Source organism: Alexandromys fortis, unplaced genomic scaffold (genome assembly GCF_014885135.2).
Source record: "Alexandromys fortis isolate MF-2015 unplaced genomic scaffold, M_Fortis_MF-2015_v1.1 scaffold_19, whole genome shotgun sequence".
Lineage (NCBI taxonomy): Eukaryota > Metazoa > Chordata > Mammalia > Rodentia > Cricetidae > Alexandromys > Alexandromys fortis.
In genome coordinates, this window is record NW_026067890.1 from 7,046,910 (window position 1) to 7,117,859 (window position 70,950).

Here is a 70,950-nt window from a genome sequence, read left to right on the forward strand (position 1 = left end):
GAAGAGTTTCTCATTTTACCTCTAAATATTGGGATACAACTTATATATTTTAATCTTCTTATGAAGATAGCCCCTTTATAAACCTTGTTTTCTCAATTGCCAATTATTGAGAAGATTCTTTGGGGAAAGTAAGCTAGCCATGGAAAGTAGTATCCAGCTTCTTCACTTCACAGATGAGACTCTAAACATTCCTGGCCTGCCTGAGCTTCCTCTGCTATCTGCCACTTCTGCCCCTGCTGTGACTCTGGATTCTGGTCCCTGAAGCCTGGGGTTCTCTTTGATAGATGATGATGATTCTTCGTTTAATGGCAAATATATTTTCTGACTTTATATTCATCTTGAGGGGAAGTTCTATTTAGGAATAGATCAATAGAGAATCCAGGTTTCCATATTCCTTGACCAATTTAGAATGGTCAATGGTAATAATCACTCCCTCCCTCCTTCTGTCTCTCCCCAATTCCTACTGGGTATCCCTGACTAGCTTAGAACTCACTGTGTAGACCAGCCTGGCCTTGAACTCACAGAGATCTGAGTGCCTCTGTCTCCCTAGTGCTGGGATTAAAGGATACACCACCATACCCAGAAATCTTTCTCTTCTCTATAGCAATGAAAGACAAAAATACTCAATATTGATTATTAATTGACATTAATTATTCTGCAAATATTCTTCAATTTGTTTGTTTGTTTTTTGAGACAGCGTTTCTGTGTAGCCCCAGTTTTCCTGGAAATCAATCTGTAGACCAGGCTAGCCTTGAACTCAACCTTCAGAGTTCTGGGATTAAAGGCACAGGTTACCATGCCTTTGAAAGTGAGTTTCATATTTCTCTTGTTTCTCACAGTGGCCTCAAACCACCTACAGAGACAAGATGACCTTGAACTCCTCATCTTCCTGCCTCCATCTCCTAAATGCTAGGATTACAGGCATGCACCGCCACATCCAACATCTACAACTAACTTTTCCAACATAATATTTTTATTGGTTATTTGAGAATTTCACATAATACACCCTGATCACCCTCACTTGCCAGTCCTCCCAGGTCCAACCTCAACCTTGTGATTTCCCTAGAAAAGAAGAAGAAAAATATACCAAATCCAATTTGTGTTTTCTGTATATTCTTACTGGGGCATGCTTAAACTCCCAGTGGCCAGCCTCTGAAAGAAGACTGAGTCCATTCCCACCCCTGCCTGGAGCCACCAACTGCACAGAGCTACACGCCAGCATTCCTATCAAAATTGTGAAGAGTTTTCTACAAATTTTTGTTTGTTTGTTTGTTTGTTTTTCAGGTTTCTCTGTATAACTGCCTGGCTATCCTAGTACACCCTTTCTAGACCAGGCTGGCCTTGAACTCACAGAGATCTGTCTGCCTCTGCCTCCCAAGTGGTGGGATTAAAGGCATGTCCCACCACTGTCCACCAAGAGATCTCTACAATTTTTTCTCTACATATTTTAATCATGGCATTATTGCCAAAAAAACTAGTCTAACCATATTCTGTATTCTCTTTGAGGCAACACTAATTCTAATTATATTATTACTCACTGAGGAAGCTAAACTGGATGATTAGACAGGATTTTCATTTCCTATCTTGTACACTGATTGACTACTCAAGGTTTAATCTATACAGAACACTCTCCACAGTGTTTGACAAGCTACTCCTGAGTTACCAAGCTCCTCATCTAAGTCTCCTATGATCAATAAGTACTATAGCAGTCACAGTGAAAACACCCTGCACGGCCTCTGCTCCGGCTAGCTCCCATACAAGCTCCAGTTACTCCCTCTTCAATCCTCGCAGCCGCATCACTAATAAAGACAGGAGGCTACAGCCTAGTAAAAATCACTATCATTCCAAACACCGACAGAACATACAGCCTCTTCATTCTTAAAGCATCCCAATGAAGGGTCCTCAGGCTCTACATATATCAAGCTCTCCTCTTTCCCACCAAACAGACTGAAAACCCCCAGTCATGAGTTTGTCAAGTCATGTAGAGGTAATTGCAGTCATTCTTAGTCAAACATCATTAAGGTTTTATGGTGCCTCACTCCTGATAGCCCACGGTCATGAGCTCTCATTGCTTTGTCTCATAAACTCAAACTGTGAACAAATCCATAGTCAGGCTGTCCTACCAGCTTGTCTCTTACAGATTACATCCTTCAATAGCAATGTGATGATCTAGCTTCACTATTATCCTAGCAGAACTTAATATACTAGTTATGACCCTGTATTCCCACTACATGTTGGCCACACCATAAAAAGTATTCACCTACGACCTTAATAACATCGAGGCATCCTTCACACTGGAAAACACTCCGATGGTCATGCATCCACCTCCTATCAATTGATGCCAAAATTATTTGAAGATTTATGTGCCATAAATATAACTTAAAGTAAGCATTTCTTTGTGAGTCCAATAATAGAAGCTTACAATTCCGAATTAACTGGCCAAGAAAGTATATAAGAACTGCTAAGACCATACCTTCATTTATAACAATGTGTCCATACTGCCTTTAAGAGGAAAGTGTTGATCTTGGAGCCAAAATATTGGTGCAGCTCCAAACAAAAGCAATAGATTTATTCCCTTCCTTTACCAGCTACCACCTTAATGCTGCCAACTATTACAACATAGCAGCTCTCCAGTCAATCTTACATGACCATACTTGACAATGGATTCATTTATTACTGGTATGACTTTTATTATACTCAAACATATGGGATTATCAACAAATTTCCCTCTTTAATCCCAACTCTCACATTGTGCTCTTGGATCGTTCCCCCTTTGAAGCTGTGATCCTTGGGAAAACAGACTGTCTTCTCTCTTGCTTGGTCTAAGGCTTAGTGCTTTTCAGCCCCGTCATGGCAACGTTACTTTCTCCTTTCTAACTGGGGCAAAGTGAAGACACACACATTGTTTTGGTTCATCGTCTTAGCTTTTGTATCACCATGGTTCTGGTTAAGCCACGTTAGATAATGGCCAAAGTCTTCTTGCGGGGCTCCAGATCAGCATTCCCTCTTATAATTTTACAAGTCACTTGTGGGTTTAATATGTTTGCGCCTTTCTCTGTAGCAGCAACCGCTGTGTAATTTTGCCTTGCTTCTAGTCTGTTACTAGCACCAGGCTCCTCTAAAGGGGTTGCACATTACAAAAGAAGAGGGACCAGTGCACGCTCACACAGCCTTTGCCTACTAGCCTCATACTGACCAGTTCTGGACACTTGAGACACAGCTACTGAGTAGTGTTTTTAAATAGAGATGCTTTGTCTGCTGATTAATTTCTGTCAGCTCTGCTTTCCTCAAGTGCAACAGGCTCCCCAGTGCTTCAGACACCAAACCCAAAGCCTCCTTTTCGTAAGCTCCCCTGTTAGCCATACTCTAGTTCACATTGATGAAGGGAATGGCAACCTCTCCCATCTTCAGTCCAGACCGACTCCTTGGCACTCGCCTAGCTCTGTCACAGACCACATCCTGAAGGTGGTGTCACTCAGTGACTCCTGAGCACGGAAATAAACACAAGGTCACTGAGGGAGTTAAAATAAAAATTGAGAATTTAAATCTACTTTACTTTATAAGAATAAATACAGCAGGTTGGAGAGATGGCTCAGCAGTTAAAAGCACTGACTGCTCTTCCAGAGGTCTTGAGTTCAATTCCCAGCACCCACAGGGTGGCCCACAACCATCTATAATGAGATCTGATGCCCTCTTCTGGTGGGCAGACATACTATATACATAACATTAAATCTTAAAAAAAAAAAAAGAGTAAATACATCAGGTAGCTATCTAATGCAAGAAGTAAGTTGGAGGGTCACAAAAAAGTGACCACCATTCCACGTTTGCAAGTTAGAAAAGATTCTCACTTGATATTTCTTACACCAATTGGACAAAAGAAATTTAATTTTCAGATGTTGTTTATTCTCTTATATAGCAAAACAAAACAAAACAAAAACAGCAAACAAAAAACTAGAGATGAAAACGTTATCTCTTTCTCCTGCAAAGCATTCACCATGAACTTCTCTTCTTGTCTCCTTTGATCTAAATACCTAGAACTTGGGAGTTTGTTAGACTTCCCAAAGAGCTCCATCTTCCACGCATTGGGGATGTGGTAGAGACTGTTACAGACCCAGCAAAAGGAAGGGGTTTGAAAGGAAACCGCAAACAATGCTACCAGGTTCTACCAATGTCAAGGAAAATAAAAAGTAAGCGCTGAACAGCCCTGGGTGTTAGTGACTCCTGTTCATTCAGCTCTGCTGGCGGAGCAGCCTGTGTTAACCTGAAAACAAAGCTTGTGGTGCACCTGCAGGAGGAAGTATGGCGAGCTCGGCTCCCCCCCCCCCCCCAGACAAAAGAAAAGATTCACAATGACCAAGCAACCAAGTTCTTCCGGTTTGTATTCCTTCCTTTGCACGCAGAATAAATTTAGAAGATTACATTTCTCTTTCCCCCATTCCACCCCAAAGCTGTGGTGTTACAGCAACAGTATCATTAAGTAAAATATGTAAGGCATTTAAAGCATATAAATCATGCACAAACACATAAAAGAATTTAAATTACCTGTAATATGGAAGAGTAAAGAATTTAAAAGGCAGCATCCTGGTTCTCCCCTCAACCTCGTCGTTGTTTGTTTTGAAATAGGTTTCTCATTATGTAGCTCAGGCTACCACTGAATTCCTCCTTGCTTCCGCCTGCTGGGTGGCGGGATTGTAGGTGTGTGCTGCTGTACCTGGTCAAAGGGTCTAGGTTTCTGATCAGGGCTCACTGGGAATTTTCAACAAGTCACTTAACTGAGTTGCTAAGAGTTGCTATGAGTTTAAACACGTACCTCTCAGGAACACAATGTGTTATGGGATATTTGTACACTGTGTGAAGATGTATATCGTGGTTGATTTACTAAAGAGCTAAATGATCAATATCTAGGCAGGAGAGAAGAGGCTGGGCTTGGGAGGAGGGAGAGAGAGAGACTGACTGTTAGTATCTGGTTCAGCAAGAGAAGCCAGCGAGACACCCATCCAGAATGGAGGGCAGGTTAAAAAGCCACATGGCAGAAGGTAGATTAATAGAGGCAGGTTAATTTAAGTTATAAGAGCTAGCTGGGAACAAGCCTAAGCGAAAGGCCAAGCTTTCACAATTAATAATAAGCCTCCGTGTCATCACTTGGGGACTGGTGGTCCAAAGGAAGTCTTGTTACAACAGTGTGATGGCTGCTGTGTGCTCATGTTCTGAACCTGCCAACCTGTGATAGCCAGGCTGTGGCAGGAGAGAGTAGAACAGGAGAACGGACTTTGTGTGTGTGTCTACCGGGCGTTTTCTCTTGGGCCACCAACCAGTACCCAAACCATGACACAGAGGCTTATTAATAGTTATGAATGCTTGGCCCAGCTTAGGATCCTTTCTAGCTTGCTCTTTTAACTTATTAACCTGTTTCTTTATCTGTCTTCTGCCTCGGGGCTTTTTACTTTTCTTCCTTCTGCATACCATATATTTTGCTGCTTCTTGTGTCTGGCTGGCAGCTGCCTGGCTGACCCTGGGCATGCCCTTCTCCTCCCCGTTCTCTCTTCTCTTTTTCTCTGCCCACCAACCCCTGCCTAGCCTTTCTCTGCCTAGCTATTGGTCTTCCTGCTCTTCATTAGACCGACCAGGTGCCTTAGGCAGGCAAGGCAAAATAGATGCAACCTGTCTTTACACAGTTAACAAATGCGGCAGGCACAAATGGGACACACCTTTGCACAGTTAAAGTAAGAGTCCGCAGTGGAAACAAATGTAACACATCTTTGCCTGATTCAATAAATATGCCACACCACTCTCGGGCTAGAGGTGTAGCACATGAGGGTAAAGTCCTGGTTTGCGTCCCAGCGCCACAAAGAATAATTGCCTGATTCAATAAATATGCCACACCACTCTCGGGCTAGAGGTGTAGCACATGAGGGTAAAGTCCTGGTTTGCGTCCCAGCGCCACAAAGAATAATTCTCACTTCCTGAGAATTTACGGTAAGACAAGTGCTGAACTAAGAATTCCCCAGACCTTCCCTTATTAACTCATCACACCTACCCAATGCAGGAAATATTATTTGGGAAAATGGGAGAAGCATAGATCTATACAGAAGCATAGATCTATTACAGCTATCGACAGTCCTGTTATAGCTTAAGTTACTGTCTCCCTACTTTGGAGAAAGTGAAACTGAAATTCAGGTAAAATAACACAGATGGTACGTGTTGATGCGAGATTTAGAAGCTGATATTTCTGAACAGCATGCTGTATTAATATAAACCGGTAGAGAAGAGTGGCTGCAGAGATGGCTCTGTGGTTAAGAGAGCTCACTACTCTCACAGAGGACCGGGATTCAGTTCCCACCACCCACATGGAGGAGCTCTCCTCTGGCCCCCAGAGGCCCTGAACACATATGGTACGCAAAAACTCATGGAGGCAAACACATACAAGCATAAGGAAACATTTTTTATTTGGGCCTTTTTCTCTTCTTTCCTGGAACTTATATGTGTAGACTAGGCTGGCCTTAAATTCACAGAGATCTATCTGCCTCTGGCTCCAAAGTACTGGCCTCAAAGACATAGGTTAATCAGATTTTTTTAAAAAAGATCCTAGGAAAGAGAGAGAACTAACAGTTTAGGGAATATGACCACTAAGTTTTAACCAAATATTTTTACACAGATTTAAGAGACTACATAAAAAGTGAAATATGATATCTCAGCAAATTCAGCAGAAGAGGCAGGTGATTCTATGTATGAAGTAGGTCATGTGAGGCCTGGCTTCTGGCATAACCCTGTTTTCATCCCCGGACTCTTGTTCATTGGGCCCACAAATATTTAATCCACTTCAGCCTCACCTTCTCTGGATCGTCTTATCTTGCCTTCCCTATTTCTTACAAGTTTACCAACTCCAATTCGTTTTTCCCTTTAGAAGATGTTGCCCCCTTACAATGAAAACCTCAAGGGGCTCTCACATACCTGACCCGTGTCAACAGAAGTGAACGTTTCTTGAATAAAGCTCAATAAACGGTCTACCCAGTCTACCCCAAGGGGATGGAGAAGAATCACAGCCTGTAAGAGTGTGGGTGATAAAGCTTTCTCTGTCATCATCTGCTCTTTTCGTTTATCTGGAAACTAACCGCCCTTTGGTAGTCTTATTATTTAATGTTTTGTGGGCTTAGGCCTATAGGCTTCTGAAAGGGAAAGATAAAGTGTATTCTCTGACTTCATACAGTACCAGCAAATAGAGTCACCAGTTCGGGAGAAAGATCCTTGAGCAAAGCAAAACAAAAGCATAGCAGGGTGCGGGGAAAGGGACGCCGGCACGTGCACACCCGCCTAGGAGACATAAAACCAGGCGGGCTCTCTAAGATGGATCTCGGGCTGTCTAATCAAGAGGCCGCGCCGAGAGCCGCAGCGCGGCAGCCATTGGCTGGGGAGCGCTTCCCGGGGGCCGTGAACTCTCCGGAGGCGCCGGCGCCGTAGGCCGCGCGCCGCGCTCTGGCCGGCAGGGGGCGCCCTTCCGCGCGCTGCGCTCCCCGCGGCGCCTCCCGCCCGGCCCGCGCCCCGCTCGCCCGGCGCCACGCCCGCCGCAGGCCGAGGGCCAGTCACCCGCGGGCCTGCGCCCCGCCGGCCCTCCGCGCCCCGCCCCTGGGCCGCCGCGGGACGAGTAACGGTTACGAAGCACTTTCTCGGCTTCGGTTTCTGCTTAGTCATTGTCTTCCAGGAAACAGCTCCCTCCTGGCGGCGGTGGCCGCCGAAGCCGCAGCGGCCGTCCGCGCCAGCACCTCCCTCCGGGACCGCCTCTCGGTCGCCGCCCGGCCTCCTCGGGCCCGAGCGCACACACCGGGCTGTGGCCGCGCGGAGTCGGCAGCCTCGCGCTCGCCTCTCGGGCCTGGGACACCGCGCCCTGCGTGGCCGCCGTCTTCCCAGCCCGCCCCCTCCGCGGCCCCGTCGCTCTCCGGTCTCCCCCCCACAACTCCCTTCAAGGCGGCAGCTGCCATGGGCACCGACAGCCGCGCGGCCGGGGCGCTCCTGGCGCGGGCCAGCACTCTGCACCTGCAGACGGGGAACCTGCTCAACTGGGGCCGCCTGCGGAAAAAGTGCCCGTCCACGCACAGCGAGGAGGTGAGCGCGGTGGGGTCGGGCCCCGGGGAGTGGGGGCTGCGGGGGCTGCGGGACGTCCCACGGGCCTCGGGCAGGTGGGGACGGGCTCGGCCCGCCTCGGAGCCTGTCCCCCGGGGGGAGGGGGTGATCACGGTGACCTGGGTGCTAACCCGCGGTAGCAGGTGCCGCTGCACTTTGGCGAGAGGCGAGGGACACCTTCGCCAGTCTCTTGGTTCCTCTCCCAACTCGCCAGCTCACCGGGTCCCTTGCCTGGCTGGGGAAGTTGGACAGAGCCACTGCAGCCCCGCATCCTCATCGTCCTTCCCTCTCCCCTAGCCAGCTAAAGGAATAGTAGTTAGCTGATAGATGAACCAACAAGTACTCTGGACTTTGACATCATTGACATTAGTTTCTTTATCTATTGTGCTGAGTTCGGAATTGGGGTACTTACTGGAAGTTAACATTTTATTTGCTTCAGAACTAACAGCACGGTGACACACGCCTTGAATCCCAGCCCTGGGGAGGCGGAGGCAGGAGGATTTCTTAGTTCGAGGCCAACCTGGTCATAAGCGAGTTTCAGGGCTAATCCTGTCTTAACCCCCTCCCCCAATAAACCCTAATTACTGAAAGTGACAGTTTAATGTAGAATTTAAAACGTGTGGCATTTGTGTTAATGGCCCGTTCCTGGGCCAGTAGTTCTCCATGGACCATGCAACTAATTGCAGAGGCATATTGCATATGAAACACGTCTGCGCTTAAAACAAAACCGATGTGCAGTTATGTGTTGGAAGTAGTAAGCTGGGAATGGTGGTGCGCTCCTCCGATACCCAGACTAATGGGCTGAGGCAAGAGGCCAGCCTGCGCTACGATGTGAGACCCTGTCTCAAAAATTAAATAAGATAAATAGAAACGCTTTAAAAACAAAACATTGACATTTAGGAGCTGTAGATTTTGAGAGCGTCTTCCTGTCTGTAACTTTAACCCTGAGTAACATCCAGTCATCGAGTTGTGGGAAGTGAAAGATGGTATATGCAAATCCTCAGGCAGTTAATCAACCATACCATCAGAAAGACAAACACATCCTGAGGAAAGAATACATTTCCGAAGTGATGTCATACTGTAACCTTAGTGTCTGTGATGGGAGACAAGCCCCGGATCCTCTAATGAGACAGACTATACAGCGGCACCTGGCATCCTTCTCGTTGTAAGCTGAGAGCCTGCGCAGTCAGATTTAGGAACCTGAGACCCTAGCCTAGGCCGTGTGTGTTCAGGTTCCAGCTAAGTTTGTATGTTTTGTTTAAGCTGCCCACTTTGCCTATTTCTCCGGAAGGTATTACTGCACTTTGGTATAGAGCGCCCTCATTTCTCCCTGCCCAGAGTTCAGTAGGGCATTTTGCCTTGAGTGCCAATGTACTGGGTAAAACATTCTCTTACCTTATCTGACCATAACACACTAGTGACTTTCAGTTTTTTTAATGTTTTATTCTGCGAGAATTTCAGTACCTCCCTCAATCATCATCAGAAAGGCTTTCAAAAAATTTTTGACTGAGAATAATAAGTAATTTTATCCATTTAGTTCATAGGTTTCTGTTTCTATGTGCGTTGGGGACTATTTTAAGGTTTGTGACTTTTGTTTATGCTGCATTTGTTTGTGATTCTTTGCCTGTCTAAAACATCTGATGGTCCTAATAAAGAGCCGAACAGCCAATAGCCAGGCAGGAGTAAGAAAAGGTGGGGCGGCCAGGCAGAGAATATAAATAGGAGAACTGAGGAAGAGAAGGCCTAAGAGAACAAGAAGGGGAGGACATCAGGGGCCAGTCACCCAGCTACACAGCCAGCCACGGAGAAAGAAGAAAGGTATACAGAACTATAGAAAGATAAAAACCCAGAGGCAAAAGGTAGTCAGGATAACATAAGTTAAGAAAAGCTGGCAAGAAAGAAGCTAAGGTCAGCTTTCATAACTACGAATAAGCCTCTGTGTGTGATTTATTTGGGAGCTGGGCGGTGGGCCCCTCAAAAAGACAAAAGAATAAAACATTATACAACATGTGTGTTTATCCCCGCATTAGGAACAGGTTGCACAAAAGATTATTAATCCCTGCATACTGTGTAGTAGACGTTTTTTCAATCCTGTTGAACTTTGTAAAACTTGATTTTTTTTTTTTTTTTAAGCCGGGCATGGTGGCACATGCCTTTAATTCCAGAACTTGGAGGCAGGGATCTCTGAGTTTGAGGCCATCCTGATCTATAGATTGAGTTCCAGAACAGCCAGGGCTACACAGAGAAACACTGTCTCAAAGAAACAAAAACAAGCAAATAAATAAATAGTTCAGTGACTCTTATTCCTCAACATTATTTGCCATTTATAAAAATATTATTGACTTTTAAATTATGTTTTGTGTCTGTGCATGTGGGTGTGTCAGATCCCCGTGGAATCACAGGTGATTGGGAGCCGACTTATGGGTGTTGAGAATCAAATCTGAGCCATCTGCAAGAGCGGTAGGCGCTCATAACCACCAAGCCATCCCTCCAGCTCTTTAAAGATGGAGCCTTAAGTGCAGTCATGTGCAGTGTGAAACGCACTATTCAGAGGGACTTGTCATGGTCTGTAGTGTTTTACTCAAGATGTTTCAGAAGAGTCGGACAGAAGCTAAAACTTGAACATGTTGAGGAGAAGCCCCTAGAAGGTCAGTATGTTGTGAGGAAGCCATAGCAGATTTGTTAGAATGCAGTGGGTGTGTTCTGTTTCTACATAGAATTCTCTCCTGTGTGTGAGCTCAGAGGCTGGTGGCTGATAATTTCCTCTATTACTTTCAATCTTGATTTTTTAGACAGGGTGTCACACTGAGCCCAGAGCTCACAGATTGGTTAGACTAGCCTGTCTCACTCCATCATGCCCCCCCCCACAGGTTCTGGCCCCCACCACCACACCTGGCTTTCACCTAGGTGCTGGGATGTGAGTTCAGGTCCTCACGCTTGTGCAGCAGGTATTTACCTCCAAAGCCGTCTCCTCGGGCTCAACATAAAGAGTGTGCTGTTTGAAACAGTTCTGCTTCACTGATGAGACTAAGGAAATTGGAAAACAATAAAGAACCACTATTGTTTTCAAGGCCTGATCATTTTTTTAACTTTTAAAGATTCTTAATTTTTTTGAATTTTTTAAGATTTATTTTTTATTTATTTTTTCAAACAAAGTATTTTGATCATATTTCCCCTCTGTGATTGCCCCTAGATCCTCCCCATCACCCTACCCATCCAACTTTGTTTTCTCTTCAAAAAACAGAAAAGCCCACCAAACCTCAAAATGAACAAACAAAAGACCAGTAAGACAAAACATAACAAGACAAAGCAAAACAGTCCACAAAAAAAAGCCGAGGAGTTGTGGGGCCTGCCCTGGAGTCAGAGAAAACGGATTTTTTTCCTCTTTGCCAGTTGGTATCAATTGCACATAGCTTCAAGGTCTACTCCCTCTCTTAGTGCTGGGAACCTGTCTGGCTTGAACCTGTGCAGGTCTTGTGTGCTGCCACAGTCTGTGAGTTTATGTGTGTGCCTCAGTCCTGCTGTGCCTGGAAGACACTGTGTGCTTGGAGTCGCCCATCCTGCTGGCTCCTCCAGTCTCTCCACCTCTGCACAGATCCCTGAGCTTTGAGGAGGTGAAGTCATCACTTAGGGCTCTGGCTCCAAGTCTGTACTCTGTAAACATTGTCCTGTTTAGTCTGTTACTTCCCATCTGTTCTCAGAAGTGGCTGCTCTGAGGTAAGCTGAACGAGGCACTCATCGCCAAGAGCTTTGTGTGATAGCCTACATTTTCCATTTTGAGTTTTATTTTAGTCTGGGTTGTCATTAGTGATTCTACTTCTTTGTTCAGTTCTACTTTAACATTCTGTGCTGTTTTCATATTCAGCTGTGTAGTAACAGTCTTCTTCATTCAGACATTTACTCACGTCCTCTTTAAGGTCCTTGAACAGTTGCTATTTTCAAGTCTTTGTCTTGTGCTTCAACTGAATTCCTTTTCTCAGGGCCTCTTGCAGGAGAGGTGGGCACAAAGGAGATGGGCTAGGAAGGAAGGCTCAGAGATTCTTATTTTGTCCAGACTCAGAAGTAGAAGCTCTCAGTGAGGACAGCCCTCATGTCTTGGCAGTCTGTCCCTGATGTTATTCCTTGGCGTTCTTCATTCCCTTGTCCAAAAGCTTAGTGTATTCTGCAGCCTCATTTTTCCTAGTTATTGTTTCTTCAGAGCAGTTGGTGATTGTGTTCCAGGTAGAATGACAAGATGGCGAACCGTGGGTGCTTCTCGCCTTCTTTGTTTAAGGGCTTTATGACAGTGTTAGTGGACCTCATCTTCACAGGGCTTGAAAAGGCTGAGGGCTCTGCTAGCTCTTTGGGCCTCAACTGCCGCAGCACAGTAGGATCTGGCAGTCCGGGAATCAATCAATCAATCTCTCTCTCTCTCTCTCTCTCTCTCTCTCTCTCTCTCTCTCTCTCTCTCTCTTTTACAATATCCAAGCTGAGAACGCTCAAATTGGAATCCAGAATGCACCCCAAATAGACATGCGCTTTCTTGCTGCAGTTCTCCTCGGTCTATAGTAAGAACGCCCCTTGCTCAATATCATGTCCACACTGATGAAGGTCAAGACAGCCTGCTTCATGAAGAGACCTCATTTGCCATCCCCACCACTAATCATACCTTATTACCCTTCCACTCTTTACTCAGGGCATCAGCAGTAACTTTCTGTTTGTTTTTGAGACAAGGAATCACTGTGTACTCGACTGGCCTGAAACTCAACTATATAGAGCTTGCTGACTTCAAACTCTCAGAGATCTGCTGCCACTACCTCCTACATGCCAGCACGCCCTGCCTGAACTGTCTGAGTTTTGAGTAGGATTGAATCATAGGTACCACCATCCTCATATATCCAAAACTCACTTCTACAATTCTTTTTCATGCATTATTCCCATCTCAGTGGTACATGTCACCTAGCAGCTGTGGCTAAAAGCAATATAATCTGTCTCTACTCCTTCCTTTCTTCTCTCCCCTCCCTTCCTCCTTTTCTTTCTGCTTTGCTTTCTTCCATCTCTCCTTCCCTCTCCTACACCCTCCTTTCTCTTTTGTTTGTTTACTTACTCATTTCGTCATTCATTCTTTGAAACAGAGTCTTCAAATATGTTGCCCAGGCTGGTCTCAAAATCATGACATTCCTGTCTCAGACCCCCCAAGATTGCAGGCTTGCGTCACCTGGACTAGGGAATTGGAGTCACTTTTCAGCTCCCTACTGATACTTCCTGTATCCTGTGCCATGAATGCACTTCCGGGACTTCCTGCTTCCCGCCACTGCTATGGCTCTTGGGAAGCCATCACTATTTTTGAATTGCTGTTACTGGTGGGAATTCCTACTTTTCTTGGACAATTCCAGTGGATTGTAATAGAACAGCCCGATAGATCTCTTTCAGCTTAAGTCAGAGAGACACTACTTTCCCCCTAAAAATACACCAAGCTTCCAGAAGCCACTAGGAATCACAGGGAGATTTCTCTGTCTGCCTGCTCCCACTCCTTCTGTATCCACTGTCCGCCCGTCAAGTGCACTCCACACTGCTTCCCTGCGTAGACTATACTTAAATACTCGGTTTTACTGCTCATCTACCTGAGTTTCTTCCACATCACTTCGCTGCTCACTTACTCCGCCCCGACGTCTTTCTTCATAGTCAAGTCTTTGTGCACTCTCTTTTAAGTTGTCGTTCCTGCCCTCGGGACACTCCTTATGCTCTTCTGAATTTTCCCACACTGCCCACAATTTATTTCTTTTAACTGTTGTCACTTCTAGAATGACAGCTCAAAGCGCAGGAGGTTTTAGTATTGTATCTGGGCCTGGTGTCCATTTACTAAATACTTGTTGCAAATATGGTTTCAGAAAAGAGGCCACTTCTTTAAAGGTGAGTTTGTCTCCTTGGGTTGGGGGAATTCATCAGCAAGGCCTTACTGTATAAACCAGTCAGAGGGAAGGACCTTAGAATACTTCAAGATGGGAGCTAAAGCGCTGCTCATTGGTTGTTCGCCTCTAATCCGTCCTGCTGTGTCGGCGCTCACTGGTTTGTAAGAGGACATTGACTTCTTCCATACATACGCTGTGTAAATAAGGAGCTGTGAGAGAAGATAGGCTAAAATGAGACGGCCATGAGGAGGACAGGAGGCGCTGAAGATGGCAGAGGTCGTGTGTAGCAAGAAGTGGAGAGGAATTGAGGAAGGAGGGTGTGAGGGAAGGGGAGGAATGGGAATAAGGAGGAAAGGAACAGCAGATTCTGTTCTGAAAAACACAGAAATGAAACTTAATTCTTTGTAAGCTAAAAAACAAAATAAAAGCCTCCAAAACTTAAAAAAAGGAAACAAATATATATAGTAATTGTGTGGAAAAGATTATCAGATAGTTTTCATCTGACTTTAATTATGCTTTGCATAACAATACAGATCTTGTAACTTGAATCTAGATGAGTTATTGTGGGTGGCACAAATATTAGCCTAAGTGGCTCTGTTATCTTGAATGGTACCTTCTTGTCTCTTGTAATTATCTGTACTAAGTGGTAAAATCCATGTCATATTAATCTTTATCATAAGCAGTCATAGGTGAAATAGTGAGTTCCAAAGTTTGGTCCCTATTGCCATTAAGAAAATGCTTTTGCAACTCGGGCTTTTAGTTACTGATTTCCCTTTCCATTGATTGCCATGACATCAGAACCTCTGTGCCCTCGGCTGGCTTTAAAGTGGTGACTTTTAGCTGCAGTGTTGGTTAATGAGTGATCAGAAGTAAGTTCAGGGCCAGGCCACACAGTGGCTCAGCTGTGCTTGCCTCCAGGCAGGACAGCCTGAGACTGACTCCTGACACACATCTGTAGGAGATAACTGGTTCTCAAACACTGTCCTTTGACTACCCATCAATACACAATAAAACAATATAATACATTTTAAAAATGAGTTAGGTGAGGGGTTGCAGAGATGGCTCGGCAGCTGAGAGCACTTGTTCTTGCAGAGGACTGGGGCTTGATTTCCAGCACCCACTTGGTGGTTCACAACCATTGTAACTCCAGTTCCAGGGGACCCAATGCCTTCTGATCTCCACGGGCACCATGCACATACATGGTATACATACATATATGCAGGCAAAACACACCAAAATAAAATTAGTAAATCTAATAAAAACTTAAAAGTAAGTTTAGTGAATAATGAAATGGCATATTTTTTCTAATAGATGTCACCAGCATGCTTAGTATATAGTAATAAATAGCATTTTCTAATTTTTTTCTGTTATGTATATCTAGGTCTTTGCTCATTAAATAAATATACATCTTATATGAGACCACTATCACTGACATTGAGACAAATACAAATGCATATTTTAATTTAGCTTAAAAATTATAAAAACACTGGAGATAAGGTAAGAAGTGCCCTGTGTGTTAGGAGATGATTTACACATTGTCATGATGCAAGGTGATTCATGCTGACAGCTTTTCAGGCTGTAGAATTATGTAGCGATTGGAATGTTAAAATGAAAGTTCTGGTTGTTCTAAGAGTCTTTGGCAGATCCGTGATTGAGCTCGGAGTCTGAATGTTTACATGTTTTGGTGCTGGAGACTGAATCAAAGGCTGGCCTCAGGGATGCTGGGCAGCTGCTCTGTTACTGCACTGTGTCCCTGAACCAAGATTGATTTAAAAAGAAAGTATATGTGTGTTTTCACCTGTATATATGTCAGTGCACCACTTTGGTGTCTGATACCGTGGAGGCCAGAAGAGGGTGTTGGTTCATCTGAAACTGGGGGTAACAGACACTTGAGAGCTGCAGAATGGGTCCTGGGAATTGAGCCTGGATCCTCTGAAGAATAGCCAGTGCTGTTAGCCACTGAGCCTTTTCTCCAGCCCTAGGTTTGAATTTTTAATAATCTAACTCAGGTATATCTAATTTAGAAGTTTCTCTGGCCATACTTACTCTTTGTTACTTTTTAAATTTTTATTTCTATTTATGTGTATGTGTGTGTGTGTGCTTATCTGTGTATGCACCACATGGACGCAGTTGCCCACAGGCCAGAAGCAGGCATTAGTTCCCTGCTACTGGAGTTACTGCTGGTTGCTTGTAACTGCTGAGCCTTCAGGGCAGCACAGTGTTTGTTTTTGGGGAGCGTAGCGTAGGGACAGGGACTTACGTGGTTTCTGTTCACACTCCACACTTAGATCCAAAGGCTCAGTTATTTAGTGCAGAGCTTGTCCTGCTTCCACCTCCTGCATGCTGGAATTAGAGTTTTGTGCTCTACAGCCTGGCCCAAGTCTTTTTATAATTTTATTCTTGAAATAAAGTCGTAGTTTACTTATAAATACTTTAATGTCTTAAAGTTTCACTGATACAAAATCACCATCAAAATAATGAGATTACCATTTTCAGCCAGGAGCGACTCAAGGTCCAGGTGTGGTGGCACATGCTTTAATACAGTATTCGGGAGCAGAGGCAGATCTCTGTGAGTTTGAGGCCAGCCTGGTCTACAGAGTGAGTTCCAGGATAGCCAGGGCTATGTGGACTCTGCCTCAAAAATGAATGAATGAATGAATGAATGAATGAATGAGAGCAAGGTTTGACTTTATAGTGTAGGAGACAAAAATCTTACAGGATTAAGCCTGGGTTGCTTAGCGTTTTCTATTAACACCTCCTTCACTTACTAATGCATCTTTACTGAGTACTGGGTATGGAGAGCTGTTGATTAACTTTGAAAACGATGCTTTTTGCAGCTTCGAGACTGTATCCAAAAGACCTTGAATGAGTGGAGTTCCCAAATCAGCCCAGATTTGATCCGGGTAAGTGGAATGTGAATGCAGAAATCTGCAGGCCTAAGCAGATGTGGTGTAAGCAGGAAGTTGACTTTCTCAGTTTGATGAGTGAAGTCCAGTAGGCAGTTCGCCATAAAGCCATCCCTTTGTGCTCTTCTGCTGAAGCGGCCGTGGGGCCGAGCATCCAGCAGAAGTCTGGTCTACAGTCGCTTCCCCATTTGGTTTTCCCTGCTTAGTTCCTCACCCACCAGTGTCTCGGTCTAGTATAAGAATGACAGCCCACCTTGGCTTTGGTACAATGTCACCCCAATAATATAGCTAGGAACAACTGTGTGGCCTTTGCTGTCTTGGAACCTACTCTTTTTAAAGATTTATTTACTTACTATGTGTACAGTGTTCTGCCTGCATGTATGCACGTAGGCCAGAAGAGGGCACCAGATCTCATTATAAATGGTTGTGATCCACCATGTGGTTGCTGGGAATTAAACTCAGGACCTTAGTGCAGGCAATGCTCTTACCATTGAGCCATCTCTCCAGCCCCTAGGAACAACTTTTTAAATGTCAGTTTCTCGTGAAACAGTAAGGAACTATATTTCATTAAATGTACCTGGCCATTTCCAAAGAAGTTACCAGTCCCGGTAAGTATCTGCCCAAAGGGCCTGAATATTTATGCTCACAAAATCTTATACATGGATATTTGTGCCAGCTTTATTAGCAGTTGATAACAGTTTGAAGTAACTTAGATGTTCTTCAGTAGACAAATGGAGATACAAAGTGTGGTGCATCCAGGCAGTGATACATTACTGAGTCCTGAAAAGCAGTGAGCTCTCAAGCCAGAAAAGACGTGAAGGAACCTGAAATGCAGTCACTCTGGGAAGGCTGCATACTAAGTGATTGCAGGTGAAGCACTTGGATGGGACTGTTGACAGTGGGGGAGGCAGAATACTTTTAGAAGTAGGAGGTGAATGAGAACTCTCCGTTCTTCCTGTTCAGTATTGCTATGAACCTGCAGTTGCTCTTAAAAAAAATCTATTGAAGGAAAAGCAGCTAAGTTACCTTAACAGGTTAAAGCTGATGACTTTGAAGTCCAAAAGAGTGTTAATATGGTTATTTGTTTAAATTGGTGTGGTGATTTGAATGAGAATGCCCCCCCAATAGGCTCTTCTGTTTGCTGGGAAGGATTAGGTATGGCCTTGTTGGATGAGGTGTGTTCACTGGGGAGTGGGCTTTGACCTTCAGAAGCCCATACTAGGCCTAGTCTGTCTGTCTGTCTGTCTGTCTCTCTAATTATAGGGCTCACCACCGAAGCCTATAGGTACCTGCATGGGAGCAGAAGGCGTTGTAACCAGAGTAGAAACCAAATACATTTGGGAAACGTCTTCATGTAACTTGCTTGTGCTATGAGGGCTTGCTCGAGCCTGATGATGTATCTACACACTTCCATTTGATAGTAGATTGATGCTGTGCACTTCTACTTTATAGCTTGGTGGTTCCGATAATACTTAGCTCATGATGGGCACTCAGATCTCATGGTAACTTGGTTACCCATTGTAAAACAGTCTGTTACCACCAAGGCTCAGGAGCTGTCTTTTCAAACGGAGAACAGTTGTCTGAAGATGATGGCAGAGCCTCGCTCTAAAATTCCAAAGGTCTCTCCTTTGATTCACCTATAGGGGCCTGCCAAAGGGCCCAAACAGCATCTCTATCTGCCACTGACACAAAGGCCATAGGGTCTGCTGGGTCATGTGGTCCAAGTGATAGAGCAGCCTGGACCCTCTGGTGAGCCTTCCCCTATTACAGTTCCCCCCCCCCCCCACAAAGCCAGCAGCTTTCCTTGTCACTTGGTACAAGGGCCAAAGTCACACACCCAAGTGAGGAATTTGCTGTCTCTAGAATCCAGATAAGCCCACCAACTGCTGCGCTTCTTTCTTAGTGGTGGGAGAGGCCCAGTGCAATACTTCCCCTTCCCCTTAGAAGGGACATCTCTGCAGGGTCCGCACCACAGGACTCCTAAGAATTTCACTGAGGTAGAAGACCCTTGAATTTTGGTTGGTTTTATTTCCCATCTTCTGATATACATTGGTGCTTCCAAGTCCCAAGTGTTTTTTTTTTTTAATTTATTTATTATGTATACAATATTCTGTCTGTGTGTAAGCCTAAAGGCCAGAAGAGGGCGCCAGACCTCTTTACAGATGGTTGTGAGCCACCATGTGGTTGCTGGGAATTGAACTCAGGACCCTTGGAAGAGCAGGCAATGCTCTTAACCACTGAGCCATCTCTCCAGCCCCCAAGTCCCAAGTGTTTGCTGCCTCCCGCTCACCTGGTCTAGTCAGCATAATGTCATCAATGTCGTAGACCAGTCTGAGGTTTTGTGTGAGAGAGAAATCAGGATTCCTTCTAACTAAGTTATGCAGAGGACTGGAGAGTTGGATTTGTAAAGGTATACTGTCAACCGAAAGCACATTGCTCTTGGTGGTCCTTGCAGACAGTTACTGAGAAAAGGCATTTGCTGGATCCATAGCTGCACATCCCTAGAGATGTGTCAGTCCGTCAGTCCGCTCAAGTAAGGCTACGGAACCTTTGGATTAGGAGGTGTGGCCTTGTTGGATGAGGTGTGTCCCTGGGCGTGGGCATGGAGGTTTCACAGGCCCATGCCAGGCACAGTCTCTTGCTCTGCCTGCTGCCTGTGGATCAGACTGTAAAGCTCTCAGCTACTGCTCCAGTGCCATGCCTGCCAGCTTCCTGCCATGATAGTCATGGATTACCTCTCTAAAACTGTAAGCAGTCCCCAATTAAATGCTTTCTCTTGGTCATGGTGTCTCTTCACAGCAATAGAATAGCAACTAAGACACTTTGTATATCAAAGATTTTTAAAAGATTTTAATATGCCATTATCCAAAATAGGTAATTTTCATTGATTTTAAAGTAAAATTCTCTTCTAACACCTCACATAACTCTACACTCTTCTGCTTGTTTGCTTTTTTAATTTTTGGTAATACCTGGTCAAAATGAGACTTTTTCTCCAGAAAATAGAAATTCTCTCTCTCTCTCAACATCTGCACTTTATGCTTAGAAAGTTCATTAGACCTCAAAAAGATCTTTGCGTCTGAAATGCTTAGGACAATCAGAGACTTTACCACCAGTAGGGCTAACTTTATGTCCATTGAACTTTGTGTTTCCTGCAGGAGTTTCCAGATGTCTTGGAATGCACCGTGTCCCATGCAGTTGAGAAGATAAACCCTGATGAGAGAGAAGAAATGAAAGTGTCTGGTAAGTGCCCCCTTTACCGGTCACTCTCCTATGCTGTGGACCGAGGGACATGAGAGCGAATCCTTCCTCCTGACAGCCAGGGGTCGGTCATTAGTGAGGAAACCAGACGAAGGCCAGTCTGAGGAGTGGGTCATAGGAAGTCAGAGCTGAGCACCATGGAGTCCTGATGTTTCTATTTCTTGTGTGACTTATGTGTACTCAGCGGTGGAGAGGTTCAGGTAGAAAACGGAAAGGAGAGGGGATGGTTAGGAGCAGCGTCTGCAGAGTGAATAGATCTCCCCTTCCTGGGTGCTGGTGAGCAGTGCAGACGCTGCCTGGAGTCCAGAAGGAAGTCTGGGCAGCCACCTCTGCGGGGAGAGTGATGTATGCATACATCCAGCAGTGTCCGTGCCTGCTCTGTGTCAGCAGTGAGAAGCTAACACTTTCTGCTCTCAGCTTCCAGGCAGCGTAGCAGAGCTCAGTAACTCCTGAGCTTGCCTAGATTCAAGTTCCTGGATGTGTAGGTTACTGACTAGTCTAGGGTTAGCAAGTGTTCAGCCTCTCCGAGCCTCAGTTTGTTTATCTCTACAATGGGATTCAATTGTTTTACAGGCTTCTTTATAGTATGGATGAAAGAACAAAAGAGGCTCATAGCTAGGGCAGTGCTTGCCACAAAGTAGTAAAGAATAACTGTTATTACTAACATTGACAGGGACACGTATGACGGGATTATAAAATAGGAATGGCCTTTTTGTTCCAATCATAATACCATCTGTGGAGTCTTGCTTATTCTAAGCACTGAACTTCCCTTTATGATTATACTTCCTCATATTTATTGAAACAAACCTATCAGGACTGTTATCCCCATCACACCAGTAACATTAATTAGCATGAAAGTTAGCACATAACAATAGTTCCAGTTACTTAGGAGGCTGAAGCAGAGATTAGGAGTTTTATCCAGCCTAGCAACATAATGAGACCCCACCAGTTAAGAAAGAAAAAGAAAGCTGTCTTTCAGCCAGTGCATTGACGAACCAACAGGCTATGAAGGCGTGTCTGACTCTGAAACCTGTCTCTTCTGTTACCTTCACATCGCTGCTTGTGTAGGAAGTGAAGTAAAGCCAACATTTCTGTGTGGTTGACTGTATGTAGCTCATTACTGTCTTGAGCCTTCTCCAGGTTGTCCTCCATTCCTGTAGGGTTTGAGAATCTTGATAGGTGATCAAAATCTTACCGTAAGAGAAGCTTGCCTCTTTCTATCTCAGTGTACCCTACATTCCAGAGAGAGAGAAAGCCATTCCAGATGGTGAAATATAGGGACCAAGGATTAGTAATGGGGGGATTTTCTTTGTTGCAAGAGGAGGAGGATAAAACCTAGGGCCTTACACACGTGAGACAAATGTGTTACCATCAAGCTGAACCCCAACCAGGGAAAGTTTTTCAGCGTGTATCGTGGACTCCTAACGCTGGACTTCTCTGCTAAGGGAGCTCCAATGGCTGCTTGTCAGGGGTAGCAGCAGGACCTAGATGTTTTAGGAAGATCTGGTAGTAGAAAAGAGGGGACAGATAAACATGTACACAAGGACATTTGTTGCATATGTTGAACGCTAGTCACTGTATAAGTGCTGTAGTAGTTTGAATGTAATTTGCCCCATAAGCTCATAGGGAGTGGCACTATTAACAGGTGTGGCTTTGTTGGAGTAGGTATGGCCTTGTCAGAGCAAGTGTGGCACTGTGGAGGTGGGCTTTGAGGTCTCAGACATGCTCAAGCCATGGTAGTGCACAGTAGGATGTGGACACATAAGTAATAATGAGGTGTGGATACATGAGGTAATCAACTTTTTCTTTGTTACCCAGCAAAGCTGTTCATTGTAGGATCAAATTCTTCATCATCAACTAGAAGTGCTGTTGACATGGGTAAGCAAAAATTTATCCCTCTCATAAAAATGGACTTTAATTATTTTAATCTAGATAAAGAAGATAAGATGATTTCAATTTTACCATTTAAACTTCTAGCCAAACTTTAAAGACTTGCATAGAACCAATTTTTAATTACATACAGTGATATTTTGATAGAAGTGTAAAAGATGTATTAATGTTATCTGCTTGAGGATGAAGTTTCTTTGTAATCATTATTAGGCCTTTAAATATTATACTATAGTTAAAATACTAAAATCAGAGACAACAGAGTACAAATACTGTGGATTCATTTCCAGCACCTGGTTAGATAAAAATAAAGAAGGAAAACCACAAGGAAGAGGGCAGGTCAGAGACTTCTTGTCTGCTGCACAGAGAAGTAGGTGAATGAGCACTTAGAGACCTGTTGTAAATGACAGGTAAATTATGCAATAATCTACTGTACAGAAAACTAGTTCATGACGTGGAATTCAGTGGACTGTGCTGAAGACGGTAATACTTGTTTCTAGCCTGTAACACACAGTTGTCCTTCCCATGTCTTCCTTCCCGTCAGCGTGCTCAGTCCTTGGAGTTGCGCAGCTGGACTCTGTCATCATTGCTTCGCCTCCCATTGAAGATGGAGTGAACCTTTCCTTGGAGCATCTGCAGCCTTACTGGGAGGAGCTAGAAAACTTAGTGCAGAGCAAGAAAATTGTTGCTATCGGCACCTCTGATCTCGACAAAACACAGCTGGAGCAGCTGTACCAGTGGGCACAGGTAGAGGGCGTCTGCATGCCGACACCTGCTACAGCTATGGAGCAGCGTGCATTAGTGCATGTTCACTGTGGCTGACTCTACACATGGGAGCTTGGAGACAGGCTTTATCAGGCAGTAGGAGCTTAGGTTTGGAGTTGGGTATGTCTAGTTGAACTGAGTATTCATCCTGCTTAAAATGAAAGAAGGAAACACTAAATGCTAAGTGTTCAGAGCAAGTGAATTAAAACCATTCAGTCAGTTTTACATGTGCTGAAAATATTACACTGTGGGCATTATGGCTCTGATTTCTTAAGTAAGGAAATAAATGTAACAGTATTTTCCTATTAAGTAAGAGGTATTAGACTTAGTCTATAGAACCTGATGTGGAGAAGGAATCATAAAGCCATCTCTCCACTCTGTGAACCTACGAAGTTATGAGGGAGGTTACCCACACCCTACGTTTATTTCCTTTATCTTGTCTCTATTTCTTTTATTTCATTCTCAGCTGCTTCCTCAGAGTTGATGACAAGCAGGATGATTGCATTGTTCCTTCTCTTGTTGACTTGGTAGCAGTATGTGGCCAAGATACAGCTGGGGACTTAGTGATCTAGGAAGGATATAACAGCTAGCCAGTACAGCTCCTGGAAGTTAGGAGTTTCCTTAAATACCTGAGTAGTAGCCATAGTAGCCACAGTTTATATCTTGAGATTCAGTGTCTACCTTGAAGATAGATTCCCTGTTGCTAAAACCATTACACTTAGAATCACTGCTTCAGAGTCAGATGTACTGGACTATTAATTATTCCAGCAGGCTTTAATTTGAATCTTACTGGTAAGTATAATTATGTATTGGTTTTTCCCTCAACCTGGAACTGTTTTCCTCATTATCACTAACATGGATTAGGAATGCATATATTAATACAGATAGTCATGCAAAAGTATTCTTTAGTGAAGAATTGTCAAATATGGTTTTATGTTCTAAAATTTATTGCTTTCTTTTTTAAAAAGTGGAGGCTAGGGCAGTGACTTAGTTAGGTACTTGCTATATTAGCATGAGAATCTAAGTTCAATTCCTAGCACCCCAAAAAAGCACACATTAAAAATATCTATCGAGGTTAACATCTACCTGTGATACCAGCTCCTGGAGAAGACAAGACAGGAAGATTCCCTGGAGATCGATGGATGGCTAGCCTGTCTAGCTGAACTAGTGAGCTCCAGGTTCAGTGAGAAACCCTGTCTCCAAAAATATGGAGGAGAGTGACTGAGGAAATTGCCTGATACTAACCTCTGACTTCCACATGCACCATTCTACGCACATGTGCAGACGAAGACACAAAATTGTGTAACTAAGCATGCAAAGCAATAGGCTAGCATGATAGCATTTTCATATATATATGTCAGTATACTAAGTTCTAATTAATTCCCCTCTCACCATGCTTCGTCGTGGGGCTCCTTCCTTTCCTCCTCCCTGAAGTCCATTCTTCTCTTTCACCCGGTCAAGAGCTCTCCCTCCCCTTTCTAAGTAATGCCCTAGATGCGTACACAGGTGTCCACAGAGCCTGACATGAGGGAACGTGCAGAGGACTCTTCTGCGCCCAGCCTACTTCAGTCACGTGATTGCTTCTGGTTATTGCCCGGCCAGTGTCACGGTTTCCTTTCCTCTCTGGTGACTGGAACTCATGGTGTTTGTGGATCATGTTTTCTGTATGCATTCTGTTGATGGACATGTAGACTGGTTCTGTTTCTTAGCTACTGTGAGTATTAGTTTTCTGCTTTCTGTGTTCTATATGACATAATTTAATACAGTTCATTTTATTTCCACTTTTAGGTAAAACCAAATAGTAACCAAGTTAATCTTGCCTCCTGCTGTGTGATGCCACCAGATTTGACGGCATTTGCTAAACAGTTTGACATACAGCTACTGACTCATAATGACCCAAAAGGTAAGCCTGATGTTTTCTCCTATGGAGGACAAAAGCTGTTTGTGTGGGGGCGGGGGGTTCAGGCCAATGATGGAATGCTTGCCTAGAATGCACACAGCCTGGGTTTGATCCCAACATGTGCACACAAATTTTAGAAACGCAAAAAGAAAACAGATGTTGAAATCTGAAGTGTGTGCTATGATAAGTATATAGTGTTGTCAAATGTAAATATTATTGTTAATTTAAAACATACAGCGTTAGTTTGTCTCTGCAGTGGTGGAGTTGTAAATCAATTGGCAGGATCCTATGCAAGAGCATGGGAATGAACTAAACCATTTCTCTAGACACCACTTGTTTTTTCTTTTTTTCCTAAGCAATGGGAGTAATGCTCTGATGAATATACTTAGATATTGTGCTGTGGCCAAAGCAAAAGTTCAGAGTAAAACTGATTTCTTTTTGCCAGTGCTGAAGACTATGTTATAATATATACCAGGTATACTAATGGGGAGTTAAATTCTTCTGTAGTTACCCCTTTTTGTGCTTGTGTTATTATTTTCCCATGTAATTAAATATAATATTGTGCGAATCATCCTCTCCCCCCCCCCCGTGTGTGTAGATGAACACATACTAGAAAAAAATCCTGATGAAATATACAGTAATAGAAATGCTATTAATAGGGTTAGGAATGATTTTTTTTCCCCTTTGTACTCTCTTGTATTTTCCCTGGTTGTACATTAGAATCTCCTGGAGATCTTCAAAAATTGCAAACTCCAGACTCCCTAACCAAAAGTTATGAACTAAAGAGACTGGGGTGCAGGGATGCGTTTTAAAAGAACTGATGGCATTTAATACTGTAGCTCAGCTTAGAGGATACATGTATTTTATATTCAGTGTTGTTGTTCGTCTTTTGAGACAGGGTCTCCTACAGCCATGCTGGCCTGGAGGCCACTATATAGCCAAGAATGGCCTGAACTTCTGATCCTCCTGCCTCCACCCTCAAGTGCTTAGTTTCAGCTCTGTGCCATCAGAGCTGGTTTATGTGGGTGGGGCAAACAATACCAGGTGCACTCTCGGCAAGCATGCTGCCGGCAGCTAACTTTCTGACCCTGTACTCAGTTTTGTTGTTGAAATGCTTACTTACATAGTCAAGAGCTTTTGTTTTCGGACCTGACTTGTTGGGATTGCTGTTTTAGAACTGCTTTCTGAGGCGAGTTTCCAAGAAGCTCTTCAGGAAAGCATCCCCGACATCGAAGCCCAGGAGTGGGTGCCATTGTGGCTGCTGAGATACTCCGTCATTGTGAAAAGCAGAGGAATTATCAAGTCAAAAGGCTACATTTTGCAAGCCAAAAGAAGGGGTTCTTAACTACAACTCAAGCTCAAAACTTACTGACCTGTATTTATCTCAGACATAAGATAAAAAATTTGTAAGAGAAAATTGAGACGTGTAAAAAAATCTAGCTCTTGCCTATAACAGGTGTCATTGAGGCATTATCTTCAGTTGTCTGGCAGTGTGTTGTCGAGGTTTGAATACTTCTGCCTTTGCCTCAGCACTCACGGGAACCACTGTATTGTTTTCATTAAACTATTGTTTTCTAACTGAAATTGTCTATAAAGAAAAGTACTTGCAATATATTTCCTTTATTTTTATGAGTAATAGAAATCAAGAAAATTTGTTTTTAGATATATTTTGGCTTGGGCATCAGGGTGATATATATACATATTTTTTATTTCCAAGATTCATTAATTGCTTCTTACTCTATACTCTATAACTAAGCAATTAAATTACAGTTGTTTAAACTAGATACTGGAAGATATTTTTTCCTGTCATTGGCAAAATAATCTATCTCAGAGTAACTACAGCAGCTGCGATCTACTAGTAATGTAAATAAAATTCATTCTTTGATCCATGAATAGAAACTTAATCTGTGTGTTCTTACTAACTGTGATTTGACCATGTGCTCTGTGTCATGTTCTTTTCACCTGTTATTTACAAAGGCAAGCCAAAGTGAATCTGAGAAAGAGGCTTGAAGCTTTGGCACTATTGTTGGGGAGTTTAGAAAAAGGACCACTGTCATCTTCAGATTCTTTGGGGCTCTTAGTGCATTCTTGCTGTGTCACTGTGCATTCAAGAACGTTCACTAGTTCCATTGTACTTGACACTGTGGCCCTGGAGAGACGATGAGAGTCAGCTAAGTAAAACGTGATGTCGGTACCTATTACTGACGAGGAGAGAATAAAGCCAGCAAAGACTGAGGGGAGTCAGTCATTCAGTTTAATTTTATACTAGTGTAAAAACTGAAAGTTTGCAAAGAAGACATGCTGCTTACCTGTAGCACACCGAAGGGTCTTAGGCAGCAAATCTGTGCTTGTTACCCAGTCTTGGTTTTTCTTTAAAAGAGATCTTGTATGTCAGTATTCTTAAACATAGGCCTTGTAAAACATTTTGCTCAGAGATTTTCAACTTAAAACTATTGTCTATGTTAAGTCAACACAGTAGACCTTTATCCTAAGTAAGTCTTTATGGTAACTGGATGACTTTCTCAATTAGAATTATGTGAAACCAACTGAGTTGCCTGCTAAAACTTACATAGAATTCAAACTAAAAGCCTATAATTACACTGATTGTACATAATACTAAATATATAGGTAACTTAAATTTGGAAATGTATGTTGTAAGCGGAGGATGCTCTTTTGTTCCCGGCTGTCCAGACCCAAATAATCACACAGAACTGTATTAACTACAACACTGTTTGGTCAATAGCTTAGGCATATTCCTAGATAGCTCTTATCTATCTAGGAATTAACCCATTTCTATTAATATGTGTATTATCACAAGGCTGTGGCCTATCACTAAGGTTCTGGCATCTGTCTCCTTCGGCAGCTACATGGCGACTCCCTGATTCTGCCTACTCTCTCTATATCTCTGTTCATATTTCCTGCCTGGCTTTATTCTGCTAAGCCATTGGCCCAAACAGCTTTATTCATCAACCAATAAAAGCAACATATATACAGAAGGACATCCCACAACATGTTGTATTTTAAGTCTGTGCAGTGAGTTGGCCGAACTACTTTGAGGGGAACTTGGTATCACCTTTATTGTTCTTAAAACCTGGATTTTTGAAGAGTTTCTTTGACAATGTGAGAAACCTTTCTTTGCTGATGTATCCAGATGTTAGCCAGAGCTTGTTTGTGGTCTTCTGTTCTACTCCCAACAGGAAATAAACATGAATTATGGGTTCACTTTGTGAAGGGATCATGTGCAGAAGAAAATATTTATGGATGAAATTGTTACATGATTCCGTGGTTCTTTTGTACCAGGCTTTTTCTTTTGGTTCACCAGCCAGCTCCCAAATCATGACCTGGAGACTTACTATTAGTTTTGAATGCTCAGCCTAGCTTAGGCACATTTTGGCTAGCTATTTTAACTTAAATTAACCTGTTTCTCTTTATCTACCTTTTTGCCTCATGGCTTATTACCTTGCTTCTGTATATCTTATTTTCTTTATGTCTGACTGGCATCTGCCTGACTTCTCTTGTTCTCTCCTCTTTTCATTCTTCCTCTTGAGCCTCAATTTCTCCTCCTGTTTATTCTGTCTCCCTGCCAGCCCCACCTGTCCTTTCTCCTTCCTGGCTATTGGTCGTTCACCTTTTTATTAAACCAGTCAGGTGCCTTATGCAGGCAAGGTGAAACAAAAGCAATACATCGTTAAATAATTAAACAAATGCAGCATAATCAAAGGAACACACCTTTATGCAGTTAAAGTAATATTCCACAGCATAAACATATGTAACACATCTTTGCCCAGTTAAAATATTCCACAACATTCATTTACTCCAAATCCTTAAGTTATTGGATAACCTTTAAAAGTGAGTCTTCTGGGGGCTAAAGAGATGGCTCAGTGGCTAAGAGCATTTGCTGCTCTTGCAGAAGATCCAGGTTCAGGTTCCAGCACCAACAAGGTGACTCACAAACATCTGTAACTCCAATTTCAGGAGATCCAGTGTTCTCTTCTGACCTGGAGGCACCAGTCACACACATGGTACACACAAATCTCAAAATACTCCCCAAATATCTGCTTAAAATGAAAAGCTGTTATCAGTAGTGTGTACAGATATATTTGAATACAGTGACCCAAGGTAGAGAGATTTTGCATATAATTTCTTATAAAGTAAACACAAAGATTTTTAGCTTATTACATTTCCAAAATCAACAGGCGCCCTTTTCAGCAGCAGTCTTTTACGTGGGGTTTATTCCACGAGATTACCTTAAATTTCCATCCAGGAGACTCTAGACACCGAAGGACCAAGGTCTCTTATAAGTTAGATCAATGTGCTATATATTCTAAAGACCCTTTTCAGTTTTTTTTTTAATATTTATTTATTTATTATGTATACAATGTTCTGTCTGTGTGTATGCCTGCAGGCCAGAAGAGGGCACCAGTCCTCATTTCAGATGGTTGTGAGCCACCATGTGGTTGCTGGGGTTTGAACTCAGGACCTTTGGAAGAGCAGGCAATGCTCTTAACCACTGAGCCATCTCTCCAGCCCCCTTTTCAGTTTTTTTGAGACAGTGTCTTTGTAGTCCTGGTTGTCCTTGGGCTTGCTAAATAGGCCAGGTTGGTCTCAAACTCAAAAGAGGTTTGCCTCCCTCTGCTTCTCCGAAGAGCTGGGACTAAAGATGTGTGCCACCATGCCTTGCTCCTGAAGACCATATAGATGCTAGAATACTGATACAGTATCCTTTTAAAGGGACCAGTGATGGAACATGAGTCACAAGTAGCTAATAGAGTTTCAGTTCTGAAGAATGGTCATCTGGACATGTGAGCTGTATGCCTTGTTTTGGTTGTGTCAATGATGGGACCACCTTGGACCTAAAGCATTGAACTATTTGAATTTAAACTATGATTTGGAAATAAATTATTTAAAAATATATAAATGTGCCGGGCAGTGGTGGCACACGATTAAAGGCGCACGCCTTTAATCCCAGCACTCGGGAGGCAGAGGCAGGCGGATCTCTGTGAGTTTGAGACCAGCCTGGTCTACAAGAGCTAGTGCCAGGACAGGCTCCAAAGCTACAGAGAAACCCTGTCTCGAAAAAACTAAAAAATAAAATAAAATAAAATAAAAATTAAATTAAAATAAAATAAAAAATATATAAATGTAAGATGAAAGCCTAAGTTATTCTGTATTGCACAAGCAGTTCAGGTTTTCTGTGAAAACTATAAAGCTATTTTGTCTATTTTGCATGAATAGATCTTACTTTCCTATACCAGGACCAAGCAGTAACCAAAATTAGGATCTTGCTTTTGAGGGACAAAAGTTGTAAGGCTCATCTTAATTATGTCTATCTAAGTGTTTCCTCCTAGGTCATCCAGCAAGAACTCTGATCTCTGAGATGTAAGCACCCAGCCACTGGTGTATGTGGGCAGCTGGCAGCTCATCCTTCTGCCAGATGTGTGGAGAGAGAATGGTGAAGTTTTTCAAAGAATTTAAATCACTTGTGCAGTATGTGTTCTTATACTCAAGCACACCAGCTTTTGATTCTAAACCTATTTTTCCAAGCCTAATGTCCAGTGTTCCAAAATTAGTTACCTCTCTTTTCATCATAAAATTGATGAAGGGATATGTCAGAGTTTGACTTTTTAAAAAATATGTAACAATATTTTTATAGTGTTTGGATTGAAGGAAACGGAAAATGGAAATAACTAGTATGCACCTATAGTGTACTAAAGCAAATATAAGACATTGTTAAAGATAATTTTTATTTTGCTTAATGTGAGTTTTGTGTTTTTTATTTGAGTTGCTTGAAAATGGGAACATCTGAAAACATCACATTGATTTCTGAACCTTTTGAATTCCAACAGTATGATTTGAAAATAAATTGTGAATTACTTGAAAAAGATGTAAACCATAAAGCTATTCATTCACTCAGCAGAGATGTATGCTGTGTGCTACACAAGATGCTACAGATGGACACAGATTAAACAATCTTACCTATACAATGTATTCCCAGGGAGGAAATCAGGCCATGAAGAAGAGAAAGCTATCTTGGTTGACAGCAGATCTGGGACAAGGTTGGGGAATGTGGAAGAAAGTGGTTATGGGTAGAGGGTAAGAACAGGAAAGACTTAACTAAAGGAATTAACTTTGAGGGTCAGGTCGAAACAAAGTGTGCTTAGCATTGTGGGCAGATCTTTCTCTGCCTGATTTGTAAATATTTTATTAAATGGCATGAGTTTGGGTCCCCAGCATGGCGGTGGCCTGGTAATCCCAGCACTGGGAGCATCCATCAGCTCTGCCAATCGGCAAGTCTGGCACACGCGGGTCTATCTCAGATAAGGTGGAATGTACTAGAGAAAGTTACCCGGTGAAGTAGATCTCTGGTGTGTGCATGCATGTGTGAGCACACAAGTACGGAAACACCCAGTCACACATACAAAAGGCTTGTTGTGCTCTGGTCTGTGAATGCATGTGTATTGGAAAAGTCACATTGTATAAGAGAATAAAGCTTGTCACCGCCTCCCCTCCAGTTAGTGTATGGTTATATATCCTTTGCCAGAAAATTAAAACAGGATTTGTTTTTCATATTTCATGTATTTCATGTATGGAATTGGTATGTCCAACTCTCATCATTTTAAGATGGCTCATGTCTTATTACTTTGAGTCATCTCTTTTCCCTGTCTTTGCTCAGTCCTGATTCCTGTACTATACTCATTAGATTCACCTTTTCTTTTATATCTTTAGTAAGTTTCACCAACATCTTTGGAGTGATGTTATGGTTTGGATCTTAAAGACCCCGCAAAGGGTCATATATTGGCTGCCTGGCCTTTGGCCAGCAGTGCTGCAGGGACTTGGGAGGAACTTTAGGGAGGTGGGGCCTGGCAGAAGTTAGGTCATTGGAATTCTTGAAAAGGGAAGAGGGCCCTGCCCCTCCACTGTATGCAGCTCAGCCACCATGTGGTGAACAACTTTGCTGTCACATAGTGTCCACCATATTTCTGCCCTGCCTTCAGTCTAAAAGGACAGAGAAAAGAGACGTGGACTACAACCTCTGAACTGAGCCCAAATAAATCTCTGAAGTTGTTTAAGCCAGAAATTTTAACATAGCAACAGACAGCCGACTAGCGCATGCAGTAAACTTCGTGGTTCTTTCTCTGAAAATGTATTTCATATTCGGTCTTCGTTTTCAATGGTGATGGAGATTGAACCCAGGGCCCTGCAACTGTTAAAACACGTTGACCATTATCATCAGGAAAGTGCAGATTAATCTATAATGAGTTGTCACTAATGACGAGAGACCGACAACAGCAAGTGCTGGTGAGAACACGATGCAGATGTAGCTCTCAGATGTCGGTGAGACTGAAACCACCACTATGGAAAATACCCAGGCATTTCTTCATTTTGTTTTGTTTTTGAGACACGATCATGCTAGTTAGTTCAGACTGGCCTGGGTCCTCCTGTCTAAGACTCCTATGTGCTGAGGTTGTAAGCCATGTACCACCATCCCTGACTTCGGCATTTCCTATAAAATCAAGTGTACACTTAGCATATGACACCATTCCACTCTTAGACAGTTTATCAAACTGAAGGTCTCACTGGCTATTTTGGCCAGAAACTTCCTTCCCTCATAGGCCTCACCCTAGCGCAGCTCACATGGTGCTGTGAGCTATCCCCAGATGGCTCAGAGAACAAGACGGAACTCTTTTAAACCTAAACTGAAAAGTAACAGCTCTCATTGTTGCCAGTGTTTTCACTAAGCCTCGCCTGTCTTAAAGAGTGTGAAGACAGGAGATTGACTCAAGTCCCAGTTAGAGGAACACATATTCTTGTTCTTCACAGGTATGTGACTCCCAAAGCACAGGCTGCATCCTCATGGCAATCAAAACTTGGTCATGGCTGGGCGATGGTGGCACAAGTCTTTAATCCCAGCACCGGGGAGACAGAGGTGATCTCAGAGGTGATCTGTGTGAGTTCGAAGTCAGCCTGGTTTACAAAGCGAGTTCCCAGGGCTGCAAACAAAACAAAACAAACTTGGTCACTATGCATACCTGCCTCCAAGGAGCAGGAAGGGGAGCTACTTAACTCAGAAGCAACATACCTACTGAAATGCGTGTTTTTAAGAAAAATTATTTTGTGTTTAAAAGGTAAAGGAAAATAGATTTGATGAACCACATCTCTTCTTGCTCCCAACATTAATTCCTTTACCCCTTCCTCAATTGCTTTTGTAGCCTCTCAATATATTCTAGTTCTCCATCTTTCATCTGCAAAAGAAAATTGAACACCTCAACCGGGTGTAAAGACGCATGCCTTTGATCCCAGTACTTGGAAGGCAGGGGCAGGTAGATCTTTGAGTTCGAGAACAGCCTGGTTACATAGTGACTTTCAGGAAAGCCAGGGCTATGTGGAGAGACCTTGCAAAACAAAGAAACAAACTAAACTAAAACCCTTTCGATCTGGGACAGTCAGTCTCCTTTTCTGTTGGGGGGGGGAGTTTTATCTCTCTTTCACAATTTATTTTCTTTTTTCTTTCTTTTAAACGATTACTTCAAATCCGGAGACATCTTAGTTAAATCCAGAGCTTTCTAATTATTCTCCGAGATCCAGGGTTCACTTGACACACATCCTTGTATCCCAATCAAATCTCGAAGTCTCATTTCTATTTAACTTCACAAATACTAAGTGTTTTCTAAAAGTACTAAATGAAGTCTCCCTTTGACTTCAGTCGAGACTCACGCCAAAGATCTTACAATGACTGCACAGGAGACCGATGGAAAGCAGGGTAAAGAATGCGTCTTTCTATTTTGTGTAAAACGCAAGCCTCTACCGCCGCAGAGAGCACGGTGGAGGACGCGCGGAACCAGAGGCCGTCGGCGGCGAGCCCGCTAGGAACCATTCTCCCGAGCCGCAGTTTCCGCGGGGACGCGTAAGCGAGACCCTTGGGTCTGACGCACTTCCGAAGCGTCCGAGCCGAGAAAGCCGCGCTGGCTGCCGGGAATACAGAGTCGGGAGCATGGTGGTCACCAGGTCCGGGCAGTGTCGGACTTGGGTCCCAGTCGGGTCAGGAAGCTCCCAGCACAAGGTGAGGACTCCATGTTCCCCGGGTCTCCTCGCCGCTGGGCAGGAGAGGCTCTGCCGGGTGGAGGAGAGCGATAAGGCTCGGCGGGGCGGAGGAGAGTGAGGGCGGCACGAGCCTTGTGCGCAAAACGCTGCGCTGTGCCAGCCTGGAACCGGGTTGCGCCTCTGGGTCTTTCAGGGCACTTACGAGCGTGTGGGTTGCTTGCCTTGCGCGCACCTGAGTCCTCTTAAGCTTCCTGTTGAGACAATACTTGGGAAGATTAATTCCTGCCCCCGCTCCCGAGCCTCTTTGGGGATGGGAGGGAGCATCGTTTTCACGTGGGGAGACTGGCAGTGGCCCCGCACCAACTCCTCTGGTATATTCAGGGCGGCTGTGGCGTCTCTGAGGGCCTCTGGCTGTCTCTTGCTGACACACTCTTTAGATTGTGTGGTAAAGGATGTAACGCAATCATTCTTGTACATAAAAACCCAGGCAAACAGAATTCCCTTATACACTCTTAAAGTGTATATTCACAATATCTGCGCAATTAGTACTTAACTACCCCGCCCCCTGGGCCTCTATAAATGATTTGGGTTCTTTCCCCCCTCAGAGTGGAGAAAATTCTCTTCAGTTTTGCTTTCTGAAGTCTAGGATGAGGCAAGTAAAGGAAAAAATTATTTCATCATGAGTTTAGCTTTGTTTCGTGCCTTATTAAGTTTTGCCTTTTGAGGTCCTGCTACATTTGTTTGCTCTTGTCCCTGCTGTATCTCAATTACACTGTGTTTGTTTTTGGTTTGAAGGGTTCTACTCCTCAAGGAATCAAGACACATCCAGAAAGCAAGAAAGATGACAGAAGTATTGCTGATTCACAGACAGCTGAGAAACAAAGTTCAGTCCTCTCCAGAAAGAGGAAAAGTCGAAGTCCGGGCCCCCCAGGAGAGATTACAGAGCTGGCTACTGATGCAGAGATCTCTGAAGCAGAGTCTTATGCTTCGGGGGTTACTTCTGTGTTTGAGGTCGAGGAGCCCATTATAAGAATAACGAGGAAGAGGCAGATCGTAAGTGCACCCACTCCAAAGACCAGTGTTAAGAAAAGGCAGAAAATAACCCCTCAGCATGAATCTCTCGATGAAGGAGTGGTTTCTGAAGCAGAATCTCACGTTTCAGGGGTTTCCATGGTTGTGCCTTCCACAGAAAGAAGAAGCAGAAGAAATAAGGCTAAATCTCAGCAAGATTCAAGCCCACAGTCACAGGCAGAAGCTGTTTCTGATGCTGAGTCGTCATGCTCAGGCATTTCATCATCTGGGATCGCACCCAGGAGAACAGCCAGGAGCACGCAGAGGAAATTACAGGCCCAAGCTGAGAAGGAAGGTGCTGAGCTTATACCAGGAAATAAAAAGCAAAGCATGGGTACCTCTGTGAACTCAGAGGACTCGGACACTAGACAGGCCTCTCACTTACCAGCGAGAACACATTCTCAGATTGATAGGCCAAATTTCTCTAATAATGAAACTGATGATTCCATCCCCAGAGACTCAGAAAAAAAGCTAACACCACAAAACCACCAACGTTTGCATATACAAGAAGAAAAAGCCAGTGTTGCATCTCTTACAGAAATTAGGAAGGAGAATGCTAAGAGTCTGGATAAAGAGGCCGCCAACATAATGGAAGACAAAGAAATTACTGAGAAGGATTCCCAGTTGACTCTTTCTGAAGTTCAAGACACCAGCATTCGGCAGTCAGTTTCTCAGAATCATTCAAGCACCCCAAGCAATAAAGCCACACCACAGCCCCAACGTGAGGCTCTAATGAAATCGTTAGAGGACAAATTTGCAGTTGTGAAAGTAGCGAGACTGAATGAAGGCAGAGTGGGCAGCCTAAAAATGAGTGACATGGCCCAATCCAGTGATCACGGGGATGGTGACGAGGAGTCCACAAGTGCAGGTGACTGTGAGAACAAGGACAGCCAGAGTGACGTGGGTCTCAAATCTGATACCAGACCCTGCAAGTCTGAACTCAGCATGTCGCAGGATGTAGATAGTTCTGTTCTGTTATTTCTTAGCAGTGATGAAAGCCAGCAGTCTGAAAACAGCGAGAATGAGAAGGAGTCTGTGTGTTCCGTTGGAAACAGTGGCCAGAAGGAGTCTTCAAGCGAAGACTTGGAAGACACCGCATGTGGTAGTTCCCTCTTTGTAATTGATAGAACTCCAGGGTTGAGTGCTGACAAACAATTTTACCTGGAAGACAAGGCCCCGAGTGAAGTTGCTGTTGAGGAAGAAGAGGAGGAGGAAGAAGAAGAAGAAGGTGAAAATAGCGAAGAATCATCAGACAGCGATGAAAATAAAGATGAGTCTAGTGATGAGGAAGATTTATTAAATAACACAAAGTCAAAGCTGTAAGTACTGCCTTTAAAAGTAAATAGGCAAGGGCATGCTGAGGATTAAACCTGTGGCTGCAGCCCTTTGCCTCTGAGCTATACCCAACCCCTAAGATAATTTTTATTAGTATATATTATATAATGTTTCGTATGTTTTCATTCTTGTGTGTACACAGTGAGTTTTGAAGTGTAATTTACCCCTCGTACTCTTCATCCCCCTTCATTCCCACTGACACCCTTTCCCAGCTGGTCTCTTTCTGCTTTAGTGACTTTTGGGGACATAGGTGACCCAATGAGTTTAATTGCTTATAATTAATAGTATAGGTGAGAGGTTATTTTTAGGATCGTGGGAAGCTTATTAGTGCTGTACCATTGAAAAAAAAAATGCCTCTTCCTCCACCTGTAATCATTACTACCTAGAGGTCCTCAGGGAGAGGTGGGGCATCATGAGTTCCTGGACCCTCCATTCATAGTGTTGACTGGTCCAGTCGTGTTCCATAGGTGATCAAGAGTTGCTATCACGCTCAGCGGTTAAGAGCACTGCCTGCTCTTCCAAAGGTCCTGAGTTCAATTCCCAGCAACCACATGGTGGCTCACAACCATCTGTAATGAGATCTGGTGCCCTCTTCTGGCCTGTAGACAGAATACTGAGAATACTGTATACGTAATAAATAAATCTTAAATAAAAAAAAAAGAGTTGCTATCAGTTCCTGGTGCAACTACCATGACATACCCAGAGAACAGTATTCCGTGTCGATGCTCCCTGCCCCTCTTCTGCAGTGTGCCCTGAGCTTTGGAAGGGGAGGTATAGATGTCCCATGTAGAAACGAGCACCTTGAGATTCTTAGCACTTTGAACAGTTCCGAATCTTAGTAGTAACTGCTACCCACTACAAAATAAATAAACAAATAAATAAATAGATAAATAAATAAAAGCGTCTCACCATACCTGAACATAAACCTAGATATTTAGAAGATTTTTTTTTTTAATGAATAGCAAAAAAAGTAGTAGGTTCCTCACTAGCGCCTGTGACCAACCACAGGCTTCTTTTTGATGAGGTGTACAGAACCAAGTATAAATTCCTGTAAGTGGGCCTCAAATTCAGTTAGAAGTGGTTGGTTACCCCTTTAACAGTGCTCCAGTAGGCAGGCATAGCTTTTCTGGCAAGTCAGCAGTACAGTCCCCAGCTGGGTCAGACCATTGATAACTTCCCCCAACCTGTATAGTCTTCCAACACTATAGAAGTTAGCCAACAGGATTCCAGTTCAGTTTCAGATTGATTTCTGTGTCCTATAGCCAAAGCCTGTGAGATCTTCAGCAGTAGGGTCTTTTGATTTTTCAAGATAGGGTTTCTTTGTACGCCTGGCTGTCCTGGAACTAGCTCTGTAGACCAGACTGGCCTCGAACTCACAGAGATTTGCCTGCCTCTGCCTCCCAGGTGCTGGGTTAGCGGTTTGTGTCACCACTGCCAGGCCAGCAGTAGAGTCTTAACATCTAGTTCGTGGGAAGCCGTCAAGAATCGTGGTGATAGCCTCTTGTTTTAAGGAACCTTAGGGTGTGCAACACCATGCCTGGTTAATTTGTTTGCTTGGCTCTTTTTGTTTGTTTTTAAAAAACATACTCCTTCCCACATTAAACCCAATATGCATTCATGATAAGAACCACTGTCCAGACACTGTAATAGGAAGACTCCACTTTTCAGGGGAGGCGCATGTACTTTGAACTACACTACATGGTTTATGGGAATGATAAGAGAAGAAACTGGCTTATAAAAAGGACTCTTGGTTATATAAGGTAAAAATTCTCACTATCAAAATAGGATAGGAGCTGAGACCAGATGTAGAAGGGGCGGGTCTGGAGTATGCCGTCTTTTTTTCTGCTTCTCCAGGCTTGGTGCTCATTGCCACCTGAGATGTAGTTAGAAACTGCCATTAACTCATCCAGCAAGGGAGTCGATTTTCTTTCACCCATGATCTCTCTGTAGCTTACTTTAGACCAGAATGTGCAATCCTCCTGTCTCAGTCCTCTGAAGGCTGAGATTATAGTCCTGTACCACACCTGGTACAGGTCTGCCTAGGAAAGAATCTAGAATTGGGAATTAACTACTGTTAATTTCAGAGTCAGAGCTAGTCTTTCTTCCTAGAGATACAGTGTATCTTTCTTGAACTGTGTCCTCCAGTGTGTGAAGTCATCTGAATGGCTTTTCTTCAAGTTCCTTATGAAATCTGTGTACCTGTTATTTGCTTAATCCTCTTAGAAAATCTGGGCATCTTCTCTAATGGTGTTGATTATTATTCATCCTTGACTTTATTCTGAGTGAATGTATGAGATACACGTTTATTGAGTGTTTCAGGAACTGCACTGTAAATAAGGAACTCTGTGTACATGTGTGATTTTACCATGCAATCTCATTCCCATTTTGTCTTAATTGATCTTTAAGTGATACTTTCTCTTTCAGTCTGAAGTTGACGAGTAGCAGCATAGACCCTGGACTAAATATCAAGCAGTTGGGTGGCTTGTATATTAATTTCAATGTAGACAAACTGCAGCCTCAAAAGAAAACCCTAACACAGATCAAGGAGAAAAAGAAAAACGAGGTAAGCTTATGAACTGTCTCATCCTCTTTAGTCCTTGGAACATAACTGCTTTCCCCATGGCAAACTATATTGTCTGTTGTGCTCTTTTTCCATCTTGTTAAAATAGTTGTTTTTTTTAATGGAAGGAGTTATATCTGTAAGAGAGGATACTTGAGCTGGGCGGTGGTGGCACAAGCCTTTAATTCCAGCACTTGGGAGGCAGAGGCAGGCGGATCTGTGAGTTTGAGGCCAGTCTGGTCTACAAGAGCTAGTCCAGGATAGGAACCAAAAGCTACAGAGAAACCCTGTCTTGGAAAAAAAAGAGAGAGGGTACTTGAAATAATAATTTATGATCAATATATTATTGTTTGCACTCACCATTTAAGGATTTAAGGTCCTATTTTCTTGCTGTATTTTTTTTAAACATTCATTTCTTTGTTTTGTGTGCATGTATGTGTAGACACATTTATGCTGTGATAAACAGAGGAAGATTAGAGGACAATCTGCAGTAGCTGTGTGTCCCTACCCTATGGGTTCCAGGGAGCAAGCGCAAGGCCAGGAGGTTTGGCAGCAAGTACCTCTTTAAAGTGCAAAAAACATTCAGAAACATAGTAGATTTGCCTACACAAAATTTAAAAGCCTAAATTTTAAATGTTTAAATGGGGAAGAAAGATAAAAAATAATTTTGTATTTTCTTAGCTTCTGCAGAAATCTGTCATTACACCTGACTTTGAAAAAAACTATTGTGTGCCTCCATATAGTGAATCGAAGCATCAGATTCAGAAACAGCGCAGGGTAAGTAGGACTCACTGTTTGGATTGCTCATGCGTGCTTTGCCTCTCTGTTTCCAGGATGTGTAATGCTGTGATCATGCAGTTAAGCTCTGGCTATGTATTCATCTATTATAGATAGGACCAGAGTTCTTAGATACTAAGGGCCATCAAATGTGGTTCCATCAATGTGTTTAGTGTGACTTTTCACATCTTTGCACACAAATACAGTTTTTGGTTTCGTTTGTTTTGGTGCTTGGGAGTGAAATCCTGGGGTCTTGTGCATGAGGTAAGCATGTGCCTTGCCACTGAGCTGTGCCTTCCACCTCCAAATACAGCTTTTAACAATACGCCTTAGACAGTGACGGTCAGCACAGGCTCACCATCCACGTCATTTAGGTTTTACACATATCACTGAAGGCTAGGCGTTCTCCTGCACAGAGTTCATACCACCAACTCAAAACCTGGTTCAGTTGGTCTGGCAGACGAGGGAATGGAACAGTTTAACAGTGGAAGCAAACCCTGCTGTTTTACTATTTGAACTTCAAGGCAGTTCCAAAAGGTGCTAATAACGCAGCACTGGATATGGCAGACACCAAAGCATTTTCGATGAATGTGAAACAAAATGCTTAGTAGAGTTGTCAAATGAATAGTAATTTTGTTTTATTTTGAATATAATATAAAGTTCTGGACTTATTAAGCATTAAGTTAGTTTCTCAGACCCTTATCTGAATAAAAAATAATACTTATATACTAGGTCCTAAAATAAAATGTTTTTATACATTATCTCTTGTATGAGGTCTTTTAGACAAAAAAACAACAACAACAAAAATGGAAGCTGCCTGTTCCTTTCCCTTAAGTCATCACCAGGGAACCATCATTTATGAAACTAATGATGCTTTTTGTTTTGTTTTGACTTAATACTTTTTTATAAGGATCCTAGAGATAAGTACTTTCTGTAAAGTTGGGGTTTTGCTTTTTTTTCCAATTTGTTTTTTTTTTTTTTTGTTTTGTTTTTTGTTTTTGAGATAGTATCACATATGTTCTGGGTTGGCTCAGCAGAGGATGACCTTGAACTTCTTATCCTCTGGGGCTACACATACATAATTATACATAATGTACATAATTATACCCAGCTCATGCCATGCTGAAGAATAAACACCAAAGGGGGAGGGAAAGGGGAGGTGGCAGTGGGGAAGAGACAGAAATCTTTAATAAATAAATTAATTAATTAAAAAAAAAGAACCATTATGCGTTTCAGTTAGCGTTTTATAATAAAATAGCAGAGTTTTGTAACTCCAAAAAATAAATAAATAAATAAATAAATAAACACCAAGGCTTCATGCATACTGGGCAAGAACTCTACCAACTTACTTCTATCCCCAGCCCTTATAAATGCCTCTTCCCAGAGTCCGAATGGGTAGCTCAGGTTGGCATCTTGAATTCACAATCATCCACCCTTAATCTCTCCCAAATACTGAGTTTACAGCTATGTTCTACCACCCCCAAGTAATTCACACAATTTTCTGTTGCATAATTTTAGGGGAGGGCACCTTTATTGCACAGTAGGGAGTGTGTCTAATTTTAGGGGAAATTAGTCTCTCTACTCCTAAAAGTCAGAATGTTTATTTTGGGGGGCTAGAGAGGTGGCTTGGTGGTCAAGAGCACTCGCTGCTCTTACAGAGGACCAAAGTTTGTTTCCCAGTACCCACATGAGGCATCTCCTAACTACCTTTACCTCCAGCTCAGGAAATCCTCACTCTCCTCACCTCCATGGGCACCTGCATACAAATCTTTTTTTTTTTTTTTTTAATTTTTTTTATTTCAGAAAGAGCGACAGAAGACAGCCGGTGATGGTTGGTTTGGAATGAAAGCTCCAGAACTGACAGATGAACTGAAAAATGATCTCAAAGCACTGAAGATGAGAGCAAGCATGGACCCAAAACGGTTTTACAAGAAAAATGACAGAGATGGCTTCCCTAAGTACTTCCAGGTATACAGACAGAGTACTGGTTATGTTGTGGGAACAGCACAGCAAAGTAAGCGAGATCTTACATATGCACAGCAGGCCGGTGGTCAGAGTCTGCTTAGGCTTTATCATGACGCTAACGCAGCTCAGCCAGCCACCATTCTATAATGGGTCCTCAAAAGGGGGTAGGGTTAAAATGGTTGCTGGGATCAAGGGTAGTTTTCTTAAACTCACTGAATTTTTGTATCTGGATGTATTGCTAGTACTAACCTAAGAGCAAGAGTTCACACAGCATGTAGACAAAAAGGAAATTCTGTGTTCCATTCCTTTCCTTTTTCCCAGACAGATGGTAAAAGTCATTCAAAAGTTGCTTTTCCGTGTCTCCCAATGAGTGAGCAAGTTGGTCATCTTTCCACTCTTCAGCCCTTTCTGCTCATGTGGCTCCTTATACGTTTCCCAGTCTCTTTCCCTCTGGCCCTATGTAGCTAGTGTGGATGCAGAGTTAGAAGGTCCAAAGGAAGTGATACAGACTACCCAAAGGTCACCAGGAATTACTCAAGTTTCTCAGAAGTATAACATGAAAACAAATATGTAAGGAAATCACAGACTATAACACTAGCTACTCTGCACACAAACTAGCTTGCCACCCCTACGTTATTGAGCCCTCTTAAGTTTCTGCTGCTCAGCCTTCTCAGAACACGAACCAGCTTTCACTGTTCTCCGACTTGACTCTACCTGTAGAGAGCCAAGCTAAAATACTGTCTTTGTCATTCTTATCTCCTTCGGTAAACTTGGTCACTAGGTCTCCAGAGTATAGTCTTTTGTCTGTGTGTATTGTTTGTCCTGTAATGATTTTTAGTTTCTGCCTTAAGATTGTGGTTCCTTATTGGCATGGACTAGACAGTCTCAGGCCTTGTTTTCCTATCACCCAAGCACAGTGCCTGCACATGGTAGTCGTCCTGTAAACGTCAGTCAGAGAATAAATGGAGAACCTTTACTAAACAGGTTCTAGGTTGGCAGTGTTTATGCTAACCTCTAAAATAGGCATATAGAATTTATATGTACGTTACTGAATTAAAAAGCACAATTTATATTACATTGTGCTATTCGTCATGAATTCACTGTTGAGCACTGAAGTACTGGATCTACCGTGCTCTGATGGGAAATGCCATCGTAGCACCAGTGTACTGGCTCCTGGGTGGTCTACATGACGTGAAGACGTGTGATGGGGGCTTGTGCTGGCTGTTCCTTTCACAGAAAACCTTTAGACCTACAGTGACATATGAAGCGACTTAACATCCACATGCTACATTATTTATTTCTCAATCTTCTTAGGTTGGAACCATCGCTGATAATCCAGCTGACTTCTACCATTCAAGAATTCCCAAGAAACAAAGGAAAAAGACTATTGTGGAAGAACTGCTGGCTGATTCTGAGTTCAGAAGGTAATAACAGTTTACTTTATGTGTGCCTTTTTAAAATACATGTAAGTTTATAGGTTTTCAGGTTACATTTTGGTGACTGTTTTTATGAGAATAACAAAGCAAAAATAATTTAGTATCTGGAATAGTTAAAGTTAGATTCTCATCTATTTCTGCCAAACCATATGTCCTGTATCCTTTAAACTGCACATGTAGCCTCATGAGAATGAGGCGGGGTGGGATAATTAATGCCTTGGTGTTTCTGTGAAAATACTTCTTAACTAGCAGACTTCTGATCTGGAGAGCAGACTTTGAAAGTCATTACTCTTTGTTTTCCAAGGTGGGTTTTTTTTTTTTCCCGATGGGGGGGCCAGTTGAGACAGGGTCTCTCACTGTGTAGTTCTGGCTGCCCTGGATCAGAGATCACCTGCCTTTGCCTCCCAAGTGTGCCAGCACACCTGGCTTTGAGCTTCTAAAAAGTCGTTAATACTGCTTTCAATTAAGTAGAAATTATTCTGCTTTGTCTTTTTTGTGGTTTTATGCCACATTTATACCCAGATTCAACACCACCTGGTAAATACAAACTGGTTGAGAAGTTCAGTGTACATCTGTAAGTCCAGTGCATAGGAAACTGAGAAAGGAAGGTTGTGAGCTCTTGATCAGCCTAGGATGCTTAGGAAGTTCAAGGCCAGCCACTGCAAGACACCATCTCAAGGCCTTAAAACACACACACACACACACACAAACCTGAGGACAGAGACCATTGCTGTCCTCAGCCTCCTGACATTTGGTAGCAGCGTGATTTACACAAGACAATTTACACAATGCGCAGAGCGTTGTGAGAGTTAGTGCCTCCCTAAGGCTATATTAACTGCTCATACCTGATACACCTCTTAAATTATTGTGCTTTAGGATTAGAGATAAAGTTTGTTTTTTCTTTTCAGATTTAACCGAAGGAAGTATTCAGAAATCATGGCTGAAAAAGCAGCAAATGCAGCAGGAAAGAAGTTCCGGAAAAAGAAGAAATTTCGCAATTAAAATCTACAACGCAAGCCATAACATTTTATAGGTCCCCTTTATTTGCTGAAGGTCATCACATAATTTATATAAATAATGTATAAATATTTAGTGATTTCTTTTTGGAAATAAAGCTGACTTTATTTTGACAAAATCAGTCGTGCCTCTTGGAATAAAAACTATTCTTGGAATAAAAACAAATATACCTATGTGTGTATAATGATACATCTGATTATAATTGTTCAAGGGAAAATCAACTATTTCACTATGTTTGTCCAGGTTTTTTTTTTGGTTTTTCAAGACAGGGTTTCGCTGTGGTTTTGGAGCCTGTCCTGGAACTAGCTCTTGTAGACCAGGCTGGTCTCGATTGCCTGCCTCTGCCTCCCGAGTGCTGGGATTAAAGGTGTGCACCACCACCGCCCGGCTCAAAGTATTTTTTGAAGTGATCAAAAACTGTTTTGATGTGAAAACTGTGGTGTGTGTGGAGGGTGTAGACGCAGCTTCTGCTTACCTGCTTCTGTGGTGTGTATGGAGGGTGTAGACACGGCTTCTGCTTACCTGCTTCTCCTGTGGTGTGTGTGGAGGGTGTAGACATGGCTTCTGCTTACCTGCTTCTGTGGTGTGTGTGGAGGGTGTAGACACTGCTTCTGTGGTGTGTGTGGAGGGTGTAGACATGGCTTCTGCTTCCCTGCATCTTCCAGCGTACAATTACAGTGTGGGGGTAAGAAAAGTGTTCCCTGGAGAAGTGGTGCTGGTGCGGGACAATTCTGTATTCTGTCAATTATATTTAAATAAATGCTGGTTGGCCAGTAGCCAGGCAAGAAGTATAGGCAGAACAACCAGACAGGAAGTAGAGGCAGGACAATGAGAACAGGAGTATTCTGGGAAGAAGGAAGCTCTTCCCTGAGTCCTATCCAGACACTGAAGAAGCAGGATGTGACCTGCTCTGCTGAAAAAGGTACCAAGCTATGTGGCTAACATATACTAGAATAATGGGTTAATGTAAGCTATAAGAGTTAATACGAAGCCTGAGCTAAGGGGCCAATCAGTTTTATAACTTATGTAGACTTCTGGTTCTTTGAAACCTAAGGTCTGTGGGAACCGGACAGGACAGAAACCCCAACAAGCAGGCCTCATGTTACAGGAGCAGTCATGAAATTGCGCAGAAACAGCTCAGGGAGCTCCTATATGTCAGAAGCGATACAGAAGCCTCTCTGGAAAGTCTGGGACAAAACTGGAAGATGCAAGGGCTCAAATTTTTTCTTAGCAACTGAGAAGGGAGGAATGATTCCTTCTAAGGTTAGTTCTAAGCAAAACAGGATTAAACAGGATTTTCACTTGGCCAGTAGATCAAATTACCCAGTTTTCCTCATCCACTGGTTCAGCTAGCACCCAGCCTAACCTGGTACCCAAGAGTGTTGATCATTCCTATTAATGCTTGTTGGTTATAGCTCCTTTATATTATTTACTGGACCCCTATTTGAGTAACTATAAAATCTTACATTTTATATTGGGATCAAGCAACCTAGCTTCTTTGCTTTTTATTTAAAAAAAAAAACAAGACAACCTATTTCAATAATATATGTATCCTCTGTGTGATAAAATGATTGCATGTGGGAGAAGTAAGGAGGATTAAGAGTTTCTTTACCCATCTTCCAGGAGACTCTTAGTAAACATTTCATGACTAAGGCTCAAGGGACAACCTACTGCTGTCCCGTGAATGCTAGAATGGGCTGAGCAATTCTCTGCTTCAAAACAGACAGTATTTTTCAGTATTTACTCATAGTTACATTTCCATTGGTATGCGCTCTTTTTGTTTTGTCTCCATTGGTTTAACTTTTTGTTTTTCAAGACAGGGTTTCTCTGTGTAACAGCCCTAGGGGTCCTGATCTGTAGATCAAGCTGACCTTGAACTCAGATCCCACCCCCACCCCCAGCCTCTGCCTCCCGAGTGCTGGGATGTGCAACCACCACCTGACTAACTTTTTAAAAACATTTTTCATAAGCGACTTGTAGTTTGTCTTAAATATTCCTCATAGGCCTATGGTACTTTTGGGAGGTCCTTTAGGAGGCGGGCCCTTGTGAAGGTAAGTCTGGGGATTGGACCCGACTGCTTTACGTTTTATTTGTAGCCATGGGATGGTTGGCTGTCCTTCTACCATTGCTGTCCTGCTATGGACTTCCTTGCCATGGGCCTAAAGTGGTGTTTGTTTTTTACTCTTTACTCTTTGGCTCCTTGGTCTTTTGTATTTTGGGGGTCCCACCACCTAGCTCCCAAATAAATCACATAGAGGCTTATTTATTACTTATAAATGCCTGGTCTGGGCTTGTTTCTTACCTTCTTTTCTTAAATTATCCTGACTACCTTTTGCCTCAGGGCTTTTTCCTTTCCTTACTTCTGTTATATCTTGCTTTCACTCTTACTCTGTGGCTGGCTGGCCCTGACATCTCCCTCTCCTCGTTCTCTCTTGCTCCTTCTTCCCAATTTGTTTTTCTACTTATACTCTCTGCCTGCCAGCCCTGCCTATCTTTTCTCCTGCTCTGCTGTTGGTCATTCAGCTCTTTATTAGACCATCATCGGGTGTTTTAGGCAAAGAATCACAGCTTCACAGAGTTAAACAAATGCAGCATAAACAAAAGTCACACACCTTAAAATGATTTGCTACAACACCAAAGTGACCACAGATGACAACCTGTGAAACAAACTCACATTGACACCAGGAATTCTGTTACCACATGGAAAGTTTCATTTCCACTTCATTTGTTTTTTTTAAATATTTATTTATTATGGATACAATATTATGTTTGCATATATGCCTGCAGGCTAGAAGAGGACACCAGACTTCATTACAGATGGTTATGAACTACCATGTGGTTGCTGGGAATCAAACTCAGGTCCTTTGGAAGAGCACACAATGCTCTTAACCGCTGAGCCATCTCTCTAGCCCCCTTTCCACTTCATTTGTATAAAGTAGGGAATGTTTAACAAAATAATTACTTCCATCAAGTAAACTAAAATTAACTAAAAATAATCTAAAATCACCTAACATTCATTCTGGATTGAATATGAGCTTTCAAAGCAGAGTAATGGTACAAGCCTAAAATCCCAGCACCTTGGGAGTGGAGGCAGGGGCATCAGACATTGAAAACTGCTTCAACTACATGATTTGTTTTATATGCAATGTCCCAATAAACAAATACCTTCCCAACTGTAAAGAATAACACCTAAGGTTGAAGCCAACAGAAAGCCTGTATTAGCCGACTGGTGACCACACTGGTGTTTGGGACCCAGTGCGGTCCTGAGCCTTTCTCAGAGTGGGGTTTTAAGCATAAAAGCCACACCCTGGGTTGACACACCTCAGTTGGTCAGATGTGGAACTACATAAGCCAAAAGGCAGGGTTAGTACATTTAGGGACTTCCCAGAACTATGGACTTTGATGGATTAGGTCTTTGTTCTCATTTTGGCAGGTGTTGCTGCCTACTTACGTGCTGGGTTCTGAGGTCTGGATGGTGCTCCCATCATGGTGTCAGTTGTGTTAAGTCTGGGGTCCTGTTACAAAGGTAGGAACTGCTGATTTTTTATTACCTTTTTGTTTGTGTATGTGTGCGGGGCATGTACATATACTTGTATGGTGGTCAGAGGACAATTGTGAGGTCCCCTTTCACCTCGTGGATCCCAGGGACCAAATCCAGCCCGTCAGCCTTGGCCACAGGCTTTATCTACTAACCCATCTTGTAGCACGAATTCTAACTGTTCTTAATAATAATAACTCAGAGTCAGCTGTCAGGGGGTGAAAGCTGAAGGATCGGAGGGGAGTGGCCAGACATTAGAGTTCTTACCTCTACCATGCTTAGAGCAAAGGGGCCATCCTGTCCTCAGACTGCTGGTCCAGACTGCTCTGAGCTCCTCCCACCTTACATTCATTCCTCTCTGTCCAGCCACGTCACTCCTGTCCCCACCTCCCTAGTGCTGGGATTAAAGGCGTGGGATCCCAAGTGCTGGGATCACCTTTGTGTGAGCTCTGCTTCTCTCTTGGGCAGATTCAGTCTTGTGTAGCCCATGGTAACCTTGAACAGAGATCCATCTGCCTTGTCTCCCGAGTCCTGAGATTAAAGGTGCTAAAGGTGCACGCCACCACTGCCTGGCCTCTAGTGGCTTAGCTCTGCACTCTGGTTTGCAGGCAAGCTTTACTTGTTAAGACACAAAATATCACCACACATCTTTTTATTTATTTATTAAAGATTTCTGTCTCTTCCCCGCCACTGCCTCCCATTTCCCTCCCCGTCCCCCAACCAAGTCCCCCTCCCTCGTCAGCCCAAAGAGCAATCGGGGTTCCCTGCCCTGTGGGAAGTCCAAGGACCACCCACCTCCATCCAGGTCTAGTAAGATCACCACACATCTTATCTGCCTGGAACTTCTGCTTTTGGTTTCTGTCACTTGTGTACTTCAATTTAGGATCAGGTTCACAGAGCTTAAGGTGAAAGTAGTCTAAGTTGAAGATGCATTCGGTCTAATGTACCAAATACAGCCTTACCTAGTTTCCCTGAAATGCTCAGAACATTTCAGACAAATGCCTTAGTCTGCAGTTGCACAATCTGATACCTTGATTATCTCATCGGCCAAGCATGCCGAGAATCATCACTAGCCCAGGAAAAGTAGTTTCTGCTCAATACAAGTGGCTTTCTCTCCATTGTAGTCGGTTCCGAGGCAGACTTGTCAGGGGCCATCGTTGTTTGAATAGTGGACAAAACTATCTTGGTTTGGTGAGCATACACGGAATTTAATTTATACTCAACAATTATTAGTTTAGACTCAATGACTACCAAAGTTGGGCTGCTACAGCCGGGTGTGAAGTAGATCAGTTAAGGTTGTCCAAACCCTGCATCCATCTCCTTAGTCCTAGCTTTCCCGTTACTTCATGCCTTCAGCTTGGTCTTGCCATGCCCTTCCATGTAGATATTCACAGGGAACTTGTTGGGGCTTAGCATTGTGTCTAAGTACCAACAGTAAATCCCCAGGGTGTCCCAAAGACCTCAGAGTCAACACATACCCAAACTCATCCGCATACTCTCTTTCCTGCGTTTTTCTTTTTTGTCTCAATTACGTCCGCATGCATCCACTGGCCCAAGTACAAACAGTCACACTCTGGCACTCCAAGTGGCTTCTGCTCTCTCCTGCATCCCTGCTTGTCCTGGGAAACAGGTCCAGTTACATTCTCGGCTTCCTCTTCAACCACCTCCCCATCCCAGCTCTCAATACCTTCTTACTTTCGTGTCTTCAGTAGCCTTAGTCCATGTCTACCCTGCAGCAGAGCAATGATATAAAACCCATGATACCGCTTCCCAGCTAACAACTGTCCAGCACTTCCCCATGGCGTCGTCTACGCTCGATAATGGTGTATGAGACATTTGAAATATGGTCCTGGGTGGACTCGTAAAGTTTGGGGCTTTGTTCGTTCATCTGTTTGTTTTGGATGGGGTCTCGCTATGCAGTCGTTACTGTCCTGGAACTCACTAGACAGATTAAGCTGTCCTCAAGCTCCGGGAACCACCCCAGGCTCTGCCTTCCAAGTCTGGGATCAAAGTACTCCACCACACCCAGCTGCGTCTCCAGTTCTTAATAACAGGGGCTCCTACAGGTGCTCATCGGGTGGGCTCCTATAGCTTAGTAATTCACAGACAGGCTTCCAAAGGGCCAATTTATCACTGAGGCCTGCACATAGAGGGCTTTGATGCATCTATGGGTAATTCTTTGATGGGCTATTAGAAGGCGGTGGAAACTTAGGACCTTGTTGAGAACATGTCTTTAGGAAGTCTGTTATCTTGCGTCTGCCACCCCTACCCTGCCTTCCATCTGCTGGTGTGTTCTATTTTGTTTCACGTGTGCGCCTACCCTGATGCTCTGTCTCAATACAGACACCAAAGCAATCAAGTCAAGGAACTACGGACTAAAATTGAGATTGGATAGCAGGATTTATGGCTTAGGAACAACAGAAATGAGGCCAAGCTGTGATATTTGCTTTTGGGATTTCTGGGCAGTGTACATGCTCTGATGTTGTAGGAACTTAGCAGAGTAGACTTTAGAATGAGCAGCTGGTTTTCAGAAGTTCTTTGAGTATTAGATAATAAAATATATATAATACAGAGTAATTCAGATTCTAAACCTGTGCCTCCAGGCTCCATTTACTGGCTCTTCCGCCTAAGAATAGAGAAGCTAATACTGATTGGGCTGTTCACTTAACAAGACGAAACAGCAGACTTTGATTCCTCTTGGATGGGCTATTGTTTGGTCATTGTTCATTAGCTCTAACATGGTTGCAGAAGACACACACACACACAATCCTTTTATTTGGTGGGCTAATGAGTAGTCAGCTTTGCTCAGAAAGTGCTGAGTTCCTCGTGAAACAGTCTAGTCTCATAGTTTATAGGGGCTGTAGGTGTGTAAGCTGTCTCGAAAGCACAAGGGTGGGGTAGAACAAACACCAGCTACACTGGCAACAGGTCAAGTTATACTAGTCTTGGACAAAACATTTTTTTCAAACGATGAACATTTACTTAGAGCTGACCCGGAAGTTAAGATGGCAAAATGGACAGACGCTGTAGGAAATCCCGTGCCAAGCCTTTTATCATGTTTCTCCATCGGGTGCTGTGGACTCTAGTGAAGAATCCCTCTTAGCAAAAGGTCAAGTTTCCGCAAAGTAGCCCAGGCAGCTGTTACCATGACCCACATGCTGGAGGTGATATTTCTCATAAGCTCGCAGGAAGCTAATACATACTGCTCAGCCATACGATTCCCAGAGTTCGTCAACTAGGGGTAAATGAAGCCACCTGCTGGCAGCCAAGGCGATCTGGAGGCTTCCTGAAGGAGTCTTGGGGATGAAGATTTTACCTTAGTAACAGTTTCTCCTTGTCTTCCTCACATGGAAGCTCCTCAGTCCCCGCTAGTTCTCAGCTGATGAGGTCATAAGGAAGCTCTAGCTCCGCAAACATTCTGACCTTTGTAGTTTGGTGTTTTATGAAGAAGCTGTTGAGAACGTGCCTGTAATGAACACAAAGGTAAGGCACCAGCTTTTGCCTCTTGTCCTTGGACAGACAAGTTGGTGGATCCTTTTCAAAATCACTGAGCCAAAATAAATTTAAATCTGTTATATTTTGTCACAGAAACAAAAAGATCTCTGACGTCCCAACTAGAGACTATCGTTTTAGTCTCCCCAGCAATGTGTGAGAAGGCCTGTTCCCCTCAGCTCATGTGCTATCAAACATGTGGACAGTTTATAATTGTGAACCACAGGAGGTGTAGCCCCAGCTTCATTAGTATTACATTAATGAATAATTTATGATTAGGAAGGGGAAATCTCTTAAAACAATAACAAACATTCTGACCTTACTAGACTATAAAATAGCACGTAAAAATTTCAGGCCAATGCAGCAAACTAGAAAATCCAGAAACCAAAGTGTATGCAGGAATTTAGACAATAATAAAGGTGTCATTTCAAATTAGTATGGAAGAGACAGTGGGCTCATCACCAGCCAGGCTGGGCCAGAACTTCCATTACAAAAAACATTCCAGATGGAGCAGAGGCTTAAAAATGAAACCATTAAATGGAATTATTTAACAATCTAGAAGCTAGCCAACATTGATAGATCACAATAGATGAATTTCTGTGAGAGAAAAATAAGAGTTTATAAATAAAACCAGCACAAGTGGACTGGAAAATAGCATTTATTGAAAATATAGAGCTGTTTTCTCTTACAGGTAAAGAACTACAAACAAATAAAACTTTTTTTTTTATATTATAGCCATCCTAGGCAGGTGTGAACGACACAATAGGAAAGTGAGTGAGCTCACTACAAGGACAGGTAGAGCACAGAGAAGGAAAACAAGTTACCCTGTTTGTGGAAAAGTGCTCAGAGTCATGCATAACAATAAAAACTGAGTTTAAAGCTACGGTTAGTTCCCACGTGTTTGGTAGCATGGCCTGCAGGAAAACTAGCTTTCTCGCACATGGCTGGGGGAGTAAAGTGAAGAGCCTAGGAAGGGGATCTGCCAAACCTTGTCAGTGAAGGCACAGATTAGGAATCCTGGAACAACCCTTGAGCAAGCCATACAACTTCCTAGGGAACTACCTTAAAGATACACTGTGCACAGAGAACAGGCAGTTCACTGAAGCATCATCACAGGATATAATGGACATCTAAATGTCTAAGAATTAGGGGCTATTAAATCAACAGGATACAATGGCACAAGGCAGCTCTACCTGTATCAGCTCAGACAGCTGGAATATGTTGCAGTGTGTTTTATAATATTACACATGGCCAGCAATACTAAGCAATGTACACAAAGTGCTAACTTCTGCATTTAAAAAATTTTGAAAACATGATTACTACTGGCTTGTGAGAATTTCAAACCTCAGATAGGAATAACAAGGGTGTGTGCTCTTCCCTGGACCTTAACCGACTGTTTTGAATTTCTATTTGCATCTATTACGGTTTTGTCGGCACAATACATTTTTTAAACTCCCTTCATTCCTAAGCTTATTTGTATTTGGCGAAGTGGAACGCTAACCCTGTGCAAAGTTAGACCTGTCACTAGGGGACAAGACGTTTACTCCCCTTTCGAATTGGCAGGCAGAACGTGACCACTCCAACCCTTTGCTTTGCACCAAAATCGTGGACGAAGAAAGCAGTCAACCCCAGAAATGCAGATTTCTGGGCCTCTTCCCACATCCACCGAAATGGCATCCTGAAGTGACGGCTTTTTTTTTTTTTTTTTTTTTTTTTTACAAGATCCCCTCGAGATTCGGGGGAGGGGGAGCGAGGCGTGTATTTAGAATGCCTTCCGGCTAGCCTGGGCAGCGGGCTTCCTCTACCCTGCTGGTAGCCACTGTCTAGCTCCACACGAGGGATGTGACGCGAGACCCAAGCCTGCCCCACGCTCACCGAGGCCCACAGCGAGCGCCCCGCTTCTTTATCGTCCCCCTTTCTCCCCTTTTTCCGATTGAGATAGGCTAGGCCTACAATGAGGAAGGGTGACCGCGGGAGCTGCAGCTCGAGGTTGTCGTTGTAGCACGCAGCGTCCTGTGGCCGGGCCGGGAGCAGAAGTTGTTTGCACAACCGAAAGGGAATAAAAGCAGAAATCAAAAACAATTTCCCGAGCGTTTTAAAAACACTCCGACTCCGCCGGGACTCGAACCCGGAACCTTTGAATGCCTTCAACCTCTAGAAGTCCAATGCGCTATCCATTGCGCCACGGAGCCACCTGTTGGAGTTTCCGCGCATCTGCCCTATTCAACCAGAGGCAACGGCCCCACGCCCGGCCCACCGCAGCAGTCTCGGTTGTCTCCGGAGCTGGGCTGCCGCGCCAAGATGTTCCCAGCACGACCGGCGAAGCCAGGCGAGGGCGGGGGGCGCCCGACCTACCGGGAGCCGAGGCGGCTGAAGGGCGGCTGCAGGCCGCGGGTCGGGAGAGCGCAGCGGGAGCCCGCCCTTCCAGGCCGGTGGCGCCCGTCCCTCCCCGGCTCCCCGCCCGGCGCCCCCGCCTACCAGCTGTGTCCGGCGGCCGCTCCCGCCCCGCCCAGGCCGCCGAGGCTGCGGGCCCAGACCGGCCGTTGCGCCGTTGCTCCGGGCCGGTGACGCCGGGCGCTTCCGTCGCCCCTGCGAGCGGTGAGGGCGAGCGGCCGCGCCCGGGGCTGCCAGGTGAAGCCGGCGACCCCTCCGGGCCCCGGGCTCTTTCCTTTCCTGACGCCGGGACCCCGCGGCTGCGAGTGCAGGCCGCGGCGACGTCTGTGTGCGTGCTTGTGCGTGTTTATCTGCGCGGGGCTTCGGGGAAAACGGGGTTTGGGTTGCATTTCGCTCCCCACAGACCCAGAGCCGAATTTCTGAGGTATCCGGGCTCTGGTGGCCTGAGGGGGGCGACGCGCCCCACACCGAAGCATCCTCCCGGGAGCTGGTCCGCTCTGCCTCCGCGGAGGAGCTTCCGCGCAGCCGCCGATGCCCGCGCGCTCCCCACGCGCGTCGGAGTGGGCGGCCTCCGGAGGCCGACGGGGAGCGTGGGAGCGCGCGTGGGAGCGCGCGGGTGCGGGCGCCGCGGCTGCAGGGAGCGCAGCCAAGCGCGGTGGAGGTGTCTCCCTCCCGGGCGCCGCGGACAGCGGACGACCTGGCATCTTTGCTCAGAAGGACTGGGGTTCACCGTGAATCGGAGCTGCGCCGTGGGCAGGAGTGGGTCTCCAGTGCCCCCCACCCATCCCCCGTTTCCATCACAGCGACCCCAAGCCACACGGAGAGAACTAGCTAAATAAATCCCCGGTTGCTAGGCAACGGCCGCTGCCAGACAAAAGCCCCGGCTTGGGCTCCAATCAGCGTGCGGCTCTCCGGTCCCCCCGCCTGCGTAGGACTCGCGTGGCGCGACCTGACGCCGACACCTTTACACCAAACCCGCATCAGTCTGCGGCCACAGGGTGGTCCCTGCCAGGCAGAAGCAGGCGTCAAGGGACAGGTCCTTGCCTAGCGCGGTGCACTAAAGGGAAAGAGGGAATTCTCTGGAAGCTTCTAGTGGGGGAGGGCATTTTTCTATTAAAGGACAAGTACCAGCATCTTCGTTCGAGAAAGAAAAACCGCAGCGTAAGTTAAATCGTACACATTGGGACCCCAGCTAGTGAGGCGAAGTGTGGAGAATCAGATTTTATTCTACCTTGCAGGCTAAATATCTTTCGCGGCTTTTTCGATATTGACAGAACACGAGTGGACTATTGACAACAAAAGCAGTAGCCAGAGGGTCAGCATGTTCATGTTGGCTCTCTGAACTCGGATTCTCTCTGAACAAAGCATATGGGCTGCAGATGCATGCTTGAACACAAAACGGTTTTCATTATAGGCGAGGAATGCTGAGCTCGGAAACTACTATGTTTTATAGCGAGCAGTAGGCAAGCCTGTTCTTTGTTCCACGGAGAGACATTACCTCATCTCTCAAAACTGCTCCTTGCAAACACAACTCCGAAAAAAAAGACCCAAAGAAAGAGTGATCAATCTTACATTCTTGGCACACCAACGAGAGCGTGCACGGGCACTGCTGGTGAATTGTCTTCACAAACAGTAAGTGACAGAGTCCTGCCCGATGCCAGGCCCATTTCATTCCATATGGACAATTTAACAACAAGGACTTTAAACGTTGCCTCTGAAAACCGGCGATGCCCCTTAAAATAGAATAATAAAATAAAATCAGCCATTTATAAGTAGTATCTTTATAAGGGTTGCAGTGTGTCATGCGAGGGTGACATTTTAAGTTCTCTAGTGGTTCACAACTCAAGCAGGGAAAGAGATGCTCAGTGCTCTGTGGGAAAACCGCGCAGAAGAATTTTGCCTGGCGGCATTGGCACAAATCTCAGATTTTGAGGAGGCATTGACATGATTAACAATTATGACTCATATTCTTAAAGTTCTGAGAAAGAGAAATAGAGAAGACCACATGCTAAGAAATATGTGCCAGTAATTAGTTCAACTGAACAAGTCAAAGAATTGTAGATATTTGATTCCTTCCACGGGTTGAGACTTAAAAATTCTAATCTGTGACAAACAATACCGAGCCAGCATTAGCGGAGTCTGTGGCAAACCGGGCTTTGTGCAGCGCTGCGGACAATCAAGGCTGTACTTGTGGCAAGAATGTGTGTCAGGTATGTGGAACCTCTCTGACAGCAGTGTACAGAGAGCCTGGCTTCGGGGACACATGCGCTGTCCTCGAACAAGAACGGGATGTGTATTTGGTTGCTGCAAAAGGAGAAAGATTCAGGGGTGGGGGATTGTTCACCTTTATAGACTAAGAACTGACTGGGGCTGGATACTATAAGCAATTACACACCTGAGCCAAGAATTCCCGCAAAGACGCAAACAACCTCCTTCTGCCAGCAGAGGGCGCCAACGCATGTGTTATCATCACCTTCCACAGAGCCCTACTCTCTGCCCTTTCCGAGAGCTTCCCAGACAAGAATGCTCTAGCATATAGGACATTGCTTGGGCGTTCAAAGCCAGTTTGGATCTTTAGGGGTCTGTAGTAAAACTTTCCATGTTTGCTCCACAGGATTATTTCCAAGTTGCTATGTTGTTCTAGGTGCACTGCTCAGAAACTAAGATTCTATATTCCTAACAATTTTTATTAGCTTGGCTTCACTCTAGAGTGTAATGTTGGTGAGTATTGTTGTATAATACAGTTAGGCCCACTGTGGGAGGTAGAGTATACATTTAAAACATAAGTTTCACATTCAAGGACACTGAAAATTTCTTGAGAAATTTGTGGCCTATGGATAGGAAGCAATATGAACATAATGCAAGGTAACATATAAAAAAGTGGCAAGTTGCAATTGGGTATTTGCAGTAAAACGTCTTTTTATCTGACGCCCCCAAATAATAAACAGACTACTATATTGATTGTAAAATATACCGCAAGAGAAATTTGCAAAGGATAGATTTTTAGAAAATAGATGTCCCAATAAAACAAACTAACAAAAAATAGAAAACAGAAACAAACAAATACCCTGTAGTGGTTTGAGATTACGGGCGACAGAGTTGGATTGATGTTAAAATCTGGGCTCTGCCTCTTAGTGTCAAGACCTGATTCCTAGCTTCTCTGAGCCTTCTTTTCCTGATCTGAGAAACCGTTCAGTGCTCTGAGGAGTAATGCTTGTGAGCATTTATCTCAGTCCTGGCATGAGGTAAAGCTGACAACCGGCTTTTGTTATTAGGCTTTTGTTATTAGTAAACGTCTCTCAACAAAGAAATAAAGAACTCTCAGTCCTGGAGACAAACAGTCAATTTGCTACAACTCTAGCAACATTCCTCACCTCCCTACCCTGCCCTACACAGCACGGACACCACTTATCTCCTCGGCCTGGAAGCATCTACACTGAACCTCGAGGTTTCCCACGGTTTTCCCACAGGAAGTCTGGACAGCTGATTGTTTTCATTTGTTCAACTACACGCTTGCCACAAACACGCGTGTAGACCACCCCGAAAGGACTTCTGAAGACAAATGTCTTGCCAGATAAAATCTGGAGCAACATTTAAGGGACAGGACTTTTTACCCTAAAGTATTTAGGTGCTGAGTTCCAGCCAGGCAGATAACCCGACTATGCTCAGCACCAAGATAGGAGTGAAGGAGGGCACAAGTTTCAAAGGAGGAGAAAGTAGACCCAGGACAGAGGGAATGTTCGCCTTGTAAAGGTGTCTGTTGTCAAGCCTGAAGACCTAAGTTCAACCCCCAGGATCCACATGCTGGAAGGAGAAAACTGACTTCTGAAAGTGGTCCTCTGACCCCTGACTCTCCCCCCCCCACAACACACCATGCAAAAATAAATTTTCAAAGAAATTTAGACATCAAGACAGAAAAATAAAAGGAGCAGAAAAAATGGAGGGGAATGGATCCTTGTGAAAGGTATTGGGTAGGAGAGGAAATTAGGAGGAGGAAGATATTGCTGGCAGAGTACAGGCCAGGCCCGGCGGAGGAGATGGAGCAGGATTGATTCAGATGAGATGTGCACTTAATGCAACAGGCAGCGGGAACCACTGGCTTCTTTAGACTGGGAAATTCTGTCCTTTAGAGGGAATAGTATAGCAGGGGAAGCGTGAGCTGGGTAGGGTGTGGTCAGAGGGCCAGTGAGGCTGTTATATTCCATTTATTATAGTTAGTGTTTGTCTATAATTTCTTCATTTCTTCAGCAAACAGTGATAGGGCATCTAGTTGGCACATTAGTGACATCAGGGGCACACAAAGATGGAGAAGCTATGTGCTTGGTTTATATCTAAAAGAAGGGATGGCAGCCACGTGGGCAGCAGTGAAGCGAGGTAATGGTCTTCAAGTGAGGTACCGGTGTGGTGACACAAGATCTGGGGTAGTGGATGGCATCCTGACAAGGGGGACTAGGAACGGGAGGCTGATTTGAAATGAGCCACTGAGCTCAGGACAGATCCATATGCAGGGCATGCTGGGTGGGGTGTGGTCCACAAACAGACTCGGGGATGCGATAAAGATGACGGCACACAGCCAGGGAAATGGGAGCGGGTGTGCGTTGAAGGCACAGCGTGGGAAGGGTGCTACGGACTTATCCCTGGTTGCAGCTGGCAGAGAAGGTCATGAAGGTTTAGAGTTGTCATAACAAAGGTGGGATGGATGACTTCCCTGGTTCTGTGCCATCAGCTTATTTTTTAAAAAAAGCTGAGGATAAAGAGGGTGGCATCCAGTCCACAGAGGGAAGGGTTGGGGAAGAACTCCTTGGATGTCTCAGATAAATCGGGTCTCATCACAAAGAGAAACTGAGGCAAGTGTAGAATATAGCCCATCTGAATCGGGCAGCGTACCAGTCTCCGACCTCACGGCTAGCACTCTATGGCTGCTAACCAGGCTTCAGAGTCTAGCAGAGCTCAGAAGAGACGCAGGACCAGTCTGTAAGTGGTAATTGCCTCTCTGCTGCCAAGAAGGTTGGACAAAGGCCCAGACTGACCGAGGTCCTCCAGGCTGGGCAAACGTCGTACCCAAACAAACCAGAGAGCACATGTGTCCACTGGTCCCTGGGAAAGGATTTCAATTAGCAGTAATCATGCCAGGGATAAAGTTCACTGGAGATGGTATACTGCCACTGCACAAGGCGCGGTCTTCTGGAACACTGATGAAAGAGACAAGTCCTCTGCTTGTTCTCCCCAGCCTTGCGAACTAGCAAAGTCAGACAAAAGAGCGTGGATAAGCACAGGAAACGGCGTCGGGGTTTAGGTGTTAAAACTCATCACTTCACTAGGGCTTCTCTTCTTTGCTTTAAATCCGTATTAAGCAGATCCCAAGATTCCATCCCCAATCTCAGAATTAATCTGATTATCTTCCCTGCTGCCCCTCCGCGGCATTAGAGTAATTGTGGCCTGCTGTGTATTGGAGGGAGGTTGTGGGCTGGGGAAGTGTGGGAGAACACAGAAGTGCCTCTGTCCGTTCCACCTTGGCTAAAGGTCAGAGAGTTCAGGCCTATTCCTGCTCCTTCAAGGAGGTTTGACCCAGGGAGTGACTGCCTACAGCATGCTTGGCCTGAGGTGTGGTTGCCGCACGTCCTGCCTAAACCACAGAACACTTAACTCAGGTTGCTTGATGCTTCAGGTATTAAAAAGGCAATTGCTCTGTTTATTCTCTGGATCATGTTAAAGCAGTCTTTGACTTCTCTCTCCCAGCCTCCCCCCTTTTAGGTTGGGATATATAAGCATATGGAAAGTAAATATGGGCGTATTTAGTGTCCACTTGATTGTCTGTCCTCTTGGTTCTATTCTGTGTCTCTATTTCTTTTGTATATCTGTTCTGTCTGCCTGGCGTTTCTAATCCACCTGCTGCTGCCCTGGAACATGAGAACCCCATTGAGGCTGGACCCTGATAGGGAAGTATAAGGTGTATCACTAATGATATTCACCAGAACCTTTCAGTACATCGTTAGTGTACTGGTCCAGGGAAACAGCAGCTCCATTATGAGTCAACCAGACTATGACCATACCCGGGCTCTCAAGATGAGGGATAAAGATGCCCCTAGAGCCGGAAGTGTCTGTTCTTTCAGGTCTTAGTTGTTTCCCTATGCCATGTTTCTGTCATCGACCCCACAGATGACTCCAGCAAGCCCTCGTCCCAGTACAGGTCCTTTGTTTGTTGTTGGGTTTCTTGATCTCACTGGAAGTAGCATCTATTTTTGATTCCTTCTTGCGTTTGCTATTGCTTTATAAGAATCTGTTCTCTGGTTTATTTATGTGTCTTTAATAGTTTCCTGTGCCGGTCTCAAACTGGCTAGGTAGACAAAGATGGCCTTGCGCCTGCCTCCAAGTGCTAGAATGACAGACAGGCTTGCACTTGCATCACCCGTTTGTACTTGGTGCTGAGGATGAACCCAGTGTTGTGTGTATGCTGGGCAAGTAGCATTTGACCAGCTAAGCCACACCCTCAGCCCCCATTTGCCTTAGCTTCCAAATGCCATTTGCTTTCCCTTGTCTCCGCCAAGTTCCAGCAAGTTATGGGAGAACTGCAGGCAGTGGCAGTTTTCATAACCTCATTCATTCTGCACCCTGTGATCATAGCATCTTCTTTTTTGATCACAGCATCTTATCATTAAATTTGAGACCAGCTGCTGGTGGGGTAGGCTGGCTGGTCTCTGAGAGAGGGAGGAGAGGCAGAGGATGTTTCAGAGAGACGTGCACGGCTGGGGGCAGGGACTGGGTGCAGACCGGAAGTGGTGGGTTTGGAAGCGGTCACTTGACGCTGGGACATAATCTTTTTTCACGTCTCTGAGAGAAACCTTGTCCCCTGCCATCTTGTCTGCCCTGCTTTGTTTTCTGAGACAGGGTTTCTTTGTCGCAAAAGTTGGCCTGGATTTCACCATGTAGCCCAAGCTAGCCTTGAACTTTTTATGCTCCTGTGTCAGCTTCTCAAATACCCGGATGACAGGTTCGTGTTGCCGCCATGCTTGGGCACAGAAAATCATTTCTGTTCCTCAGGGCTGTCAGGAGGGTGAACTTGAAATACTGACACACTAGATCTAATAATAGGGATTTATTGTTGCTTCACAGATTATCCCAGGCCCTAGCAGCTTAAAACAATAAAAATGTGTCATCCTCATCGCTAAGGGTCATAGAGCAGCTTGGCTGAGGGGTTCTGGCTCAGGGGACCTTGGGAAACTGTCTGGGACAGTAATTATCTGAAGATTTGTCTAGAGCTGGGGATCTGCTCCCAGGATGATTTTTAGTGCTGTAGGGAGGGGGCCTTGGCTCCTTGTCATATGAAACGTACTGTAGGGGCTGGGTCTAGGAGAGAGGTTTACCTGCTAGAGGGAAGTGGGGACACGGAACACACACACACACACACACACACACACACACACACACGGGGGCAGGTGATGAGTGAGAGAGTGCACTATACTCTGACTTAGCCTCAGCAGTCATAAATCCTCCCTCTTACCTACACAGCATGGCGGGGGCATCACAGAAGCTGTGAATGCCAGCAGGTGCGGGATTAGGGTCAATCTTGGAGGTCGACTTCCTCAGTATTTATAATGTTAGATCCTACCTCTGTGTATGTGAGTGAGTGGTGTGTGTGTGTGTGTGTGTGTGTGGTCTCACTATGTATCCCCCTAGTATCAGCCTCACAGTTCTACTGCCTAAGACTCGGGCCTCAGTTCTGTGTGACAAGCATGCGCCATCACTCCTAGCTCAACCCCTGCCCTTCTAGAACACGGCATTTCCATGCTTCTCCCTTCTCTCCAATCCATACCCACACCAAACAGGAAGATAGTTGAAGTGATCATTTTTTTCTCCACGCTTAATTACTTTACTGAGCTGGAGGCATCCATCTTCATATCAGGCATAGTTGTGATTCAGAAATTTGGGCGTAGACTTAGCATTTATCTCAGTTGCTTTGAAGGACATGGAACGTACTGGGATGTTCCTTGTTTCATCGGGACTTTCTCACTTTCTTCTTAAAATAGTCCATTTACATTTTTATTATTTCTTTAAGATATCAAGTTAGACAGTCACAACCAGTAGCAGATATACTTACTGGCTGAAATTGCCTTCTGTGTTCTAGAAAATCATACTTGGGTACAATGGCTTATTCAATTCCTTCTGATATGGCTGCATCACTGACTTCATTTGTAGACAGAGGCCTCCTGTTTACTCTTCCTCCCTGGAGTAGGTATAAAAGGCCCAGGAAGAAAAGAGCTGTCTGCTATCAAATGCTCCAGGACAGCAATGAAAGGACCAACCTTTCCCTTGCTGCCCTGAGATCTTTCACAGTAGCCAAGGGTAGCAAAAGTGGAAAGACTTCCAGGATATCATCCTAACACATTCCCTGTTCCAGCCTAAACATGGCTGTTGTGAGATAGCCGGGCGGTGGTGGCGCACGCCTTTAATCCCAGCACTCGGGAGGCAGAGGCAGGCGGATCTCTGTGAGTTCGAGACCAGCCTGGTCTACAAGAGCTAGTTCCAGGACAGGCTCCAAAACCACAGAGAAACCCTGTCTCGAAAAACCAAAAAAAAAAAAAAAAAAAGAGATAATCTTTTTGTACACAGTGAAGATGCGTCTTTGACAAGGCGTCTTCTGATTGGTTTAATAAAGAGCTGAACGGCCAGTAGCTAAGCAGGAAGAGATTAGGTGGGACTTTCCAGGGAGAGAGAGAGAGACACAGAGAGACACAGAGAGACACAGAGAGACACAGAGAGACACACAGAGAGAGGAGCTCAGGGGCATGAATCTAGATACAGCAGAGACACCAGCAAGCCTTGGAGCAAGTTGGGTATACAGAATGGGAGAGAGGTAAAAAGCCATGTGGCAGAACATAAATTAATAAAAGCAGGTTAATTTAAGTTATAAGAGCTAGTGGAACAAGCCTAAGCTAGGGCCAAGCTTTCATAATTAATAATAAGTCTCCGTGTCATTATTTGGGGGCTGGTGGTCCCAATGAGAAAGTACTACTACATCTGACTCATGCAGATGATGATGGATTGACCAAATGGATGGATTCATTAGTTCAAGTACAAAGGAACCCCGGCTGATACCTAGCTGGCAGGATATACTCATATAAAACAGGGGCTAGGATCAGTTTCTATTGGACAGGTTTCTTTTTCTTATCTTATTTTTTTTTAAAAAGAAAACAAACTTTTTTTTTCATTTCATATACCAATCCCAGTTCCCACTTCCTCCCCTCCTCCCATCCCCTCCCCCCTTCCTCATCCACTCCTCAGAGAGGGTAAGGCACATTGCTTTGGGGAAGGTCCAAGGCCCTCCCTACCATATCTAGGCTGAACAAGGTATCCATCCAAAGAGAATAGGTTCCCAGAAAGTCAGTACAAGCAGTAGGGATAAATCCTGGTGCCACTGCCAGTGCCCCGCAGTCTGCCCAGCCATGCAACTGTCACCCACATTCAGAGGGACTGGTTTGGTCCTGTGCTGGTTCCTCCTCTGTCCTGCTGGAGTTGGTGAGCTCCCATAAGCTCAGGTAAGCTGTTTCAGTGGGTGTTGGACAGGCTTCTGTGTTGCTGGGCTGACCCTCATGCAGGTCCTCATTGCAAGACAGACTACAAAGAAATGTTTGAAACCAATCTGATCCGGCTTACTGATAGGACTGGCTAAGGGAGAAGGGGAAGAGTTTGATTGGCTGTGAATCTTGAAGGGTTGGAACACAGGAATCTCAGAGATGCAGTAGGATGGGTCTTGGGACAAGAATAAGAACTCAAAGTAGATCAGACTGAAAACAGATTAATGTAGCTCATCAACAAGACCTGCATGTATTGCAAAGGAAGGAGAGACTACCAGCCAGAGTGGAGTAGGCAAGAGGCTGGAGAAGGAGTGAGAGGAAGAGAAATGTATGTAAACCAGACCTTTATTCTAGATTAGGGTACGTAGTCTGGAAGTAAGCCATTCATCACTGGTGTGGAAGTTCAGGGCCATCAGACACCTAGACCCCTACCCATCACTAACATGTGACTTCTAGCTCATGGTCCAAGACAGCAGCTCAGACTCCAACCATCATATCCACACTGAAGAGTACAGAGGAAGGAGCAAGATATGTGTTTCCTGTCCTCTTGGACGGGCTGTCCTGTACATTGTAGGACACCCAATGCCGGCATAACTCTCCCTTTCCCTATGTGCCAAGCAAAAGTGCCTACCGGATGGATGGTTTGAGAATCAACACTGTTAGCTGATTCTCCGAGGCTGCCTGTGATCCCTCTGTGACACAGACTGCAGATTAGAACTTAGCCACAGAGGCAACAGCCTTGGAAATGTAACCATCATTCCAGGCAGCTGTTTGCCCAGCTAAGTCAGGAGTTCTGGTCCTAGAGAGGAGGAGAGAGCCTGGGAGATGACATGATGACAAAGGACCCAGCTGAATGCTAGCTGTTTAGTTCCAGGTTCTGGCTCCTGGGTGGGTCATGTGGTCCCAACCACAGCCAGTGGCCTCCTAGCTCTGGAGTGGAGAGCCTCTTCTCACAGGAGCATTGGGTATCGCTTGCTGCCTTTCAGCATGTGGGCTAGAACCCAGTCTAAGAGTATGTGGCAAGGGACAGTCTTTCTCAGTCACCATTGTCTGCGGATCTCTTTAATTTAGAGTTCACGTGAGATAATATCATACCATTTCCTTCCATGCCTCCTTCCTTTCCCATCTTCCCCCACTCTCTCCTCTAATCCTTACTCCTCTTCCCCTCCCCATCTCTCCTTCCTCACAGCTCTAACGTGATGCCATCCTTCAAAGCCTGCGGGATGAGAAGAGCAGAGAGCAAGCTAAGAGGAAAGGAGTAGGGATAAGATGCAGAGGCCTCTGGATCCAGGGTCTGGGGAGTCCAGGAAACCAGAGTGAGCAGGAACCCAGGGGTGGCAGGACCAGATGCCCTGGGACACTGGCTAGTCCTTTCCTCTGCCCCCCTCCTTCTACTCACGCACCCCATTCCCTGGATGCCCTTTTTAGAAGGTTCCAGAATCTTTGGCTCTAGGGTCCTTAAGGTGGCAGGACATTTTATAGAGAGGAGACTTCTTCCCAATGCCTCTCCTTTTCCCTCTCTCCCTTCCTGTGCCCTCCCCTCCTCCCTAAGCAAACCTAGTTTCATTTGTTGGGCTTCTTCTGCACCCCAAGTGTTGGAAAGAGCATTTTCTTCTTATTATGTTTTAAAAGATGCATAGGACCCCAAGATAAAATCCCCCCCACTATAACAGTGGCTAGAGAAGCAGATGGAGGTGTGGGATGTGGGACCCCCAAATAGGCACAGATGAAGCGGGGCCAGGATAACTGAGCAGAAATGTAGCAAAGAAAGGATAGAACAAGGTTGTGCCCTGAGGTGACCCCCTGCTCTCATGCCCTGAAATTGTTTGGCAAAGTGCCATCTGGTGGGTACTGCCTCTAAAGGTTTGGGCATGGGGAAGAGTGTGGAGGCTTGGCTCAGACTCACAGAAGGGGCATCTTGTCTCTCATGGTAAAGGGTAAGCAGAGAAGGCAGAGCCAGAGGAGCAAGACCTTGTTAGCATTCCATTTCCATGCAAGAAACATGCTGGCGAGCCCCCGGTTTTCTCTCTGCAGAGACTTGATGTATCATCCTTTCTGCCTGCAAAGTACTGAGGCTCTACCAGGGCCTTGTGCTTGCTCAGCAAGTGTTCCACCACTTAGCTGCATCTCCAGCCCCAGGCCTAATCTTTAAATGCGCTGCTTCTCTCTACCAGGGAGAAAAGAGCTTCAGGTGCTCACTAATTCTTTCAGAAAGGAAGAAGGGAGGGAGGGAGGAAAGGAGGGAGGGAGGGAGGGAGGGAGGTAGGGAGGGAAGGAGGGAGGGAGGGAGACTTTGGGGAGGGAAACTGAAGCCCTACAGTTCCAGAATGGGCTGGATTCTCACGGCCAGGCTTGTGTGGTCAAGGCCCTCTAGGCTGACTCCAATGCCAGGGTCGCTGGCTAAGGTGGACACTCAAGGGTGACATCCCCGGAAGTGAGACTGTAATCCTGAGGTTAGCGGGAGCCATAATTGCAGCTCTTGTGTGTGGAGACAATGTCATGCATTCGTTTTTCCTGGAGAGACTCTGCCAGAGCTGGCTACACCCCGGAGGGATCACAGGGCTTGAGAGCTTTGATGGATGCTGGGAACTGAGGGAGTTGATGGCTGGGAGCACACCCAGGTATGCGGCCCATAGTTAAGCCCACAAAGCAGAGAGCTTTGCTTTGGTGGGCTCTCCTGTGGGAAGAGGTTGCCCACAGGCTACCTGGGCACACAGAACCAAGTGCCAGGGGAACATGTTTGACTCTGGACTAGGTGCATTTTCGGGAGTGGGGGATGAAACAGAAGAAATGAGGAGGAGGAAGGGCCTTGGGAGGCACTCTGGGCTCTCAGAGCGCACAGGGGGGTGAGCTCAGAAGACAATGAGGTTAGTGTGACAGAAGCCTGGGAGGAATAGTCAGGAAGCCCTGTAGGTGGGAATGCAGGTCTGAAGAAAGAAGGGCCTGTGCCAGGAGGAAGTGGGCAAACAAAGGGAGAGAGGATGACGGAAGTGTGTCGAGGGGGCACCATCAAGGCCTCAGGAAGAACTGCCACAGGGCACCTTAGCGATCGATGCCAACAGCGGGGAGATGAGGAGGGGACAGGAGGGAAACTGGTTCCTCCACAGTTTGTTTGGGAGCCCTGTCTGTGCCCTAAACAGCCCACAAGCGCAAAGTTTCTTCAGCTGAGAGGTAGAAGGGAGGGTAGACTGGGCAGGGTGCTCAGGCTAAGCCTGGGGTGATGGTACAGTGAGTATCTGTTCATTCAGCAAGCATCCATTGACTGCGTTATTAGGAATGGAGCAGACAGGGCCCACTAACTACCCCATCTCTCTGATGTATGTATGTGTAGATGTATGTATGTATTTACTATGGTGTTGAGGGGGACGGGCTGGAGGGGGGACAAGCCCACTTGCACGACAGGCAAACGTTACTGCTGAGATTCTTATTTTTATGTAAATAGTGCTGGTGGTCAAACCTAGGTCAAACCTCACAAATGCTGGGTCAGTGCTCAGCCACTGAGCCACACCGCAGCCCTGAGTTTGTAGTCCTGGTCACCCTCTAAGGAGGGGTGATGGACAGCGAGCAATGGGACACTTTTTCTGCATCTTCAATCCGCTGCTTGTTTTTCTTCACCCCCAACCCAATCAAAGCTGCTTGGAACCAGGTCTGCTAAGCCTGGATGGCAAAGGACTGGACAGAAATACAGTCAGGACTTGGCATGGCAGGACTAGCTAGGGTTAGCCCATCACTTTTGTGTGTGTTGCTCTTACCCTTTCCCAGAAGCAAATCCCCCAAGATGAAGGAAAGAGCTCAGATGTCTGTCTGTCTGTCCACCCAGGACTGCCTCCTAACCTTATTCCTTCGGGCAGCTTCTTCCGTTGTTTTACTGTCTCTCTGTGGATTAAGCTTCAGAACAGGCTAAAGTCAGTCCGGAACTCCCTGATTAAAAAATGTTTGGATGAAAAATTGGCCAGAATGTGTTAAGACTCAAGAAACAGAAAGCTCCGGTAGTTGGCCCCATCACGAAGCCGCTTACCATTGCGCTTGATGTAGCCTGAAGAAAATTACCCCCAGGAGGCAGGCGATCTGTGATTCCACAGCCAGGAGCCCAAGCCCTTCCTGCTTCTGGCTCTGGCATTCCTAGGCTGGACTTTGTCACTTACCAGGTAGTTACTGTATCCGGATGTCACAGGGCCTAGCAGGAGGTGGGGTAGTTCATCCCAGTGTACCTGCAACAGGAAAGGGACCTTTATCCAAGGACTCAGGAAATTGCCTGTATGATAGTACTGGCCTGTGAGTCAAACTGCCACCATCTTTGGGAGACCTGTTTGGGACTTCCCTCATAGAAGAAAGAAGAGCGGAGGATGCCTCGCCTGAATATCCAGCCACATCTCCCAACCAGTAGTCCACAGTTCTGTCCTAATTGCGCATGGTTGTGGGAGGGGCTAAACATTGCACGTGGGGAAGGGCAAAGGAAGGGGGTTTAGTCTGCAGCCACCAGGGAGCCATCACCCCTTGGATGCAGACACTCCAGGGCGACTATTTTAAGGATAGCCACGCTCCTGCCTGTATCTTCTCACCACTGCTCTGTAAGTAACCCTAACGATCTCATTGGTTCCCCCAGGTGAAACTTTGCTGGTGGGAGGCGGGGCAGGCATTGCTTGCCACCCCCCCACCCCCCCACCCCCCACCAGAAGGGGTTTTAGCAACAGCTATGCTCCCTAAAACCTTCCTAAATCACTGGCAAGGGGACAGGTTCTCCATGACGGCCTCAGCGAAGCAAGGGACAAGAACAGTGTATATTTCCTGTTTTAAAAACCATGGCGGGGGTGGGGGGGCTCGAGGGTGGGCTCAGCTCACAACTGACTGTCACTCTAGTTCTGAGGGATCTGACATCCTCACACAGACACCCGTACAGACAAAAACACTGACGCGCATAAAAAATAAATATAAATTAGTAAAAAAAAAAAAAAAAAAAAAAAAAAGTTCTGTTGGCCAGGAAGTCAACGGTGAGGCCATCACAGGTGTCTGCCACAGGTAGCTTACCAGACTTTCAGCACCAGAAATCTCACTTTGTGACAAGACATCAAAGCCCCCCAGGTGCCTGCCTGCGGCTCCAGTCTCAGCCTCGTCAACAGCACCCACCTGTGATGTGCAGTCAGGCACGTGGCGCCTTCCCACACCGTCATGGTGGCCTCCCCCAGGTGGAGTTGTGAGTGGCGTGGGTGGTGAGACACGGTCAGAAATGAGTCCCCTGCTTGAAATTCCGGCTCTTAGACTCACTAGCGAGGTGACCTCAGGCCAAATTTTTAAATGCTCTCAGCAACCTGATTTTTTCTGAAAGACCATAAAAGTGAGTATATTAATAATAACAAGACTAACTTTATGGTTTTACTTTTGCTGTTTTTTTTATTATTTTAGTTAGCATATAATGTAACGGATTGCCACCCAACATTTTTCATTCTTGTAGCCAGTTCTTACGAGACTTTGGCTACGATTAGCATTCCCGCAGAGGGGCAGTTGTTGACGCGTGCACAGAGCAGCCTAATTCCAGAAGGAGTCTTCATGACCTTTGAGCACTTTGTAAATATTTCACAATTTCACCACCCAGTATCTGTGTATTGAAAGATACGCCCTATAATTTTTTTTCTTTTGCTTTTGTTTTCCTTTTCAATGTTGGGGACTTAACCCAAACCCTCAAGCGTGCTAGGCCAGTACTCTGCCACTGAGCTCACCCAGCCTCCTCTGTGACCTTTAGGACACTGGCCTTCAGGATAGTCAGGCAGCCTGACGGACACTGCAGACTCGTTTGCAGCCTTCTTGGCCTCCATCTCTACCTAAGGGCTGTCTCTAAAAAGAAATTACAGATGCTTGCCCGGGCTCCCCTTTCTGTAGCCTTCTTCTGGTCACTAGATTAAATCAAGGAGGTTCTGCTTTTGGTCCTTGAAGGATACACTTAGACTCTCATCTCTAAACTTGGGAGGATTCCGGATTAGTAGGATGTCTAGGGAATTCTCAAAGACTCCTCAATGAAGGAGAAAAAAAAAAACACGAAGCAGATGGCAATCAGAAGGTTCAGTCACCTGGTAGGTACTGTGACATAACAAATATTCTGTTTGGCCTCCGTTCCACCCCCTAGGGTTCCTAAAACTCTCATAGGTTCCGGCATGAGCCTTGTGTTAAAGGCTTCTTTTATTGTGCCAGTTGGTCCCCGGTATCTGACACTTGTAAGACACTTGGGATCTTCTATATGCTAATGAGGTATGACTGGAGAAGGGATGACTAGATGTACATTAAGATGCTCCCTAGAAGAACCAATCACAGGATTAGAGATTTACAACACTCAGCCCCGTCCCCTACACTCTTAGGTAGGACTGGAACTGAGCTCAGTCACCAATGAACTCCAGGTCATCCAGCCATGCCTGCATCACAGAACTACCGTAACATTCGGAGATAAGCTGACTCATTGATCTGGGCTTATTGGCCTTGGAGGGCATGTGCCCAGGAGGGCGTAGATGCCCAGCTAGATACCTTGCCCTGTCTGTCTTCTGTCAACTGACTGCTCGTTAGCTGTGCTCTCTCTTGTAAATGATTAATAGTAGGCCAAGTGTTTCCCTGAGCCAGAGGAAGGGGACGTGGGAAACCCTGATTTAGACCTGGTGAGCCAAGAGTTGAGACACTTGGGATGTGTGACCGGGGTGTGTGTGTGTGTGTGTGTGAGGAGGCTGAGCCTCCAACCTGTGGGTCGTGCCAGAACCAACTGAAATAGTAGGAAACCAAGCTGAGACCTACAGAACTGCTTCTGTGGGAAAGCCCGCATTTGATGGCAGAATTTCTGGGTGTAGGAAAAAGTGTATTTTGGTATTCTTACCAATCTCTGCAGAAAGTGCTGGAATTTCAGTTCTCCTGTGCCGCCGTAAGCTTCACATGTGTGAGGATGTTCTGGGTTGAGATCAACTCTTTGAGGTTTCAAGGAACTACCTTTGTCAGCTATGTCTGAATCTTCTCTATCCACTGCAAAGGCTCATTCTGCAACACAGGTTATGTTTGAAGGGTCTGTCTCCTCTCAAGGAGTCGCCTAATGTAAAGGAAGGAAGGAAGGAAGGAAGGAAGGAAGGAAGGAAGGAAGGAAGGAAGGAAGGAAAAAGGAGGGAGGGAGAGAGGGAAGGAAGGAAGAACTAGTAAAGGACTAAGGTCTCCAAGCAATGGGATGATAAAAGAAACTGCACCCTTCACTAGGCATATGTATTTAAATAGTTATAAGCAGGTGGGCTTCATAGCAGATGGGGAGAGATGACCAAGGAAAATGGTCCTTAGCTTGAACTGATTAGCAAAGTCATTTTCCCATGGACAACCTGCAGAAAATCCAGTTATAACAATAAGCCAATTGGTCCTTTTTGACTTAAAAATATTGTAAGCTTTAGTTGGTATTCTTCTTTATTATGTGTGGGTGTGGGTGTTTTGACTGCTGGTATGTCTGTGTGCCACGTATGCCTCATGCTCAAAGAGGCCAGGAGAAGGCACAGGGATGCCCTGGAATTGAAGTTACAATTGTTTTCTGGGACTTGACCCCGGCTCTCTGGAAGAGCAGCCATCTCTCCAGACCCTGCTTTTCTCTTTACAAAAACATCTCGTATCCATCGTCAGTGCCCAATAGGCAATCATTCTCTCGCACTTAGTGAATTCCGGGTTCCGTTGTAAGTGCTAACACTTAGAGGCTGATTTAACCATTACAGAATGCTGCGACCTGTTTCCCAGGGTCACTGCGCTATTTAAGACTGGAGTTTCTTGCCTGACCACTTGGTTATCCTCCACAGCACTTAGCAACATCAAACACACTACATGCTTACTTCATGGCTTGTCTTGGACTCCACACTGGAACGTAAACTGGATGGGGAGGACTTTTGTACTCTGCCACTAGAAAAATTCCTACCATGTAGAACCAACGCCGGCTGGGATAAACAGTGGACAGACGGTTAAAAGTAACAGTAATTAGTACACCTATTTTAACAGACATTTACCCGAGCATTAAGTGGCTTTC

At 44.9% G+C, this 70,950-nt stretch overlaps 2 protein-coding genes, 1 long non-coding RNA gene and 1 other non-coding gene across 4 annotated transcripts; 2 read left to right on the plus strand and 2 right to left on the minus strand.

The window, feature by feature from the left end:
- The first annotated feature begins 7,806 nt into the window (after window positions 1-7,806).
- Gclm (glutamate-cysteine ligase modifier subunit) lies at window positions 7,807-30,481 on the plus strand. The gene is made up of 7 exons (XM_050162958.1): window positions 7,807-8,100; window positions 16,847-16,912; window positions 20,071-20,155; window positions 21,992-22,051; window positions 22,605-22,807; window positions 24,614-24,728; window positions 25,901-30,481. Exons 1-7 carry the CDS (start codon window positions 7,975-7,977, stop codon window positions 26,068-26,070), a joined length of 825 nt encoding a protein of 274 aa, XP_050018915.1. The 5' UTR covers window positions 7,807-7,974; the 3' UTR covers window positions 26,071-30,481.
- LOC126514671 (uncharacterized) lies at window positions 29,027-33,626 on the minus strand. The gene is made up of 3 exons (XR_007595700.1): window positions 33,441-33,626; window positions 32,806-32,968; window positions 29,027-32,716 (listed from the first exon to the last, which is right to left on the minus strand). It is a non-coding gene; the product is annotated as an uncharacterized lncRNA (long non-coding RNA).
- A 40-nt stretch (window positions 33,627-33,666) lies between these two features.
- Window positions 33,667-44,049, plus strand: Dnttip2 (deoxynucleotidyltransferase terminal interacting protein 2). Its single transcript, XM_050161855.1, has 7 exons — window positions 33,667-33,786; window positions 34,563-36,157; window positions 38,598-38,736; window positions 39,415-39,510; window positions 41,314-41,478; window positions 42,790-42,899; window positions 43,820-44,049. The coding sequence occupies exons 1-7, from the start codon at window positions 33,718-33,720 to the stop codon at window positions 43,911-43,913; spliced, it is 2,268 nt and encodes a 755-aa protein (XP_050017812.1). The 5' UTR covers window positions 33,667-33,717; the 3' UTR covers window positions 43,914-44,049.
- A 9,016-nt stretch (window positions 44,050-53,065) lies between these two features.
- Trnar-ucu (transfer RNA arginine (anticodon UCU)) lies at window positions 53,066-53,150 on the minus strand. The gene is given in 2 exon segments: window positions 53,066-53,101; window positions 53,114-53,150. It is a non-coding gene; the product is annotated as a tRNA-Arg (tRNA).
- Window positions 53,151-70,950: the final 17,800 nt, after the last annotated feature.

Bases quoted from the DNA above. Each gene is read 5' to 3' on its own strand.
- Dnttip2 (XM_050161855.1), top strand. From the start codon at position 33,718: ATGGTGGTCACCAGGTCCGGGCAGTGTCGGACTTGGGTCCCAGTCGGG. The intron at 36,158-38,597 runs GTAAGTACTGCC...TTTCTCTTTCAG, and splicing joins AATAACACAAAGTCAAAGCT to TCTGAAGTTGACGAGTAGCA. The intron at 38,737-39,414 runs GTAAGCTTATGA...GTATTTTCTTAG, and splicing joins AGGAGAAAAAGAAAAACGAG to CTTCTGCAGAAATCTGTCAT.
- Gclm (XM_050162958.1), top strand. From the start codon at position 7,975: ATGGGCACCGACAGCCGCGCGGCCGGGGCGCTCCTGGCGCGGGCCAGC. The intron at 22,052-22,604 runs GTAAGCAAAAAT...CCTTCCCGTCAG, and splicing joins TAGAAGTGCTGTTGACATGG to CGTGCTCAGTCCTTGGAGTT. The intron at 24,729-25,900 runs GTAAGCCTGATG...TTGCTGTTTTAG, and splicing joins GACTCATAATGACCCAAAAG to AACTGCTTTCTGAGGCGAGT.